This window comes from Solanum stenotomum, chromosome 6, assembly GCF_019186545.1.
Source record: "Solanum stenotomum isolate F172 chromosome 6, ASM1918654v1, whole genome shotgun sequence".
Lineage (NCBI taxonomy): Eukaryota > Viridiplantae > Streptophyta > Magnoliopsida > Solanales > Solanaceae > Solanum > Solanum stenotomum.
The window spans coordinates 49,937,849-50,009,937 of NC_064287.1; the positions used below are offsets into that span (position 1 = coordinate 49,937,849).

Genomic DNA, 72,089 nt, shown 5'->3' on the forward strand with positions numbered 1-72,089 from the left:
AGGGGACACACTTCCGCAGCAATTGTAATTGGTAAGCCTATTTCATAATTATGTTGATTTAATGACTAATATTGATGATTTGATGAATTTTCTAAACAAGACAAATATACAGTAATAATAACAGGTCGGACATTAATAATTAACCGTGTTGATATATATAGTGGCAAAGTTGTTGTAGCTTTATACATTGAATTGAATATGTTGTAGCTTTATGTTATAACTAGAGTTAATATAATTAATTAAGAGACTAATGATAGCTTCGATCAAATTTTGTTGTTTTCTCATACTTAATTATATGTATGACAACTTTTGCATACCGATATTGCGATTTCTCCTAATCTAGTTGAGGCACGTAATACATAAGGAAAAAGGAAGTTCATGCTACAGTCAAACCTCTCTGCAACATCGTTGTTTGTTTGGATATCTTTTAGTTATTATACCAAAATACTATTACAGAAAACATACAATATAACGTAACATGAAATCAATTAAGGAAAACGTAATTGTTATAGTTAAATATTATTATAGAGGAGGATCATTATAAAGACAATACACTAATACAAACCATCCATATTTTAGTCTTGATGTGTTATATAGTTGCAAGTATAATGGAGCCAACTGTTGGGTTTAGGAAGGTTTTTGTAGGCCCAAAGTTCCTCAAATTGGGCCAAGCCCAATCGTACATGTAGTGGACTTGGTGCAATCTTCGAGCCTATATGAAAAAAAATTGAACAAAAGAGAATAAGATAGGAAAACTATATAAATTAGACATACTTCACTATCATATATATTATTCATATCTATACTATTAAAATATTACAGATCTTACTATTAATTAAGAGTTTCTTGCGTATCTTACACTTAGATGCATGTATATTTGCTGCCAGATACACAAAATTAAGGAGAGAGGGGAGCGAGACCCAGATACATGCAAATCACACTAGATACACACTAGATACATATATTTGTATGTATCTAGAGTGATTCACATGTATATGGGATACCAGATACATGGGAGAGAGGTGAGGGAGGCGAGCGAGATTTGCTATGTATCTCATATACATGCGAATCCACTTGAATACATTATATCTAGAACAAATTACACAAAAATGTGATCTCATGTATCCGAGATACATGTACCTGGACATATTTGAAGGGACCAAAATCTGGTAAGCTACGTAATATTGTAGACTAGATTGTATCTAAGTAATTAGCTCTTAAACTAGTAGGATTTATGTAAGTTTCCCCCAATTCAAGTACGAATAGCTCCTATACTCCACGAATAATCAATTAGTACGAGAAGGTTTTGCTTTATTTACTACTTTCATATCCCTGTTTTATGTAGCACATTTTATTCTTAATAGAATGATTTATTTCAGAAACAATAAAATCACTGTAATTTTACATGTAGGTCTGTGGAGGGTGGTGTGTATAATGCAACCTTACTCCTACCTTATGAAGATAGAGATATTGTTTTCAATAAGCCCTATATATATATATATATATATATATAATTGATAGTATTATATTCCGAATTTATTCAAATTAATCTCTCTTATATAAAATTGCATGCAACTTTGATGACTCTGTAATAACTGACAAAAATAAAGGGGCAATACCAAGGGTGCTTCCTTATAACAAGAACGTTTATGTATATTTCAAGCTATTATATGTATAAATAGAGATGAATACCTTGGTGATTACATATATATCATGCAAAATTAAATCACTACAAAGTTACTCCACTCTTTTATTCAAATCACCACAAGAAAGTAGAAACACACATAAATTTGAACTTAAAGAAGTTCCTTTTTGTTATGGCAATATTGATCAAGATTCTACTTTTCCTTTCCTTTTTGCTCTATTCCTTCTTTTCTCAACTTAATTTCCTCTACCATATATATCTTCCAAACACGGTACTAGCAAAGAAAAAAAAAAAAAAGGCCATGTATTTTGAGAATGATTAATTTCATGAGAGGGGGAAGTTGGGAAAAGAAGGAATAGAGCAAAAAGGAAAGAAAAAAAGTTAGAATTCTTGAAGAAATGAAATTAATTAATTAATTTATTAGCAACTGATTTTAAAATTTCAAACACTGTTTGATATTTTATTTTCAGAATATTTTTGAAAAAAAATGATAATATAAAGTTCACGTAGAGGTAGTAATAGTGCGTACTAGACACTTTTTAGTCCTGTAATTAAAAAAAGTAAAAATTAGGCAAATCACATAGTATAAGAAAGAAATTACTTCCTATCCCTACTCTTTCATTAATTACCAAAAATCCCTTTTTTAGTGTCTTTCGGATACATAATATAGCAGCGCGGATACTTTAATTAATAAAGGACGGATACTTAAATTATTAAGTTGTTGGCACGGATACTTTAATTAATAACGGGCGGATACTTAAATTAACGGGCGAATGCATAATATAGCAGCGCGAATACTTTAATTAATAACGGACGGATACTTAAACTAATAAAGTATCCGATTAAGTTGAATTGGGGGAAAATAAGGGATTTTTGTATTTTAGTAAAAGAGTAGGGAAATATTGAGAATAGGTAAAGTAATATTGTGTACTTAAGTAATTTGTCCTTAAAAAATATATAAATTGTGCTAGAACTTCAATTAGATTAATTTTTAAGTGAAACTGCATGATACTGACTATTTTTCAAATACCGACTTTAGGAAATGGCTATTTTATGAATATTTGCCGAGAAATGGGCTTTTCATTTTATCATGCTGATCCAGTATTCCAAATCTTGCAAAGGCCCAATCCAATTCCAATGGAAAGGCTAATAATCACTTTCTATGCCATGTTTTTAATTTAATAAATCTGATAAATCAGTCATAGATGTATGCATATAATAATATAGTAATTAAAGGGTAAAAACAATAATCCTATTTTTTTTAGTAAACTATGAAAAAGTGTCAATGCATTTTACATTTTCCACAATTTTTTGACATGCATAGTTATCATTTAAACCTAAATTACGAAAATTGTTTCTTAAAACCTACGATCTATACATATTCATGCACATTTAGCAAAACGTAGGATATAATAGAAGAAAAAGATTTATGGATACCACCTAATCACCTATTAGTTATAGTTCATAGAGATGGGACCCTGTCAGATCTCTAATGTGTAAAAGTAAAGAATGCTTGTAATTTTGTATTTATTTATAAAGAACTACAAAATCAAATAACCCGACATAGAATACAATTAAGTACCTATAAGTGTGCATCATATAGATATACTTATACTAGTGGGGACTAAGGGTAGTTCTAGTAGATAGTGAGTGAAAGAAATAGCATGAGAATGTGGGTGGTGGGCCAAGTCCAATGGGCCAAAGAAGCCCACCTCTTTTGACTTGCACATTCAAGAGAGTGACTTAAAACCACTTCACTTGGACCATACCTTTGTCACATTTTTTTCCTTTATGTACTAGACCCTTCTCACTTGCATCTCATTGTCTTTCCTCTTTATCTCTTCTTAATTGTGGAACCAAAAAAAGATAGGATCTTCAAAGACATTACATATTGCAAAGATAGATATGTACAAGTAGCTAGCTTGGAAGTTTATTAGTTACTTTGCATTGTGACAAGATAGGAAAAAGGAAGGAGGAGATGGGATTGGGTTGGGTAGGGGTGGGATAGGGGGCTTTATCAAGAAAGATTTATATTAATTTGGCATTTCATATATGGATGAGAATATTCTTGTTTAACTTGTCAATTGATATCTATTCTTACTTACTCCCATTTTAATTAGTGTTAAGTGGTAAAATATTATCATAATATCAGAATCCGACTCATCTCAGTTCTTAATTTATACAATATTGAGCCCTCTCATAATGTGCTATGTTATCCACGCTCTAATAAGCAGGCTTGTTCTTAATGGAGACTCGGTCTCAATATTTTTTTTCCAATAGTCCTCAATTCATGATTAATTAACTTTCGAAGTTGAGTTACGCTCTATGTTCATTTTCTTATTACATCCATATGTAGTTTCTATTATATGTAGTTCCTAAAATGTCTGCCCTTAGAATATCGGAGAGCATAAAAGAAACATGAAGTACATAATTCATAAACTTAAACCTAAATTTTGAGTATGTCTCCAAATAATCTTGATTCATAGTTGTGACAGCCATAAAGCTGAGTCATCTTATTTTTTACCAAGACCATATGTCAAATCCTTATTCATACGTATATAAGTTTTAGCTTTGTAATTTGATACTACACAACCTTACTCCTTTATACATAATAAAAAAAAATCTACCCATTAAAAGAAAACTTATAAGTTTAATCATATACAAAACAAACGCTCCAAACATTTAAAACTAGCTATTTCTATGGTCCCATTTCTTGTGACATCCAATACGAGGGTTAAAGCCATCTAATTTCAATGTGAATTCAGACAGTGAATTTTCAAGATTACTTTTTAAAATAAAATTTATATATTTAGAAATTATATAAAAATTACTAATACTCTATTTAAAATATTTAAAAGATATATATGTGATGAAATCGCTGTCAAAAGCAAATTTCATGATTTGACTCTTTAAATTCTGTGTCACATAAACTCGAGCAAATAAACATATATGTTCATTGCTTTTAACAGATTTTGACCCGTGAGATTTAGATCTTTAAAATATTACTAAATTGATCTAAACTATGTTATATATGATTCTTGATGGTTCTAACTAACCAATCCTTCCTTTAGGTAGAAGAACCTTTTGTTTTTCTCTTTTTAACTTGTAGTTAAATTAGAAGTTTGGTGATTGGGTGTTTGTGGAAAGAGTGGTCCTCTTATGGTCAAATCATTGTCCAAAACAAACTTTATTTTAATTGGGACTTTAAGAAGATCAGTTGCCTATATAGTGGTGAGTACTGAAATTGAATTCAAGAAAAGATTGTTACCTATTTTATTTTATTTTTTTGAATGAATGAAAATGATAATATTACTCAATCATGTAGGCATAAAAGTTGATTGATCTTTTAGGTACATGAGACATGAGTGTGACATATGTTAGTTTTCCCACCCAAAAAAATAAAAAAACAAAACAAAAGAAAAAGAATAACTTTCTTTCAATTGTTTGTTAATATGCAAATGATTTATTTGTAAAAGAAACTAGCATAATATATATACTTGTTGATTTGATCTTTGTTACAATTTTCACCAAAAAAATTGATGCTTGAATTGAATATAATGTATATCCTTTCCCATTTCATATGTCAAATCATTCTTTACTCTTCTTAAGAGACAGACATATAATTATAACTTTAACTAAATTCTAGCAAACAATATTGTACCATAATATTATATATGTATATTATTAATTACAATGCAAATATACAATGATGGTTATTATGTGTTAAAATGTATGGATATGAAATAGTAAAACTTACTCTATTATTTTATGATTTTGAAATTAGCTATATATTTATCCCAATATATTTTTCACTGAGGTGTGTGACTCACTCTATTTATCTTTATGCTTACCGATCTTGTTCCTGAGTATTAGGCGTAATTGGTTTAATAGGGTCTGACTCATTTGTCACGTCTAATATTCTCGTCTATTCAACATATACAATAGATTTTTTTGTACCTAAACATTGAATGTATAGTACATTATATGCTTTTGGGGCATAATAATACTAATGTGTACATACAATTATGTCAATTTTATGAGAAAACAACATAAACCCGAGGATATTGGAATATTATATCAAGAAACTGTTTATAAACAGTTGCATATTAGGCAAGTTATGTTCTTATTTGATTACTAAAGAGATAGGAATATATATATATATGGACAATATTATTGATTTTAGCTCTTTATCTTTGAGAAAATATTGGGCTTTAAATGAAAATTCTTTTTTAAATTTTGGTCAAACAAAATTACAAAATCTGTCTTAGTTGAACTACAGTATATAAGATTTTATAATTTTAGGGAAACTATAAGATATTATTGGACCTAAGAAAGGTCACGGACACAGACCAAGATTCACCTAAAACTATAGCACGTGAAATGTTATAATTAATCCCAAAAGTATATTAAGAAGAAATTAATTTAAATACACCTTTTCAATTCTAGATTTTGACTAAACATTTGAGTATTATTGGCTATTGTTTTCTTTTTCTAAATAAAGGTTTTGTTAAATTAAAGAGTTCAACACACAATGGGATTAATAGTTTTAATTAAGGAGGGTAAATATGATTAAGTTACGTACATTTTATGAAGGTGAAGAAATTAAATTAATTAATACTTTTTCTTCTTACAAACAAAGTGTTTTGCTTCTATATTACAGGTTTTTCACTTCGTTCAGCTATATTAGGATTTTATACAACTCTATTTTGGTGATTAAGTTTCACTTTAGTTGATGTAAAATGAACGAATTCTGGAATAAGAGGTCTTGTCGGTATGAAACTTACCCATCTGGAGTGAAGGATTGTCATCCTATAGTTGAGTGTTTTTATAATTTAGTTTAGAGTCGAATAATGAAGCTCATGATTCTGTCGTTAAAATATGTTTTAGTATCAATATAGATATAGATTCTAATTAGTGAATAAGTAGTAACATGTTATGTACATAGTGTGTTGGAGTGGAATGGTTCTCGAAATCTCTTCACTTTTAGTTAGAGGTTTCAGATTAATCAAGTTTCTGAAAATGAAAAAAGTTATATCGAGAGTATCATCCTCTAAAAATGGATGTAAATAGGGATATAGATTTAGTTGTTGTTGTTCAACCTATATTCTTAAGATACTTAAAACAATAACTTTGAAGAACTTGGTAAGAAACAACAAAGTTTAAAGAATATTTTCAAAACTAGAAACTTAAAACTAATAAAGAAAATAGAATCTGAAACAAATTAGAAATAATATACAAAATATTTTTCTCAAAGAAGAAAATCGAGCCCACTAAATGCACATTGTGTCCTTAAGAAAATTATTCCCCTCAAGTATCCGATGTTAATGGAATATATCCTCCTAGGATAGAACAATCTTACTCACCGATGTATCGGTACCTAAAAATCCAGTGTCAACTAAACACTCGAAAATAAAGTATATTTAGAATACTAGATTTAGTAGTAGAAGAAGAAGTCCAAAAATTAATTGTTGAAAAATGAAAGGAAATCCATCTATTTATGAACAACAAAGAGTAGTGTGAGCAAATATTTATAGTGCATTATTGGAAAGATCACAATCCTTTGGAAAAGTCACAATTCTTCGGAAATGTCACAATCTCTCAAAAAGGTCACAACTCTTCATAAAAGTCGCAACTTTTCATTAGTCACAGCTTTTCATAAAAATCGCAATTTTTTATTAAAATCACAACTCTTCTTAAAAGTCAGAATTTTTCATAAAAATCACAACCTTTTATTAAAATCACAACTCTTCATAAAAGTCACAACTCTTTATTTTTCATACATACCTTTTAAAATTCAACCATTATCAATGTGAATATCAAACTATGGATACAAATTCAAAAGAGAAAAAGTAGTATAACATGTTCATGAACAAGAAGCAATGTCATTTTCATCTAACTTTATTTAATAAAAAATTGCAGCTTGAGAACCTGCATCTTTTTTTCACTTTGGCAGAAATTTTTAATCTTTAAAACATAGGAAACTTTTTGACAAAAATAAATAAAATAAAATAAATAGCTAGTTTATTACATCCTTATACAGAGGAATATAATAATTATGTTCTGACCGAAAGTTTAAAATTCATTTGTCTATGGTATAAGGTTCGATTATCTACTTTTTTTACAAGGAGTTAATTTAAATGAAAAGTCTAAATTACTATTTATAATCTTAATAATGATACTTCAAATAAAATTTTCTTATGCAACACAAAAAGAAAATGTAAAAAGAAAACAAAATATAGAGAAGAAAAGTTGTCCACGTCCTCACAAAACCAGGCCCATCAAATACTAGCCACGTTACTATATTACATGCAAATGGTCCGCCTTCACATGAATACGATCCTTTCATCCTTAATAAAATATTTTGAATTCAAATTTTAGTTACGAAAAGAAAACTATGTGAAGTGATTCTTCTTTGATGAATTTAACATAATATGTGTTAATTTAGATTAGTCGAAACTTCGATATCTCATATTGTCCCTTTAATCTAACCACACTATGTGGTCACCTTGTAACCAACTCACACCCCCCTCCCCCCCTCACCCCAACCCCACCCCACCCGACAGCAAAAGAAAATTGAACCCCTTTTTTCTTACCTTCTTTCTTTATCAATATCCCATCTTAAAAAATTCAACTGGTCCCCAAAAAACTCAATTTTTCCTCTTAAAATATAAGTTGCCAAAGTTCCAAGTTCAATCACTCGATTTAGCAGCGGATTCAAAATATTCACTAAGTGGATTTGAGAAATAAAAATAAACTATTTAAGATTTAAATTTGGAATTGCAAGCTAAATTTTGAATTTCTCAATCATTAAATCAATTTCTAATCTTATATTCACGAGTTCAAATTTTATATAAATACATAAAAACAATTTTTAAAAATACCATACATATGTTATATAATTTTTTAGGATAAGCTACCTTATTAGACATACATCATGACCTATACTAAGTTTATCTCTATCTTCAAACAATTACATATATTACTAGTTTTAATATTTTATACTATATATTATTAAAGATACATCAGATATTTTTAGCCCCTTAAATTTGGAAATCCAAAAATGCAACAAATTTGACGACCAAAAGAGAAAGATAGTATGTAATTTGTTGCAAATAAGAGAGTTTATGCGTGATAAACCTTAACAAGGAAGAAAAAAAGAGACTTTTTAGATCGGATTGGAATTATTGATGTATCTAACACATTATTGATGTATCTGACATATTATTGAGTTAAGATTATATGTATACATTTACACTCATTATGTGTATATGTATATGAATAAACATACACACGTATTGGAGATTTACGCATGTATCTAACACATTATTAACGTATCCGACACACTATTGAATTAAGATTATATCTATCTAGTTTTTTTTATCAGTATATTTGATTAAATGTATACGTATTTGACAAAATATATGCATGTATTTGAATAATAGTTCGTGCAAATGTAAATTTTTTCTTAATTAATGACAGTTTCAGTCATATCTCTTAATTAAACAAGCTTCTTAAATAATGACTTTCAATTATGTCCATTAATTGGACACACTAATTATTAGTACAAGATACATATATTTTAGACCCAAAATATGGTAAAGAATTATCATATTACAAATTAACGTAAATCTAAGTAATTAGATTTTAAAATAATGAAATTTACGTAAGTTAGCTATTTTTTTTATCGAAGAGGGTTCGGATGACCCATTGGTACCCTCATCTCTCTTCTCTATATATAATTCTTCCACATTTTACACCTTCATGTAATTTCACTCCTTTTTCTTCTTTCCTCTTCCACCAAAGAAAAGAAAAAAACACACACACTTTAATTTCTCATCAGTCCTTTTTAATCTCTCTCTGCAATTTGCTGCAGAATTCTTCTGCACCAGTACTGCAGAATCAACTGCAATATACACAGTGCTGCAGTTAAATAACGGTTTTTTCTTCTTCGATTTGACAATTTTTTTTGCGAAAATGATCACTTGGCACGATCTGTATGTTGTGTTAACAGCAGTTGTTCCTCTCTATGTTGCTATGATATTAGCTTATGGTTCTGTTCGATGGTGGAAAATCTTCTCTCCCGATCAATGTTCTGGGATCAACAGATTCGTAGCCATTTTTGCAGTTCCTTTGTTGTCTTTTCATTTCATAGCTTTGAATAATCCATATGAAATGAATTTCCGTTTCATTGCGGCGGATTCACTGCAGAAAGTAATTATGCTTGTTGTTCTTTCGCTATGGGCTAATTTAACTAAAAATGGTAGCCTTGAATGGAGTATTACAATATTTTCTCTTTCAACACTGCCGAATACATTGGTGATGGGTATTCCTTTGTTAATTGCTATGTATGGTGAGTACTCTGGTAGTCTCATGGTACAAGTAGTGGTGTTGCAGTGCATTATTTGGTACACACTTTTGCTCTTTTTGTTCGAATATCGCGGTGCGAAAATGCTTATAATGGAGCAATTTCCAGAAACTGCTGCTTCAATTGTTTCGTTTAAAGTGGAATCGGATGTTGTATCTCTAGATGGACATGATTTTCTCGAAACAGACGCTGAAATTGGTCAAGATGGTAAACTTCATGTTACTGTGAGAAAATCAAATGCGTCCCGGAGGTCGTTTGCTATGGACCATCGGCCGTCGAATCTCACCGGAGCTGAGATTTACAGTCTTAGTTCTTCGAGGAATCCAACTCCTCGAGGGTCTAATTTTAATCATAACGATTTTTACTCTATGATGGGTTTTCCTGGAGGAAGATTATCCAATTTTGGTCCTGCAGATATGTACTCTGTACAATCGTCTCGGGGTCCGACTCCGAGACCCTCTAATTTCGAAGAAAACTGTGCTCCGGGAGGTCTAGTTCAGAGCTCTCCGAGGTTCGGATATTTCCCTGCGCAGCAGCCTGCGCCGGGATCTTATCCTGCCCCGAACCCCGAAATTTCTTCCGCAGTGCCTAAAAGCACAAAACCTCAGCAACCAAATGTACAAACACAGAAGCAGGAAGTACAACAACAACAGCAGCAGCAACAGCAACAGCAGCCAAATGCTAAAGCTAATAATCATGATGCTAAGGAACTTCATATGTTTGTATGGAGCTCTAGTAATTCTCCGGTATCGGAGGCCGGTGGCCTCCACGTGTTCGGTGGCAATGATTTCAATGCCAACGAACAATCGGGTCGATCCGATGGAGCCAAAGAAATTCGGATGTTGGTTTCTGACCATACTCAAAATGGAGACAGTAAAGGTACAATTTTCTTTATTTTGTTTACTAATTAACTCGGAATATAAACTATTTAAATATATATATATTTTTAAAAGTAAATCCGCTAGACGAGGTGTGTCTTAATATTATTTTAATATATACTTAAATAATTTTATATTTGAAGCCATTCCGCAAACAGGGGAATTTGGTGGTGAGGATTTCACATTTGGAGGTGCCAATGGTGGTGGAAAAGATGGCGATGAAGAAAAAGGCGAAAAAGAGGGACCCACTGGACTGACTAAACTGGGGTCTAGCTCCACATCGGAGCTACACCCCAAACTCGCTGGAGGACAAGATGCTGGTATGGGAAAACAGATGCCTCCAGCAAGTGTTATGACTCGTTTGATCTTAATCATGGTTTGGCGTAAGCTTATTCGTAACCCAAACACGTATTCGAGCCTCATTGGTCTGATTTGGTCTCTAATCTCATTCAGGTAAGCTATTTATGGATTTAAAAAACTAATTACTTTCTTAACTTTCTCAAACATTTTGAGTATTTTAGTAGGAAAAAGTTTAAACTTTGTCCATCAATTAATTAGTTGTTTTGTTTGTTTGTTTTTTTAGATGGCATGTGCATATGCCCAAAATTATAGAGAAGTCAATCTCCATTCTCTCTGATGCTGGCCTTGGAATGGCTATGTTTAGCTTGGGTAAGTAAATCGTATCGCGTTCTGAATAAATTATTCTCATCCATCAAAATTACTGTATTTTGCTGAACTCGTAAAGAGAACTATAGTTATATGTAATACGAGTTCTTGACGCTAGCATTATCAAACATTTAAAGCTGTTATATTTTTCAACTATATACTGTACCTTGCTTTCTCTTTCATATGTTAAACCATTTCTATTACGTTAAGTTTTACAATTTTGACCATCCAAATCCAATGGTAGAATTAATAGGGTAGTTATATTATCAAAATCATAGTCTTCGTGGGGTCCTTACTTGACTTAATCATTGGTTTGGTTACTAGTAGTTGAAATTTAATGTAAGAAGTTTCAATAGCTATCTAAATACAGTAGAGGCGGATTCAGAATTTTAATTAGTCTATGAATTGAAAAAACACACGACTTGAACTTAGGTTATTTCATTTGTATATATAATTAAAGGCAAAAGCAACGAGTTCAGTTAAACTCACGAGTCACGATGAATTTATGTGTAGGTTTGTTTATGGCTCTTCAACCAAAAATCATTGCATGTGGTAACACAGTGGCTACATTTGCAATGGCTGTAAGGTTTCTAACTGGCCCAGCAGTTATGGCTGCTGCTTCAATTGCTGTTGGCCTTCGTGGTACTCTTCTTCATGTAGCCATTGTACAGGTAAATAAATTATTCATATAGCCATTTTTTTTTAATATATAGTTTTTGGTGGCAAAGAAATGACAAATTTATAATCTACTTTATTAAATGTTGCATTAAAATTGCTGGTTCAATTTTTATTTATTTTTAATAATTTGATATATTGAATTTTTTTAAAATTGTTATTTTATATTTTTAGGCTGCATTGCCACAAGGGATTGTCCCATTTGTGTTTGCTAAGGAGTACAATGTTCATCCAGCTATTCTTAGTACTGCGTAAGTAAAATTATTTCTCGATTTGTTATAACCAGTTAAATTACACTACAACGTATATAATCGTGCAATAATTTATGATTTTTTTTCTTTGTATTCAGGGTTATTTTCGGGATGTTGATAGCGTTGCCAATCACATTAGTGTACTACATTATTCTTGGATTATAAGAATATATGTCAATTGAAGAAAGGAGGAAAACAATAGTGGGAATCATTAATGGTTTAATTAATTCATGGGATGAGAATTAATTAAAATTACTCATGAAAATTCCCAGATATTTGGAGCATTAGGACAAGAAATTTGACTTAAATTAGTTTTTGAAGGCCTCCATTTGAAGAAAAAAAACATCAAAAATGTTGCAAAATTTAGAAAAGAGAAGACAAGAAGGAGCAAAACATGGAAGCAAAAGGGGTGATTAATTATAATCTATAGTCTATATTTTCATTTCCATAATCATTACGCGTGTGAATTATCAATTTGAAAAAAAAAATTGTCAATTAGTAGAAATTCAAATTGATTTTGACTTTTCAATGTTAGATTTTTAGTACCTTTTTTGTTTAATTAACCAATCGTACCGTGTGTATTTATTTATTTACTAAGGTTATTAATTGTAATAGTTTGGTTTGCTAGTTGTTTACTTCCATTGTAAATTACTTTAGATTCTTAAAGACTATGATCCAAAAGATCTCATGTTACATGTTCCGGTCGTGAAATCAATAGACTGTTTATATTATCCTTTAGGGGTATGATCTTTTGGACTCAATATGAACGTCTGACTATTTTTTTGTCGTGTTGTGTTAAAAAAAAGATTTCATATTTCGAAAATGATGTATTCATAAAAAAAAGAGACATCTCACATTCAAAGTTAGAATTTTCACCTCAAAAGAAAAAAGTAGCATTAGATGCTAAAAGAGTTGTTGTTTATAAAAAAGGAAAAAAGAGGGAAACATTGGGTGGATCTTTGAAAGTAAATTTTATTTTATTTTCCCTACTAAGGCTACAATGGATCTTTGCAATTTGCAACTTTTTTTTTTTTAATTTGGGCACAAAGCACTTTAGGTGTGGGGGCTTTAATTGAGAGCAACGTGATATAACTCATATACAAAGAGAAAATGAAAAGAGAGCACAAAGCTGCATGAGTCAAAAGTGCTTTTGATCTCTATATTGTCGAGATAATGATTGTGAACACGAAGGTTATGATGGGATGAATATGATTCTTTATATGTTATTAAAGATACGTGTGTAAGGAGAAGTTTAGATTCGGGCTTGCTCAACAACATATACGAAATTTCACAAGTAGAGTCTAAGAAGGATAGTGTACGCATCATATCCTACCTCGTAGAGGTAACAGACTGATTTCGAAGAACCCTTGATTTGAGTACAACATATCAAAATAAGTATGAAAAATGGAAAATGACATTGGAGAAACGAAACTACAATGGATACAAGCTTGCTCGAACTTAGTTATTAACACTTAAAATCGTATTTCTTCGTTAAAATTTTGACTCAATTTCAATACTGAAATTTTAAAAATGAAAAAAAAAAAAAAACTAGTAGAGACTAGAGAGTGTTTTCTCTATTAGTAGACCTTATATTTGTATAAAATAGAATAGAATCACAGAATCTGAATACTAAACATCGAATGAGAAATTAAAAAGAAAAGTTGATAAATAATGAACAGGATGATGATATTGATCGATGTGCCCATAATCCTACCCTACTAACCCAAGCATGGGTTGTAATACAATGAACATATCACCTCAAAAGCTGTCTTACTTTTTTCATTTTCATAATGTTGAAATGTTGAAAAAGTCATATTCAACTCAAAATAGTTCATTAGCTCTTAAGCTATGGTGTCTTTAATTATGTCATTAGCTAGCTAGGTGTAATAAACTAGCATGCTAATTACATTTGATGCTCTATCTTTACACAAAGTTGATAGAGAAAGAAAGAAAAAAATATAGGCCGCTTAAGGCATAATATTAACATCATCCAACTTACACACATCTAAATATTTGCTCTATTCGATAAACATAAACACTTTTTTACTTGATTAACTGAATTTAAATACACCATGATCTATCACATAGCATAACGAGTGGTCTCAAACTCTTGTAGGAGTGTGGGGATCTTAATAAAAAAATCGAGAGAATTGTTGAAAACACCTCTAAGTTTGATGAGAATTTAAAAATGTATTTCACTCATGTGACAAGATCAGGGTGTACTAAAGTTCAGTAAATCAACTAGACGGATATTTTTAAGGTTGTTGATAGTTCGAGGACGAAACTAATAATTTACGTCAAGTTTAAAGGTGTTTTCAATACTTTTATCTTATTTTTAAAATCCACAATTGTTATTCCTCAGATGTGTACTGAGTAAACTCATTCCTATACAACAACTCACATACGATATAAGTGATGTAAACCGTCTAATGCAATGAATATGACTAAAAAGACATTGACAAAGAAAATCAATTCTTGACCTTTCTTATGGAATATCACGTATTACATCAACTCTGCCACGGCCGCTTGATTACCTTATCCCTCATGAAAGTTGTGAATAGTAGTAGATTGAGATTGTTTAAATTTCAAGAAAGAAATGTCACGTAGCACAACATTCTTCTCAATCTAAAAGACGTTGATATTACGTTGTCCTATTATTAGGGGGCACATGCACTACTTTTTTTGCATTATTTTTTCCCAAGCACTTCGATTTACTCTACAATTTTTATTTTTATTTTTACCGTAGCCCTATGAGATTATGAATTAATCTTTTACCATAAATTACGGCGGTAAAAAAAAAATCAAAAAATTAGTGGCTTGAAAAGGATAGAGAACGTGGGTTGTAGGGAGTACGTAACAAAAACGTCTCTTTATCACGCGCCAATTGTCCTCCTATGAATCGAACTCGATAAAATTCTTTCATCCTTAATTAGATTATATCGTATATATCGTGTGTTATTGTTCTCCTATATCATGTTTAATTTTAGTGACATCGTAAAATGTATATTAGCCTCTCAAGTGTTGTTATGAGCACACAATTAACTTAGATTAATGTGAATTTACTATGATAGGCGTCATAAAAAATAATGGTTGAAGTTTAATTCTGATGATGTCGTGTCTTTACCCGTCTACTTTAGGAATGACTCTTTTTTTATTGAAATTGCTTCCCTTTTAAATTTAAGGTGTTGAAAATCTCGATTAGTCTATTTATAAGAAGAGTGGATAATTAATTCGACATAACTAGTTATATTGGATGCTATTAGATATAAATTTAAGGTATCGAAAATCTCGATTAGTCTATTTATAAAAAAAAATAACTTTTTACTTTGTTGGTGTTATCAAGATTAGATCAAAACAGGATTTTCTTTGACATAAAAAATAAAGATATTGTGGTCTCGATAAGTGATATCCCAAATTTTACTTAATACTAAGCTCTTATTTTTTTCCTAGTTAATAGTATAATATTTTGGTGAAACCAAAAGGCAAAAGCTCTTTCCCCAAATGGAGAAGCACTGTCTTCAATTTTCTAAATATTGAACTTTTGTCCTTTTTCTCTATAAATTATTTCTTTTCTTTTTTTGAAAAAATAAATAAACTCTTTAAAAATTAGCCACCAAGATGACCTTTTTTTATCTTTTTACTAAAAGAATAATTAAAAAAAGAAGTAAGAGACATACCATTCAATCTAACTTCAACAAGTGGAAAGGGCACATTCATTCCTTTTAAATTTTAGTATTAACCTTTTTTCCTTTGGTATTTCATTAGTATGATATTTGTATTGGTGTTATTAAATTGAGATCGATAAAAAGTTTTATATCGAAGCAAAAGCTTTCTAACAAAGACAATATTCATATTGAAGACTTGAATCAGAAGATTTTAGTTAAGAATAAAGAACTTTTCGTCATCTAATTTGTTAGTATCAATGGACAACCTATATTTAGTCATATAATTTCTTTTTAATAAATAGAAAATCAAGAAATTCATATCGTAGTTTTCTTTTTCTTTCTTGATGTGTTTTTCTTCGTACTTATGTCTTGAAAGATAGAGAACGATACAAAGTATCTAAGTCTATTTGGTCATATCGATATGAAAATGCTTGCGTATAAGAATATTTTCTACAATCTAATCATAAAATGAGAACACGTTATTCAAAGAAGAAAAAAAAAAGTTAATGTAATCAATTTTTTTTTGTTACTGTCAATCTAAACTCTATTTCTAAATCTAGAAGTGTTTAATCATACATCATTTGATCAATTTTAGAAATGGGACCCTATATCACCAACAATTTTCAAAAGCTCGTTAAAATTATTAAAATCTAAGAATTTAGGCACCTCAATTTGTCTTTATATAGAATTCTCTAGTCAAAGAACAATTTCAAAGATGTTTTTAACAGTAAATATTAATAAAACATTCTAATGATATATTTTACTCTAGCAATTTAATTTGAGTCAATATTATTACACCTAGATAGTTGCTTTGAAAATGAAAGAAAAGTTTGAAAATACAAGATTTTATTATCATCATTGACCAAAATAGTTCCAATTAAATTGACATTACTGTATATAGTTTAATTTGTTAGGCTTTCTTTTTCCTTGCCCAAGACCTACAACAATTTGAAGATAAAATCTTTGCTATGTATTTTAGTTTTAAGCTTATGTGTTATCACAAAAAACAAAAACAAATCTATGACTTACTGACAATTTTCAATTATTTTCATGAGGTCAAACTATATATTATACCATCCATATTCGATGTGCAATATTTTTCAAAGAAATAGACGTTATTAACTTAAATTATAAAGTATAAGAATATTCCATAAAGACCATCTACGTAAATTCACTATGAAAGCATATTTTATGTTAGAGTGGGTAAAGTCCCACATTGGTTGGGAAATAGATTAGTGGTCTCCTTATATGGACTTGGGCAATCCTCATCTCATGAGCTAACTTTTGGGATTGAGTTAGACTGAGGTGTTATGTTTTTACAGAATATCATTGGTTGATGAATCGACTAGTGGTCTCCTTGGCTCCCGGTCTACACTCTAGTTGGGCCCAGGGGATGTTAGAGTGGGTAAAAATATTATTTTGATTAGTCGACTTGAACCATCCATTAATTTATTTTGACAGAAGTATTGAAAACACATCTGAACTTGGCCGTGAATTGTTAGTTTCATCCTCGAACTATTGACAGCCTTAAAAACACTCATCTACTTGACTAACTAAACTTAAATACATCCCCCGATCTGTCACATGATATGACAAGTGGTCTTAAACTCTCGTAGGAGGAGCATGAGACTCTTAATAAAAAGCCGAGAGAGGTGTTGAAAACACCCCTAAACTTAACAAGAATTTCAGAGTATATTTCACCCATGTGGCAAGATCAGGGGTGTATTTAAGTTCGGTTAGTCAAGTAGAGGCGTGTTTTTAAGGATGTCAATAATTCAAGGATGAAACTAATAATTCGCGTCATGTTTAGGAGCATTTCCAATACTTCTCTAAAAAAAAAAAAATTATATGAAAAAAAATTGGAGGTAAGGAGGCGAATTACAAGGTGGGGGAATCGAACACTCACATTGAAATAAGTTCAAGTAACCACCCAACTAATTAGCTACTAAGATTCTGTATAACCATTTGTCAATCTTATGGAGCTCGGTGATAAATATATATTTGATTGATCAGAACATGTCACAGTTATAATACTCAATTGCAAAAGCAACATACATGTGTTTTTCTATCACGTCGTACCTTAGCTACATGCATGAAAAAACCAAACATAATGTTAGTTTGATTTGCTTGTCAACATAGAGGGAACTAATCAATCTAAGTTTACAAGATATGATAGCCAGCAAGAAAGCCAGAAAATTAAAACACCTCCATTTGTTGTATCCCTTTATTCCACTATTGTTTGTCTCAAACTTTGATTTTTCCCTTTAGAAATAATATAATATTTAGTACTATTTGATGATTAAGGAAATTGTTATTTGTAGTGTTTTTCTTAGAGTTGGAGACATTTGTGGCCCTCTCACCATAATACTTTGTTTTGGACAAAATTATTATGTTCTTAGCCAGCTACTATATCATGTTCTTCTGCCCTTTTTGTTGTCTCGTTTTTGTTCGTTTAATATATGAATCAATTTGATGTAATCGATCGTACATATTTCATTGAACACGATACAGGGAAGATTAGCATGATCCTATGCAAAAATGACATGTGTAAATCGAAATTGGTATGTTACGTTATTTAGATTAGCTTGAGTTGATCACCGTTAAGAGTATTGAGCAGATTTGATATATATCTAACTTGATTCTGCCCATAGAATAGTGTTATCACTTGAATTTGAACATGTTAAAATGGATAATAATTAAACTGCACAAATTTAAATGAATTGAACGAGTCATATTTTTGTAATCTAATTTTGTCACTTTTCTTCATTTGAAATATAATTGACATGAGGTAGATGAAAAAATGTTAACGTCTTCATTTTAATGCTATATATAATAATGACTTGTTACTATTGGTGGGGGAGGGTGGAAGGGAATAATTTCCAAAAACATATACACTTTTCATATATATATATATATATATATATATATAGCCACTTTAGGTGATAATATATATGGAAAATTACCCACATACATAACTTATTTTATTATAATTTTTAGGGCAAATTACAAAAATCACATATTTTTAAGGCAAAATTACAATTTATCCCTTAAACGTTTATAATTATAGAAATCCCTCAAATGGATACAATAATATAAGCGCTGATACATTAATCTGATGCGCGAGATACATTAATCGTTAAGTAAGATACATTACATTTTATACATGATACACTAATCTGATATACATTTTATACATGATACACTAATCTGATACGCGAGATACACTAATCTGATGCGCTGATACATTAATATGATGCGCGAGATACACTAATCTGGTGCGTGAAAATGAGGGACTTTGGAGATTTGTAAAACTTACAAGGGATAATGGTAATAAGTAAACTAAAAGGTGGGATTTTTGTAATTAATCCTATTTTGGTTTAAAAAGTTTCTACCATTTAAAAAAATTATAAAAATCTTTACTCTCTTCTATTCTCGGATACATCACTTTACACGATGTATCAGGACTTCAAGTGATGTATTTGCAATCGAGACGCGATGTATCGAGACATTGAGTGATGTATCTGAAACCAGGACGCGATGTATCAAGATATATCCGGATTCCACCAAATTTAAGGAATTTTTGTAATTTGAAAAAAAAATAGGGATAAAATGTAATTTACTCCTATGTGATTTGTGTAAAATTATTATTAATTAGTATATATATAGTCAAGTTAATAATCAATGTGATACGACAAGTGAAATGCGCATGGACTAGTTATAATAATCATTCCACGTCGACTTATCCCTTAATAAATTTCTTATAAGCAAAATTATATGTGTAATTTTCTTTCTTTCTTAATGATTATTGCATAATACAAATTTTGCAGCATCAAAATTTCTCATATAAAAATGCTCAACATGTCCAAATGATTGATATAGTAGTGTATCATTACAATTTACAAACACACATATAGGACATGAAATGTAACAATTACATAAACTTATATTAACAATTTTTACATTAAAATGAAGTCACTTACCATGCATATTATATGGAGTACTATATATGTCGATTTCTATACACACAATCATTTATCATGGTATACACTATTATACAATGTGTAGACACAAATTAATCTCACACTCACACGTGAGCAAAGACAAGAAGGGGTCCATTTTCATGTGCCTGCCCATGCTGTAGACATGTGCATGGGATATATTAGGGTTTTGGGAGAGAAAAAGTGACTAGCCAAATATATATGCATATATTGACATGTATGGTATTATTCCAATATGTGGGGTGGAGTAGTAGAATGTATAAAAGTCGATTCAGAATTTAGACTTGACGAATTCAGATCTTTAAAAACTAATAAACAAATACTATATAATATTTTCTTTCGAAATATTTGTGGGAATTTATCGGAAATCAGTTAAATTTTGATAGACATATGCATGTTGGATTTTTGATTAAAAATTCATTAAAAACATCTTTGACGAGCAATTTTATGATAGAACGTCTATTGAAATTTTGATTGATTTCTAATATGGCATATGTTAAAGTGTGTGATCGTCTTATATAGATGGTGGCGAGACTCAATCTCAAGACCTCTGTCTGCTCTGATATCATGTTAAAGTGTGATAGGAAATGGAGCTGGGGGAGGGGGCAATGGTGATAGGAAGGAGGCTTGGGAGAAGATAATTAAAGGCCAACTAAAGGTAGGGAGGGACCTATATTTATACATATATATGGGGTGAGAATGAAGTTTGGCAGAGACTTTTGTGGACTTTTGTGGTTACTCATTTTATGGCTTTTTCCTTGTTTTATGTGAAATGGAGGATGGAATAATACACCTTTGATTAATTGCTTCTCTTTTCATTTTCCTCTTTTTTCTGTCCCACTTTTTTTTTTTGGCAGAGCTAATTAATTTCCCTACCTAGCAAAGAATATATGTGGTGGAGATTTTGATGCATACCAAACATGTCCCTACCCTCTTTTGGAATTACATGAAAGATGTTTATATTTTTTTTTCCGCTCGGTGTTTGGTATTCATATTGAGATCTAATCAAATTCGAAAGTTTCACATTAGGGATAAAACTCTCCCTAATAAAGGTGAGACTCGAATCCGAGCCTCTAATTAAGGATGAAAGAGTATTTATATTCATTTCTATATATCTTTCAACATATATTAGTAAGTACAATTATATTTTCCTTATTCTCAAATATTATACCTTAAAAAAGAAAGAAAAAAAAGGTCTTTCAAATTCTTGATTCTTTAATTTGGGGAGAATGTTTATGCTTTTAGGTACTAGCTAATCTTCTTTTTCTTTAATCAAGCAAAAATAGGCATAGCCTCCACTTTTTAAAAAAAAACAAATAACTTTAAAGATGTGATATATGTTGATATTGAAGTATTTATTTATAAATCTTGATCAATCATAATCTTAGGCTATTAAAAAAGCTTCCACGTTGTTTCTTTTATGTGTCCAAATTAATGAATACATTTTTTACTTATCCATATTGTTACGAGAGGGCCAAATCAGAAGGATCGAAGTTGATCTTTAAAACTAATAAAAATAATATTATAGTCTAAGCTCTTACTTTCAACGAGACTTTTTTTAATAACACAACTTGCATAATAGACTTATGTAACTTATATATGTAGTTATTTATGGTAAGGAATCCCATCACATGAAAGAGGTAGGAAGAAAATGGACAATGTTAATTAATTTCGATACTATTATTAAATAAAAAACAATGGCTAAAAATATTCGAAGTTAATGAATGGTTAATGTTATTCCAAGAGAAAACAAACATATGATTGTGTCCTCGTGTGCATGGATTTATTCTCTTCAAGGAGCCCATCTTCCTAATTGTAACGATTTGACATATATATCTTATACAGTAAAAAAAAAATAGATTCTATACCAAGTAAAGATGAATTTAAAACTTAAATTTAGTAGGCACTAAGTTTACTATTCGTTAAAATTATAGATTCAGATCTAATATTATAATTTATATGTAGGTATGAAAGATCATGGATTCCCAACTATTAGGTTCGTGAGTTTATGGTCCGTGTCTAAAATAATTTTTTTGTATTTGCAAACGTTTAAAAAGTTATCTTGTGATTCGTTGATCTATTGAATTAAGATATAGCTCTATATTTAGTGTTTTAGACTCATACTTTATTGTTGTTTTGTCATCTGCTCGTGAATATTGTCCAGTTAAACCTTTGTTCTTTTATTCTTATACGTGAGATCAATAAAATTTTCTAGAGAGTGAGTTTGTGATGAACCTATGACTAAAAGGCTAAAAAGATTTTTTTCAAAATTTATCCCAATAATATATATATATGTGGAACCTAGAACAATTTAACGAAAAGAAAGTACTCACACCAGACTCTCATCTAATGTACACCAATACAAAAGGAGAAACATCTATAAGATTTACAAATTATATATATATATATATATATATATATATTAAAAAAAGAAACTAAAGATTTTCACCACCCTTTTACATATATTTCCATTTTTAACTATGTCAACCAATTTTATCCAATCCACTCTTAACCCATACATATATGCTCATATGCTTATTTAATTTTATCCAATCCACTCTTAACCCATACATATATACTCATATGCTTATTTAATTTTTAGAATTCAAATTTTGTGAGTTTGGAATATCACTTAATCGACCAATCAATTGAGTTGTTGGAACTATAACTTTAATTGCCTGATAATCATAAGTTTGTGTTTTGGGATACCAAAATATTTTTTTTAAAATAAAATTTACGCTAGTCATTGCGAAGCCCAGGTTATTTGGGATGGATCCTCCGAATTTCAGGACAAATCAATGATTTTATTAAAAAAAAAAAAAAAAAAGGTGCTGATGGCCAGAAAATTAGAAAACTGTATAATATCTTTTTTGTTTTAAAATAAATTGATATTTTTTCCATTTTTTAGTTAAAAGGGTAAAAATGTTCAAAAAAGTAGAATAACATTCTGGCCAAAAAGATTTTTCCAAACTCGAATAACCACAATTTTGCATTTTAGAACCTCCAATAAAAGCAAAGCTAGCTATTTCGGATAGACCCTCCGAATTTCAAGGCAAACAAAGTTGGTCGATAATTTTTCAAAAAACCCATGGTTAACACACATAAAAAACTCTAATAATCATACGATTCTTCGTATCACAAACTTGGTATATGAGATAAAACTCCAACAATCATGAATCCACGTTTCAGGACAACCCCAAGCCATTTTGAATGGACATACCGAATTTCAAGACAAATGAAGTTCAGAGTTGATTTTTTGAATAATTCATATATTAATACACATTAAAAGTTTCGATAATCATAATTTTATATTTCGAGATCCAAAACTCAAAAAAGTAAAAACAGCGTCAGTTATATCGAAGTATATCCCTTCATGTATATGCTTTGCTTTTAGTATGATTTTTATGTGGACTTGTCACAATAAAATACATTTTAATAATAATTAAAAAAAAACTAGTTCAAGGTATCTTATCATTAAATATAAGATTAAAAATGGGAACAACAATGATGTTAGATACAAGTGGGAGTTGATATATAGAAAAATCTAAGGTATAGTTTAAATAAGAATAAATGTAAGCAAACAAATAAGAGATAAAATAAATGATTTGATATAGAGATATATAGTGATGGAGTAAGTAATTTTTTGTGAGAAAGAGATAGGAAACAAGTGTCACAATCTATGTAGCTTAAACTACAGACATGGGTTGATCTCCTTTAGGGACCATTTGAGAATTTGAGAGAGACATCAATTGGCTACATTTTATATTATTTTAGTGTGGTTTGACAACACATCCTAAACCTTTCGACGAAGGTTTGGATGCGATATTTTTTATAATTGTGATGTTCGAATCAATTTGTGTGCACTTTTGTCAATCTCTTGCGTACTGACACAAATATTTAACTTTATCATTAAAGCTTAAATAGTAGGAAGAAATCGTCAGTTTGTGTTTGGTGAATTTAAACACCGATCTTTCACAATATCTATACTTAGTTTATTGACTATTAGATCATATCCTTGAATGTTGAAAGATCGCCTCTTCATGCACCTAGTGCCAGTGGCGGATCCACATATACTTGAAAGGTGTCGATCGACATCCCTTCGTTGGAAAATTACACTGTGTAGCTAGGTAAACATATTTTTTTTATATATGTATTACATACTGACACTCATTGATTTCTACATGATTGTATTTATTTATACTTTGACACCCCGGCCCTTAGTTAAAATTCTTACTCCGTCCCTACCTTGGGCAAGCTACATGTTATTCCCTTATGGGTGTTTGGTTATAGGAATTAGGAGGTTATCTAGTATAAATTGTGGGTATTAGTTAAAACTAGGTCAAATTTATAAGATCATGAGATTATCTATCGTGATTATAATCTCAAGACTAATATAATTCTGAATTAACTTTGTTTGTAAACCAAACGATTCCTTAATTGATAACACCTTTTTTTTTTGCTTATTTTATAAAAGTAGTTATAATTTCACAAAAGGTTGTAAAAAAAATGTCTTAAAGTATTCACTATCACTGGTTGGTCTATTTTGGTCCCAAAATAGTTGGCAGTGCATGCACATGATGTAACAACAACAATCTTTATGTGATGAACTTTTTTGGCTATAGTATGATATAATATATGTAGAAAATTGACTTAAATTTTATTTTTTCCAATCTTTCATTTTCTGTTTTGGGGTATTTTGTTAGAACTATCAAAGAGTTGGACCAAAAGCAAAAATGAGTATCTGGCAATTTATGTGTAGCCATGTGGGACTGTTTTTGTAAGATTGTATTTATTTGCAGGACCAAGAATGGTATGATAGGTCCTAGTGTATATGTATGTAGTCATTTATTCATTGTTACTTTTTTAAAAAAAACTCTGACCAATTTGAGTTTGGTTCATGACTTTGTCACGAGTACAAGAAAGTTCCAAATCTTGTGAGGTATAATTGTTGAGGGTATTACGTGAACAAAGTTCGGTATTGATAGTTGAAAAGATCGGAAGTTATATATATTGTATGAGATTGTTTGGAAACTTGATTTAAAGCGGAAAGTAATATAATATGTTAAGAGTATTTTTGGATTGACATAGTTATTATCAGAACAAATGATTATTCGACGAGATAAGTATGAAAAATGACTGATAAATGAATCTTAAAAATGACTTGTGACTCGTGATAATGACTCATGTGGACCTTGTTTGAAGAGATTATATTGTTGAATGTATGAACAAACTCTCAAGTCGAACTATCCTGTATAGGTGAGGATTCAATTATTTACATGTTGATCATCTTATCTTATAGGTGCTCTAAGTGAATGATGTGTGAGTTTTAAACTATAAAGCTAGAGTGAAAGAATCCATTCTCTTACTCTATGTCTGATATTTACTTTGAGGTATGATTAATTTTGTTAGTGTGTATTATAAAATCTCGATATCATATATTAATGATCAATATTAAAGAAAATATGCAACTTTAAGACAAAAGAAAAGACATTTTTCACAGTGCATTTATGTCAAACTTGGTGTATGTGATAAATCTGAATGTGAAATTGATGTGGTTTGTGGTCCAATTTTGATTTGTGGCCACAAATAAAAGTGATATATATATGATATATATAATATATACAGTAATAATTGAATTGGTCATTTGGCTCTTATCCACAAGTCTTGGATGATAATTTTGCTAAAAATTAAATGTATATACCTGGACCTGTTCATGTGCTTTCCCTTCATTATTCATTCTGTCATATACATATTTAAATACAATAATACACCTAAAAGTGGTCACAGAAAAAGAATGAAATTAAACATAAGAGTTCTATTTTGGTCCCCCTATTACTGACTACAATGACTATGCAATAGTTAATGCTTCATGACTTATTGGTTAAAAAATTAACATTCATTATGTATATAATACAAAAAATACAACCCATAGTTTATTTTGTATGTAGTTGTTGTTTAATATAATAAAGAAAAATATATTATTATGGGAATCGTGATAGGTATATGTTTCCGCGTGATTTTTTTTTAAATAAAGAAAACTTATGAAACAACAGTAACAACATATCCAGTGTAGTCCTACTAGAACATACGAGATACATGTTGAGAACATAATAATACAAATACATGCACACTCTCGTATATTAGAAAGAAAAGATTCTCGAATCGAGGGGGGTTTGGATCCAAAAACTTTGGGGCAAAAATTTTGTGAAAATGAATGAGATGTAAATTTGGGCCGGCCATACAAACAAGACAAGAGTATTATCACAATTGTAAGCCCAAGCCCAAGCCCATATCAAACTAAAGGCTTTCCCTCTTCTATTTAATGGGCCTCAAAACTTGGATTTGTTATAGGACTCAAATTTCAAGTTTCAAAATAGAGTAGCTAAGGACCTTCAACATATTGGGATGCATTTGATGAAGTGGGGGAAACTTTGATTAATGATCTTTGGGAGAAGCAAATAGAGTACAAATGCATTCAAGTATGAGGGCCCAAAGAGGCCTAATTACAAGTGAAGAGCCCAAACACATATATGGTTTTCTTTTTAAGAAAAGTTACAAAAATCACACTAGTGCTAATTGCTTAGACACACTCTAGTTGCAATATTACGAATCTTATCAGATTTTGGTACATCAAGATTCATATATCTCGAGATATATTTGGGTCAAAATTAGGTGTAATTTGTTCTAGATACATTGTATTCAAGTGGATTCGTATGTATATGGGATACATGACCATCTCCATCCTCATCTCGCTCACCTTTCTCCCTATTTTAGTGTATCTGATAGCAAAAATACATGTATCTAGGTATATCTTCTTCTATATATGGTAAGAAACTCGTAATTAGTGGTAAAATACGTAATTATTTGAAAGTATAAGTAGAATTAGTATATATGTTGTCTGATTTTGACTTGATACAGAGTTCATGAAAGTAAAGAAGACTTTTGAATCTTGTAGTCTTAAAATAAAACTATGTTGAATATACTAAAATGTCCTTTAATCTTCTGGTTTTAAACATGCCACGTGGAAGTTAGAATTAGAGAGTTGTCTTAAAAAGGAAAGAAATATTCTTTGAAGCTAACTAAAAAGGAAAGTAAACAAATAAATTAAAATGGAGGGAGTAATTGTTTAGGCCTCAGTATAAATAATGAATATTATGTCATCTTTTCATTTAGATTTTGCTGAGTATTGTTTTGATTGAAGATTCAACTACTTTAGGTGTTTTATTGAATAAATAGGAGGTGATTAGGTTCTTAATGAATTGATTTCTTAATTTTATTATCAGTTTTTTTATCATAAATTCAAATGTCAACTACAACTTGATAAAGTTCATTTAATAAAAAATAATATGTGCACTACATCACACAAATGGTACCATTAATTTGAATCAGTCAAAGTTTGTGTGGTTAGAGTATTCAGAACATTGTGAGTGTGAACCTAAAGTTTTAGCGAAGAGAAATTAATGCCTTTGTCAACAAACCAGTTGTCAATCCACCAACTTTATTTATTAAAGAAAGCAACATTATTTGGGTGTGTACGATACGGAGGAAAATATTTTCCAAGTATTCTAAAAAAAAAATTCATATTCAACTCGTCGAAATGTTTTAGTGAACATTTTCTTTCTTTGATACAAGAGGAAAATAATTATCTTAATGAAAATAGTAAAAACAAGTTTTATACGCGATTTTTTAAACTCATTGTCTTCTCCTCACCATCCGAATCTCACTCCCCACCCCACCCCATCCAACCTCTGTAGTTTCTTAATTTCTAAATTACATACAAATATTATGGAGACAATATTTTCTTGTTTACTTATCAAAACTAGAAATTAGGTAAGAAACTACTTATTTTTTCAATAAAGTTTTTCTAGAAAAATATTTTCCTTCGTACCACAAAATCCTAGATGAGTTTTTATTTTTTACTTCCCACCCAGTGTCTGGTACTCGCAATGAAGTCCAACTATTCCAAATTCACGCCGCATAGGGTCCCATTCAAGGGGAAACGCTCCCTATCAAAGATTTTTCCACACTTAGGGTTCAAACCCGAAACCTCTGATTAAGGTAAGAGCAACTCCCTCCACTACACCACAACTTGTTTTACTTGGTCATGAAAAAATGATTTTATAAGAAAAGTAGTAAGTAGTAATTGATTTTATTCATGTGCTTTCATATACTTTGACTAACAAAACCAAGTGGTTACAAGCAAAGTAACACAAAACTCTAGAGAGAAAAAATGGCTTATGCTTGTATTTCCTCACTTATGCAAACTCTGCAGCAACTCTTGCAATCTGAATCATCTTTGATTTGTGAAAGTCCCATACAACAAAAACATGTTGAATCTTCTTATCAAAGTCTATGTTCTCTTCAAGATTTTCTTGAGGATACCACAAATGAAGCCAATGATATTGAAAATCTCAAGATTTTAGAAAGAAAGATCAAAGATGTAGTCTACAAAGCACAAGATAGAGTTGATTCATGCTTAACAAACATGATTCTAGCTGATAATGAAGACGACCGAGAAAAAGCTTGTAAATTCTTCAATGAAGAATTACAACAAGTTGAAACAGAATTTGATTCTCTCAGGAAAGAGGTGATGGTGATCGAGTTCAACAAGCGTGGAAGCAAATCAACGGAGTTAGCAGCAACAACTTCTGTCTCATCAATCGAGGAAACTACTTATGTTGGGATGAAAAAAGACTACAAAGCCATACTGAATTGCCTCAATGCCCAAACAAAAGAGCTAATAGTCATATCACTTGTTGGTATGGGCGGTATAGGTAAGACAACTCTTGCTAGAAAAGTTTTTGATAACTCAACCATTCGTGATCGATTTGAGAAACATGCATGGGTCACTATATCTGAACAATATAATAAGAGACAAATGCTTCTTGAAGTTGCTTCTTCAATTAGTGGAGTCAACAATCAAGAAATGAGCAATGATGAATTGATGGTTATTGTGTATAGAAGTCTCAAGGGTAGGAGATTTCTACTTGTCATAGATGACCTTTGGAGTACTGATGCTTGGTACCAAATGCGAAGAATATTTCAAAATGATAACAATAAAAGCCGAATTATATTAACCACTCGTCTCAAACATGTTGCTGATTATGCAAGCTCCCCTGATTTTCCTCCTCATGATGTGTCTTTTCTAAGTTTTAAAGATAGTTGGAAACTATTTACCAAAAGGCTATTCAGAAAAGATCGTTGTCCTCCACAACTACGAAAAATAGGGAAGCATATCATAGAACAATGTCAAGGATTACCTCTCTCAATTATTGTCATTGCTGGACTTCTTGGCAAGATAGGCGTGACACATGATAATTGGAAGAAAATTGAGGAAAATTTGAAGTCATTTCATGGTTCGGTTTTAGAACAGTGTCAAGCAATTCTTTCTTTGAGCTACAATTACTTGCCCCCATACTTGAAGGCGTGCTTTCTCTATATAGGAGGTTTTCCTGAAGATATGGAGATTCGTGTATCGAAGATGATGGGCTCATGGATAGCTGAGCAATTCATAAAGGCAACAAGTGATAAAAGGTTAGAAGTTGTGGCAGAGGAGTATGTGCAAGAGTTAATGGATAGGAGTCTAATTTTGGGTAAAACTCGAAAGCCTAATGGAAGATTCAAAACTTGCAAAATTCATGATCTTCTTAGGCAGTTATGCATAAGAGAAGCTCAAATTGAAAATGTTGTGCATTTCCCTTACAGTGATCATGTTCTCATTTACTCAGATGACATAAATGATCGTAGGCGTGTGATGATTCCTTTTTTTATTGAGGATTATTTTTGCGATCATCCAAATCAAAGGAGTGGTAGGATTACAACCCGCAGTTTGATCTTTATGGGAGCTGGTAGATCTTATCTAGTACCTGAAATAAATCACTGGCCTGATAGTATTTCAGAATTCAAGCTACTTAAGGTGTTGGATGCACGTGAAATTGGCTACGATTTCTCTCATGTAATACCTCAACTTGTACATTTGAGGTATGTTAATGCAAGAATTCAGGATCCTTCTTCACTAGCCAAGTTGTGCAATCTACAGACCATAATTATATATTCAAGGATAAATATTGTGCAGCTCCCGGCGGAGATTTGGACAATGTCAGAGATAAAACATGTGGGTATTGAACAAATGTATATGCCTAATCCTGTTAGTATTGAAGAGCAACAACCTTTACTTCTGAATAACTTGCAAACGCTTGCTCTCGATTCCTCGCCTTTTTTGGCAGAAATCCTGAAGAGAACACCCAATGTAGATAAGCTGAAGATTAGAGATGCTAATATACACAATGAGTGGTCTGATTTTGTTGATCGTCTCATTAATCTACAGAGGCTTGAAAAGCTAAGTATAACAGCAACAAAAGACAACAGTCCGCGCATTCTGTCTAGTGCATTTTGTGCGCCTAATCTAAAGCATTTGAGATTAGCTGAAACTTCATTGCCTTGGGAAGATATGGCTGTGCTGGCTAATTTACCCAATCTTGAGGTGCTCAAAGCAGATGGTTTATTCACGGGAACAGATTGGTATCTAAATGAAGATTTTGTATTTCAAAAACTAAAATATCTACGAATTATGAGGGCAGATGATCTGGAAATGTGGGAAGCAGCTAGTGATAGTTTCCCGATGCTTGAGCAACTAGTCCTTCAGCATCTCGAAGAACTAGAGGATATTCCACAAAGTTTTGGAGAAATAATGACACTAAAATTAGTCCAAGTGAAATATTGCAGTCCTACAGTCGATGATAGTGCAAGGAATATTCTAGAAAATCAACAAAGCTGGGGAAATTGTGAGCTTCAAATTATAATTGTACCATCTTTACAATACCTGTAATTTATTTCTGTTTTCTTTTATTTCTTGTTTTCACCTATTTGTGAACTCTCATCTATCTATCTATACTATTCTAAAGGTAAGAAGTCCCATTGAAGTGGTTGCAGAGGTGTATCTACAAGACTTAACTGATACAAGTCTAATGTTGGCTGGTACAGTACAAAGGGCTAATTCACATTTTATGCTGCTTAAGGTGTTGGATGTGTCTTCCTGCTATTGCGATTGCGATTGCTCTTGTGTAATACCTCATTTAGTAGTTTTGAGACATGTTTCTGCAAGAATTGGCGAAGCTCCATCACTAGCCAAATTGTGGAATCTACAGACCATAATTCTTGATACATACATAATTAGGACATACTTGCATCTTCCACCAGACATGTGGACAATGGCAAAGATTAGACATCTTGATATTGGATTGTCAATACATATGTCTAATCCTCTTGAAGCAGAAAGTCGAGAACAACAATCTTTGTTTCTCAATAACTTGAAAACACTTGCCCTCCCTTCCTGCCTAATCTCGAGCTGCTCAAAGCAAAAGATGCATTCGGGGGAACAGATTACAAACTCTTGTAATCTAGGAATTAAAACTCTTTAATCCCTTCCCCCTTACTGTAGCAACTCTACTACCAGTAACTACTAAGCAATAATCTATTGTCCACTAAACCAACTAACTCTAGTCGATCTAGACTTCAAGAACCCACCCAACATAGCTAACTCTAGCTAATCTTTGTTGTGTTCTAATATGAAAACTGATCTACTTTCTTTATTACTTAGGAATAAATCTTACAAGAATATTAACTATTGAAATATAAACCCTAGCAACAACTAAGAACAACGATAACTCTATCAGGTCCTTCGGCCGTTCTGGAGCAACATTTCGTTGAGAGATGCTTTTGCTTTATGTGAGAAATCTATGTTGCAAAAACTTGTTTGTGATAGTGGTGGAGAGTGGACATATTATTGGATGATGAGTGCAAACATACAAAGCGATTTCATTGGTTGAGGGCCTGATGTACCGTGGGAGCCAGGCATCAACCATAGCAGGTTTTGCAGGCTTTTGGACAGCTTTAGTTTTCCAGTAGGGAATTCACACTTTCGTCAAGGATCACGTTCAAAGTTTGTTTAATCATCAAAACTTCAGACATAGGTTAAAATAACAATTCCCTCCTTTTTTATGATGACAAACTAATATTCAGCCTCTTCAACTTTCGACCCTTGGTTTCGTTCATCTCCCCTATCATCAGTCCCAATTCCACAAGACCGACCAGGTCAGGTCCCTTGACTCGACCAAAACTAAACTGTACTGCCTTTACACAAATGACATCTCTAATCTTTGAAAAATCGGGATCTTTACCATGAGTACAGTATGCAGCTTTGTTTATTAGCCTCAAAATGACAATTACTTTCTGTATTAATTCAAATGTCAACTACTACTTAATAAAGTTTATCTAAGAAAAAAAATGCTAATAATACGTTACTACACCACATAAATGGTACTATTAATTTGAATCAGTCAAAGTTTGTGTGCTTTGGACTGTTCAGAACATTATGAGTGTGAACCTAAAGTTTTATTGAAGAGAAATTAGTGCATTTGTCAACAAACCAGTTGTCAATCCACCAACTTTATTTATTAAGAAAGCAACATTACATTTGAGTGTGTTTGGTAAGCAGAAAAATATTTTCCAAGTGTTATTAATTTTTTTCCTTTTCAACTGGTCGAAATGTTTAGAGAAAATTTTCTTTCTCTAATACGAGAGGAAAATAATTGTTCTAATGAAAGTAGTAATAACAAATTGTCTTCTCCTTACCATCCAATGCCCTCACCACCCGAATCTCACTCCCCTCCCATCCCGTCCCCACCCCATCCAACCTCTATAGTGTTTTTTCTAAATTACATACCAATATTATAGAAACACTATTTTCTTTCTTACTTACCGAAACTAGAAAATAGGTAAGAAACTCACTTATTTTTCAATAAAGTTTTTCTAGAAAAATATTTTCCTTCATACAAAAAACACCCTAGATGAGTTTTCATTTTTTACTTCCCACCCAATGTGTGTGTCTCTGGTACTCGCAATGAAGTCCAACTATTCCTAATTCGCGCTGCATAGGGTCCCATTCATGGGGAAATGCTCCCTAGCAAGGATTTTTTTACACTTAAGGTTCAAACCCAAAACCTCTAATCAAGGTAAGAGCAACTCCCTCCACTACACCACAACCTGTTTTGTTTGGTGATGAAAAAAATGATTTTATAAGAAAAGTAGCAAGTAGTAATTGATTTTATTTATGTGCTTCATTATTCATGCTTTCATATACTTTTGACTAACAAAACCTAGAGAGAGAAAATGGCCTATGCTTGTGTTTCCTCACTTATGCAAACTCTGCAGCAACTCCTGCAAGCTAAATCACCTTTGATTTGTGAAAGTTCCATACAACAACATGTTGAATCTTCTTATCAAAGTCTATGTTCTCTTCAGGTTTTTCTAGAGGATACCACAAATGAAGCCAATGATATTGAAAATCTCAAGATTTTAGAAAAAAAGATCAAAGATGTAGTCTACAAAGCAGAAGATAGAGTTGATTCATGCTTAACAAACATGATTCTAGCTGATAATGAAGACGACCGAGAAAAAGCTTGTAAATTCTTCAATGAAGAATTACAACAAGTTGAAACAGAATTTGATTCTCTCAGGAAAGAGGTGATGGTGATCGAGTTCAACAAGCGTGGAAGCAAATCAACGGAGTTAGCAGCAACAACTTCTGTCTCATCAATCGAGGAAACTACTTATGTTGGGATGAAAAAAGACTACAAAGCCATACTGAATTGCCTCAATGCCCAAACAAAAGAGCTAATAGTCATATCACTTGTTGGTATGGGCGGTATAGGTAAGACAACTCTTGCTAGAAAAGTTTTTGATAACTCAACTATTCGTGATCGATTTGAGAAACATGCATGGGTCACTATATCTGAACAATATAATAAGAGACAAATGCTTCTTGAAGTTGCTTCTTCAATTACTGGAGTCAACAATCAAGAAATGAGCAATGATGAATTGATGGTTATTGTGTATAGAAGTCTCAAGGGTAGGAGATATCTAATTGTCATAGATGATCTTTGGAGTACTGATGCTTGGGACCAAATGCGAAGAATATTTCAAAATGATAACAATAAAAGTCGAATTATACTAACCACTCGTCTCAAACGTGTTGCCGATTATGCAAGCTCCCCTGATTTTCCTCCTCGTGAGGTGTCATTTCTAAGTTTAAAAGATAGTTGGAAACTATTTACCAAAAGGCTATTCAGAAAAGATCGTTGTCCTCCACAACTACGAAAAATAGGGAAGCATATCATAGAACAATGTCAAGGATTACCTCTCTCGATTATTGTCATTGCTGGACTTCTTGGCAAGATAGGCGTGACACATGATAATTGGAAGAAAATTGAGGAAAATTTGAAGTCATTTCATGGTTCGGTTTTAGAACAGTGTCAAGCAATTCTTTCTTTGAGCTACAATTACTTGCCTCCATACTTGAAGGCGTGCTTTCTCTATATAGGAGGTTTTCCTGAAGATATGGAGATTCGTGTATCGAAGATGATGAGCTCATGGATAGCTGAGCAATTCATAAAGGCAACAAGTGATAAAAGGTTAGAAGTTGTGGCAGAGGAGTATGTGCAAGAGTTGATGGATAGGAGTCTAATTTTGGGTAAAACTCGAAAGCCTAATGGAAGATTCAAAACTTGCAAAATTCATGATCTTCTTAGGCAGTTATGCATAAGAGAAGCTCAAATTGAAAATGTTGTGCATTTCCCTTACAGTGATCATGTTCTCACTTACTCAGATGACATAAATGATCGTAGGCGTGTGATGATTCCTTTTTTGATTGAGGATTATTTTTGTGATCATCCAAGTCAAATGAGTGGTAAGATTACAACCCGCAGCTTGATCTTTATGGGAGCTGGTAAATCTTATCTAGTACCTGAAATAAATCACTGGCCTGATAGTATTTCAGATTTCAAGCTACTTAAGGTGTTGGATGCACGTGAAATTGGCTACGATTTCTCTCATATAATACCTCAACTTGTACATTTGAGGTATATTGATGCAAGAATTGAGGATCCTTCTTCACTAGCCAAATTGTTCAATCTACAAACCATAACTGTCTATTCAAGGAGAAATGTGCAGCTCCCCGCGGAGATTTGGACAATGTCACAGATAAAACATGTGGATATTGAACAAATGGATATGCCTAATCCCCTTAGTATTGGAGATCAACAGCCTGAATTTTTGTACCTGAATAACTTGCAAACACTTGCTCTCGATTCCTCGCCTTTTTTGGCAGAAATCCTAAAGAGAACACCCAATGTAGATAAGCTAAAGATTAGAGCTGCTAATACACATAATGAGTGGTCTGATTTTGTTGATTGTCTCATTAATCTACAGAGGCTGGAAAAGTTAAGTATAACAGCAGCAGAAGACAACAGACCGCGCATTCTGTCTAGTGCTTTTTGCGCGCCTAATCTAAAGCATTTGAGATTAGCTTATACTTCATTGCCTTGGGAAGAAATGGATGTGCTTGCTAATTTACCCAATCTTGAGGTGCTCAAAGCAGATAGTGCATTCAATGGAACAGATTGGACACTAAATGAAGATGTTGTATTTCAAAAACTAAAATATCTACGAATTTGGAGCGCAGATGATCTGGAAAGATGGGAAGCAACTAGTGATAATTTTCCGATGCTTGAGCAACTAGTCCTTCAGCTTCTCGAAGAACTAGAGGAGATTCCACAAAGTGTTGGAGAAATAATGACATTAAAATTAGTCCAAGTGGAATATTGTAATCCTGCAGTCGACACTAGTGCAAGGAATATTCTACAAGATCAACAAGGCTGGGGAAATTGTGAGCTTCAAATTCAAATTTTACCTTCGTTAAAATACTTAATTTAATAAATTCATGTGATGTTTTCAGTTTTGTTTCATTTCTTGTTTTCACCTGCTAATAAAGGTTTGTGAAGTCCTATCAATATGTCTATCTGTCTGTTTATCTGTCTATCTATATGTCTGTCTATCTATCTGTCTGTCTATCTATATGTCTGTCTATCTATCTGTCTATCCTATTCTAAAGGTGATAAGTCCCATAGTTGAAAGTTAAATACCAAAATGTCCTTCAATTTGGTGAGAAGTAATACCAAAACGTCCTCCAAAAATTGATAATAGAATTGAAATGCATCACTCAATCGCAGTGCAATCTGTCAAATAGCTCAATCCTCAAATTCTAAAGATACAATATTTGAAGCAGATTATCAGACTGTTGTTGAGCTAGGTTAGTTCTTTTGGAGGACCTGGTTTAAAAATAAATAATATAACTTTGTCCATTTAGTTAGACCTGTCATTATGTAAAATAATGAAATCATGCCATTAGGCTGGAAATGACAATTTCTCTCTTTTCAATTCAAATGTCAACTACAACTCCATCAAATTTGTCAATTGCAAATGGTACCACTAACTTGAATCACTCAAATTTTTTCTCGCGAAAACAGAATCAGGACAGAAATCTAAGCTGGGAGAAAATGTCTTATGTATACAATAGAAGAACTCTTGCAACTTAACCAACGTTTGGTTTGTTGAATCTGCTCATCAAAGTCTTTGTGATCCGCAAGTTTTTCTTTACTAAGGAAATCTCAAATACTGAAATTTGAAGGTTTTGGAAAAGAGCTTCAGAGATGTGATTTACAAAGCAGAAGATGAGAGTTCATTCAAGCCTAAGAAGCATAATTCATGTGGTGTTTTCTGTTTTCTTTCATTCCTTAGTATTATCCAAGGAATGTTATTGTTCTTTCTTCTCATGATGATTCATCCATTCGTTATCAATATGATTTATAATGAGAAACAAATGCTTCTTGAAATTGTCTCTTCAATTAACAAAAGCAATCAAGAAATAAGCAATGATCAACTAATGGAAGTTCGAATTATACGTATGTGAATACTATGTAAGTCTTTTCTTTATTGTTGGATGATTCATATTTGTGTTCAAGCTTGTTATAGCTCGATCGATCCTTAGAATGTTATGATTATTTTTATATTGTCTCCATTATCTGTCTCATTTTGACTTAACACTGAGTTTAAGAAAGAAAAATATACTTTTGAATCTCTCCGATTAATTGAGTGCATAACTTATAAGAATCACTTACTCTGCAAAGAAGACAGAGATCAGGCAATTAGGACAAGAAGGAAGCTAATCAACAATAACTTTTTGTGATATCTATATATATGTCCATTTATTTAGATTAATTTGGTTTAACAAAAATGTTTAAGATAAAATTACAATTATTTGTCCTAAATATAACATTCAATTTATGTTGAGAGGCCAGATTTCACCAATAAGACAAACTATCCATAGACCACTCTGAAAAATAGCTAAACCATCAAATCCTTAACCATATACTATATATTTAGGCCTATTTCTATCCTTTTAGAGTAAAATTTTAGTGTAATTTTTTTCTTAACAAATTTTCAAAATAAACAATAAATTAGAATGTCAACAAAAGACATAAGAGAAATAGAAGAAGGAAATTGTTCAAATTTTACCAATAATGCCAGTGGAGAAGATTCAAGCCTCTGTACTTCAACTGAAGTTGTCATTGTCATTCAAAAGGTTTGCAAATTCCCAAAAAAAGAAAAAAAAAATCTTAAGAATATACGACGATTTTTTTAATTTTTTTTTGGATTTTGTTATAGGTGATAGCAGAGGCAATAGGAACGTACTTTTTGATATTTGTAGGATGTGGTGCAGTAGCTGTGGATAAAACATATGGTTCAGTAACATTTCCAGGAATATGTGTGGCATGGGGTTTAATTGTTATGGTCATGGTTTATTCTGTTGGACATATTTCTGGTGCACATTTTAATCCTGCAGTTACTATTGCTTTTGCAATCTTTAGACATTTTCCCTTCAAACAGGTTTTGATTTAATTTATTCTTTCATATTTTAAATCCCTTTTAAAATTCATCGCTGCGTGTCAAATAGATATTAATGATTCATATGGTCGATCCTAATTGATTTTGAGATTATGTCATAGAGTTTATAGTTGATATAGTTGAAATGTCTATGTTTTGTTTCCTTGATAAACATAAAAAGACTTGTCAGTCAAAAGTCATAAGTTGGTCATTTCTACCTTACGATTTTACTGTTTACACCTTATAAGCATTTTTTATTTGACATTTCTTTTACAATTTTATCCATAATATATTTTCTAATCTTTGAAATACTCTTCCTAAAACACAACTTTTAATATAAATTTTCTATTATTTTCCCCTTTCCTTAGCAGGCTCGAGACTAAAAAAATGGTTGAGACAACAAACATCCGTCTTGTTCGTCACTTTTAAATTATATTATTTTCTTATAAATAGTTTCAAGGACATTTCAGTTTTATTTTTCTTAAAAAAAAGTGTAACATTAACCTCTTATTAGTTTCAACACTTCTATGTAAGCACACATATATTTATACTAATAAAACAATTTCAACACCACGTTTAAGTGGTTTGCAACACTTGATGCTTGTCAGCTACTTTTATTCAGCTAAGACAAACACTATATCAAAAATAATTTTTAGCAGCAATTATTAACGGCACACAAAAATTTAATTGCCGTTAAATGTGTTTTTTAGAGGCATTTATCACTCTTTGTAAATGTACCTAAAGCCTATAGAGACATTGAATCTAATGTCAATTAACTAATATCAATAAAAGTTTTATCACTCTTTGTTAATGTGCATATTTATTTGCCGATAAAAACTATTTTTGCTGAAATGGACTCTAAATTTGGTTAGTTGTGTCTATTTTAGGTGCCATTATACATAATGGCACAATTGGTTGGGGCAATTCTTGGAAGTGGAACATTGTACTTGTTGCTGGATTTGAAAACACAAGCATTTTTTGGAACAACACCAGTTGGATCAAATGTTCAATCTTTGATTCTTGAATTCATCATTTCTTTCCTATTAATGTTTGTCATTTCTGGTGTTGCTACTGACAATAGATCAGTGAGTAATTTTTTTAAAAATTTTTCTACTTTTTGATATATTTATAATGATTTTTTTTTAATAAATTTGAGGTTGACAAATATATTTTAATTTTTGAACAGATTGGAGAGCTAGCAGGAATTGCTATTGGAATGACTATACTCCTAAATGTTTTGATTGCAGGGTAATTTTTATTATTTCTCCTAAAATTTCTTTTTCTTTCCATATGTGTTTATAAACATTTTCAACTTATAGCTTGAGGGATAAAGAGTATCTCAACTCTCAAGTACAACTATAGTTGTGTACAATTATAGGTAACTTCGGAGAAACAGTAAAATTGTCTTTGCATTATCTATAATTTACGGGTTTGAGTTGTGGAATCAACTAATATTTGTGTTAAGTTGCATCACACTTCCTTAGGATGCGATTCTTCCCCCTATTCGGAATAAATGCGGAATACTCACTCAATTGCCTTTAAAAAAAAAAAACTATTTTTAACCAGAATGAAACATTTATATATCATGTATAAGTTGTGCCAAGGCATAACATATGAGTAAGCCATCTACGGGGAGAGTGGTGGAACAGATGATATCCTATACTCTTACACCTTAATAATAAGGAGTGTCATGTATAATGTGAATCTGAATTAATCAAGTCAGTAAATTTCACATATCGAATGGCTAAAGAAAAAAAAAAGTAAGAGTAAGTCAATACAAATATTTCTTTTCTCCACCCCACCCCAACCTCGGATCAATAGTGTTTTCATTTCTCCTCGAGCATGACTCGATCCTTCAACCTAACCTATACAAATACAATTGGGCATTGCTACAAATTCTAAAGGCCCATCTTTAATTATTTTTTTTGCAGGCCAGTATCAGGAGCATCAATGAACCCAGCAAGAAGTATTGGGCCAGCAATTGTGATGCATCATTATAAAGGGCTTTGGGTTTACATAATTGGGCCTATATTAGGTACAATATGCGGTGCTTTCACATATAACCTAATTAGGTTTACACAAAAACCACTTAAAGAACTAACTCTCACTAAAACTACAACATTTCTTAAGAGCATGTCTAGAAAATAATTAATTTCCATTTTTCTTAATTAATTAAAAAAAATCTCTGAGCCCTGTGGCTTAAAATAAAATTAAGCCACTAGTGGCTTGTTAAGAGAAAAAAATTAATTATTAGTAAAAAAAATAAATAGAATTATTGGAAATTTAAGTATAGAAGTAACAATTTTCTTTTAATTTTATTTATTGGGTGTACGAAACCTGTAGTTTTTTTTGTTCAAATGTAAGATACTGAAATTGAATTGATCTTCTTGTGTAGTTTCTTTTTTACTTAATTCATTTATTTTACTTTCTTCTTTTATATAGTATTTTAATTTTTCGAATTTCAAGAATTGAGGGGAAGATATGTTTAATATAGTTATAACTTATAATACATTAACTCTAATAGGTAAAAGGAACAGAGAAAACTCGTGATTATTATAGATCGAAAGATTTATGACGTACGTCAAGCTAAGATCGTGTATAACTCTCGTTATTTATTTCATTTTTAAAAAAATTCATTCACTTCAATTTTGATTCTGAGTCGGCTAACCTCTCTCAAATTTATTTTATTTTAAATATAATTTCAAGAAGACACTTTTTATTGTAACATGGAACTTCAATATAAATGTTTTCGACATTATTATTTTTTTTAAATAAAAGGTCTATGTAGTTAATGAGTCTCACAGGATGTTTGAGTTAATTGAAAAAAATTTCAGGCCGCTGTCAGTAATTTTTATATTTACTTTCTTTTTCAGTCATGAACTATATTAGAAAAAGGATATAATCAGAGGCGGAGCCAAGTTGAAATTCGAGTTCATAATTTTAGTGTTAAAAGCATTTTAACGGTCACTTCTTTACCATTGAATTGTTAATCAATTTTTTAAGGGTTTACAAATTAATATACATATATATTTATTTAATTTTTTAGTACAAATATAAAATCTATGAAAAAGTTATTGAATTAATTCATTCAAACTCATAAACCCACCTATCTCCGCCTCTTAATTTAATATACATTTAATTCCATGCCATAAAAAGAGAAAAAGATTATAATTACGTAAAACAGTTTTGTAGCTTTTGTCCTGAATATGATCATGTGCCACGAAGTTTGGGTAATAATAATTATTGTTAATAAAATAAATAAAAGTGAAACACATGGAGTCACATGATTTTTTGTAACTTTCACATGCATGACCTCCAATATATATCTTCTCACCGTTAATTTAAACATTATAATAATTTTCTATGTTATCTTACATATAGGACTTCACAAAGAAAGTTTTCATAGGGACGATAATAAATTGTTTTATTAGATATTTTTGTTCAATTTTTAGAATTCTAGGAATTATAAGGTAGGGGAACTGAATCTTTGCTAAAGTGAAAGTCCATATAATTAATTAGTTGAGTTATTAAAATTTACTTCTCAAATATCTCTTAGATAGTTAAATTAATCATATAAAATATGTTTAGAGCCGTGTAGTCGTCGGTTTTACCACCAGAATGCCTATGAGATAGTGGTAGTGGTCTCCGGGCCCTTCCGGGCAAGCAAGCGGGGCTGAGTTTGAAGAGGATCATTTTGGGATTGATGTCCTCTTGGAATCATGGGAAAATTCTACGGAAACGGGCACGTCGGTGGATCAGCCAGAACCAGAACCAGGACATGTGCCGCCTGCTATTCAAGTAGCTCCCCGGGGGAACGAAGCTGGTCCATCGAATTAGCCCATCTTCGGTGGATGCGCCCCTTCACTTAAAGGTAAGTTCAGTGACCTGGCACAATCTAATTATTAATTAATAGCCCAAGCGCTTTTTAGGCCAGCTCAGTTCTCTTATCCATCGGTCCAATGCACTGGGCTCATCTCGGAATAGGAGAGCACTCATCTTGGGGTGGGCTTACTACTTAGATGCTTTCAGCAGTTATCCGCTCCTTTTTTAATTATAAAAATTAATATCAAGTGAAACAAGCTTGAGATTTTACCGTGCTTATTAAAGCCAATGTATATTATTAGATGACATATTTTAAGTAGTTAACTTATTACATATTTTAAGTAGTTAACTTATTTATGCAATGAAAACTTAACATGAAAAAAAATCACAATTAAAATCAAAAGTATCTAATTTTTAAGAACACTAATTTATAAAATATTGTATTAGATATTTAGGTGCTCAATCAGAATAAATCATATATCATATATATATATATATATATATAAGAGAATCATAGGCCCGCCTACGTGGTGCCACCACAAATTAGGATTCTTTTTTAAATTTATTTATTTCCAAAACAAGCCTTCCCATTTCATAAAACGTTGTGACTTTTATGGAAAGTTGTCTTTTATAAAGGGTTGCGACTTCAATGAAAAGTTGTGACTTTTATATATGAAGAGTTGCGACTTTTATGAAAAGTTGTGACTTTTATGAAGAGTTGTGACCTTTCCGATAAAGCACAATAAACATTTGTTGACACTACCCTTTGTTGTTTATAAATAGAGGGATTTCCTCTCATTTTAAAACAACGAAAATTCTGAATTTCTTCTTCTTCTTCTGCACAAATAAATATTCGTGTACTTTGCTCCTGTTGAGTGGCTTACTACACCATTGTATTTGTATCAGTACACTTGTGAATAGAATCGTTCTATCTCGAGAGGATCTATTCCCTTAAACCTCGGGTAGTAGAGGGGAATAATTTCCTTAAGGGGACACTGTGCATTCAGTGGGATCATTTTTTCCCTTTCTGTTACATTCTATTGTTACAGATCCAGATATATTTTTTTACAGTCATTAGTTTATGTCTATGTTATTAATATAGCACTTTAAGATTTTGGAGGAATGTTTTACCTTGAGATAAAATGTTATTACCAATGTAGAGTGTATATCGGAAATATGAATATTTCTAAATAATCTTATGTAAGCTTAGTACTTAATAAAAGAGTTCAATCCCATGCGAAGCACGAGTAATTTACCTAGTTATTAATAAAACAAAAAAAAAAACTATTAACCAAGTCAAGCATTCATGTCTCCATCCATGCAATTTGCATGAACCGACATGAAAAGTCCACTTATATTTAATTTTTATAATCTTTGCATTTTATATTTGGGTTCTTTTTATTATTATTTTTTCCATAAAAAAAATAATGTAGTCCTTTTACCAAAAATATGGAGGAGTTTTCTTGGACTCTAGTTATGCCACAAGGCCACATGGATGTGGGGCTAATTTCCTAAACCATATCATTTATTTATATCTTATATGGTATTCCCAGTGTCTCAATTTATGTGACACTTTTCAATTTTTTAGAGTTAAACAATTTAAGTTTGATAAGGAAATTACATATAGAATTGTCAATTTTTTTGAAATGAAATGTATATACTTGTAAACTACGTAGAAAGTATTATAAGTCACAATAATTGATTATTCAAAATGTTTAAAAGATCTATGAAAAACTTATGGTAAAAAATAGACTTGTTTAAATCTCGAAATTCGAAAAGTGCCACGTAAAATGAATGGAGGGAGTATAATTTATTATTTATTTTTGTAGAGGTTTCCCTTCTCCTTCTTGAAACATCTTTTTATTTTTTATTTTTTAAATACTATCTCTTTATTTTTTCATGTCATTTGAAAAACTTATCTTTGGTTCAGAAGAACAAATTAAATGTATGTGGACAGTAGGTCAATACAAATTCTTAATGTTAGAGTTTCAATGCAGAGAATATATACTATATAAGATGATTATTATATGCCTTTTGCATGCATGGTATATGTCCAATATGTTGCAACAAAACAATACTTGGGAATCATGGTCATTTCAAGAGTTTATTTTACCATTACTTAATTAGATATTTTGAGTTTGAATTAATGATTTGAGTTTTTAAATAAAAGTGCTCTTTTTAAAATGGACTTATACCATGCAAATTTAAATCAAGGAAAAAATATCTAATTATATAAATAATTCTATCATATTTACTAATTCTTTCTATAGTTAGAAATAATTATATATTGTCTCGTTGATTAATAATTTCCTATCAGATTTCAAGTCAGATACACTTAAATACATGTATTTTTACTCATAGGTACAATTAAATAGGGAGAGAGGTGTGCTAGAGAAGGATGAAGACAAACAAGATAGTCTATGTACCCAATACTTACGAATCACACTAAATATATGTATATGAAATATTTATACAAAGAGAGTGGCGAGCGAGAGAGGACAGAGGCGAGCAAGAGTCAGATACATGTGAATCCACTTGAATTTATACATTGTATCTAAAATTACACCTAATTTTGAGTATATGTATTCAAGATATATATATTTGGACACAAATAGAAGTCCAAATTCTAATAAGTTAAAGTAATAATGAAAAGTAAAGGAAAGAGAGATAATTAAGTACTAAAATAATGAAAACTCTGTTAGTTACCCTTAAATTAATTGAAACATCAATGTATTAAACTTAATGGCGGGGCTAAAATATTATTTTATTAAAAGAAGTCTAAATATATGGAAAAAAAATTAAGAGGTTAAGAGATTCGATATATATTATGTATGTAAATAGAAAAATTGACCTATTATACAAGATAATTGACTTTCATCGTAGCTCCGCCCCAATAAAATTTCACTCATGATAAATTATATTCCAAAATATATGTAATTAGTTAGGGATAAGTATAAACATATTCAAGAAGATAACTTATTTTTAATATTAATAATGCTTTTGCCATATCCTTTGCATTTCCAGAAGGAAGAAACAAAAAAAAGACAAAAAAAAAAAAAGAAGAGGAGAAAACATAAATTAGAGACCCTCTAATTACGTCACTCGTGGGTTTCATTTTTTATTCATAAAAAATGAATAAGCCATTTATATTGACCCTTTTTGTTTATCAATATTCACTTTTTCTGCTTTTTAGCTTAGGGACATTAACAAACAAATGGAGAAATGAGCTTTAATAATTGAGCTTTTTAAAAAAAATTCTAGACATAATTCTATGGGCCAAACTATTCACGAGGAACACTTTTAGTTTATTTTGTTTCCAAAATTAATTTCTCTTATAATATATGAATAGAGTGGATCACAAGTTCATTTCCTAACCAACGTAAAATTCTAACCCACTCTAATACCTCCAACAATTAATCAAAATATAATTGAAGCGTGGATCAGGAGTCCAAATAGAAATAAACATGAATCTGATATCACGTAAATATATGATATATGAACCTAAGCAGATTACCAATTAACACTACAACAAAGAGAGACATGTAATGGCATAGATAAGATTGCCGCAACACACGTTTAACAATAATTGAATTAATGTCAATACATTCAAAGTTATTAAAGCCTTTAGTAGCATTTTTACAAAGTATTGATTATAAATATTCATATTTGTTATTGCCGCTAAATATTATAAAATGACAATTATATTATTGTCACTAAACAATTATCACAAGCTCATTAATAATTTGACGGTGGCCGGAGTCGGAGAAGCAAGACCCGATCACGGCGGAGAACGGCCAGTAATTGGTGGTGCACATTTTTCCACTATTAATTAAAAAAAAATCACTTAAAATTCAACATGTCGGCAATAATGAAACAAGCACATGCACTATTTTGAAGAAAAACTATGAATGTAAAATTAATGTAATAATACTCCAATTTGTTTGTCTTCTTTTGTTATTGTTTTTTTGTGTGATCACAAAAATAATATGTGACGTTTGTGCAAAACTATATAATAAAATGATGATACTTAAAACAACCAAAATTATATGATGTTGTGTTTTGTTTTAGAGTTTGCAAAAATTAAGCTTACAAAATATATAAGAGAAATTCATATGTGAATCAAATTAAATAAAAGTGAACCTTAGCGTGATTAATATAAGCGTCAAGAATATTATTTAGTCCATCCCAATTTATATGAGGTCGTTTGACTTGATACAAAATTTAAGAAAAAAAAAAAAGCTTTTAAATTTGTGTCTAAAATAAGTCATAGATACTTCATATTTGTGTGAGAAAGCTATTACTAATTTCATTAAAAAATAAAATGGACATTTTAAAATTAAATTATTATATTAAATATATAAATGTGTCATTCTTTTTATAACTAACTAAAAAAAAGCAAGTCATATAAATCGCGTCTCTTCATATGTTTTTTCCCTTAAGTACTCAAGGATTTATCTAAGACATTATTTCTACTTCTTAAATTAAGAATAAGACGTTCGTATATTCTACATGCTTGCTCGATCTGTTCAATTGAGGCCTTATAATGCAATCACATTCTCTAGTTCAATTGTTGTTTTTGTTTATGTATTTTTTCCCTTATATATGTTTTTTCCCTTAAGTACTCAAGGATTTATCTAAGACATTATTTCTACTTCTTAAATTAAGAATAAGACGTTCGTATATTCTACATGCTTGCTCGATTTGTTCAATTGAGGCCTTATAATGCAATCACATTCTCTAGTTCAATTGTTGTTTTTGTTTATGTATTTCTAATTTATCTACTAGGTCAGTCTGGTTAGTTCTTTGCACCTAGTTTTGATGTAGCAACTACATTTCGATTCATGCTATTTTTTCAAGGACTTCATAGTTGGACCTCTCTTCAAAAACTCACTTATAAAGTTACATTAATTATTTTATTGTTATTATTACCGTCTAAATACGTACATATAATATAGTTATTATAATTAGTGGCTTTCACTCACTAAATACGTACATATAATATAGTAATTATTTTAGGGTTTAGAAGCATTAATCCGTGTGTGAGTTTAATTTAATTAATTACAATATGCATGGGCCAACACTTCAAATCATTTGGATAAGATAACCTCACAGGATTTTAATTACTATGAGTGCACCGATAAATTAAAGCTCAATTTATTATGAGCTGTCTCTACGAATTATTAATTAAATCCCATATCAATATGCAATAAATAATTAATAATGTTTATTGCCTATCAACATGTCATGAAAGTCGATATCAGTAGGGGTCCTCTTGTTTAACGTAATTAACCTAACATAGATATAATGTTAGGTAATCACACATCACAATTTAAACTATTTAAATTCTGAATTAGTTTCTAAACCGCTAAAAGCAACAACTAGCATTACGTACACGACTATATACCTTTCTTTATTCACCATACATGAGAAATTCAAAATTGATAATCTCATTCCATTCTTTGCTTTTTACCAAAATCACACTTTATCCTTTTTTAGATTAAAAAAAAAAAGTATCACTAAGATAACAATAAAAGGAATTATGGAAATTAATGGATATAATGGCCCGCACCTTTTTTCCCATAAATTAATAAACTTTTAAAATGCATTACTAAAAATGACATTCTATCTTTATGTCTCAAAAGATTATCCTAATAATGCTTTTCAATAATGCAAATCAACATCTTTCTTATCCCAAATAAGATCATAATAATACAACCCCACTTTTTATTTCCTTTTTAGCATTTAATTATTTTTCTATATATAAAAAAAATCAACAAATCCTTTGCCAATTTTTTTTCAAAAAGGCAAATTTATATTATCCACATAATGGCTCCACCATTACAAAAGCTATTAATCATACGATTCATCATTTCCACCACATATTTGAAGATCTAATTAGTCAATTATTATCCTCTTTTTTTTTTTAAGTAAAAATTTCTTTTTAGACATCCTTCTATGGGTCTCACTTAACTTTTTAATCCTGTTGTGATCTTTATGGAAATAGCTGATCAAATTCATTATTTATTTTTGAGTTAAAGAGTTAAAAGTATATTTAAAGTATTTTAATTTTTTGAGTCTCGTATATGAGTTATTACCAAATGTCTATTGAAATACACTAATACTATATATGATTGTTCACTTTTCATATATGAAATTTTAGGTATAAAATTCAAATAACTGATAATTTAATTATATTTTAATAAACATTTGGTGATAGTACGGATAGAATCTCACAAATCTAATAGCACTCAAACTCTCATATAATTTAGGTGTGTTTTTAATTCTCTCTTATTTTTTTTCTATCCGATTTATATATTTTTATATTATATATATATGAACTGACTATTTTTAAAATGAAGTAGTTGAACGAGCATTATTTAGTTATTTTTGTTTTTCATTTAATGTTTGATATTCGTATTGAAGTTCGATTATATCGAAATTTGTACCACATAGGATTAGAAGAAAAGGACTCCCTACCTCATGTCCAAAACTCGAAAGCAAGATCTCTCATTAATATTCGTTATTTAGGTTAAGTTTTCATTTTTATAAAGGGTAAGGGTGAAAAGACACGTGGAAGAGGCTGAACTAATTCCTGACCGTCTGATCTAACCAGACCATAAAGATTAGGTGGGGAAGGTTTAAAGTGGGACCCATGTTACACGTGGGCCAATAAGCAGAAGTAGACAAAAAGGGGAACACAAGCACATGATTACTGATGTACCCCCACAAGCACTGGATCATAAAGTTTTTTCATAAATTGCACATTTCTTCCTTCTAATTTTCTAATATTATACATTTCTTCCTTTTGTTTAAATAAATTGTATGAACACATCCCCCATTTGAATATACAATCAAATTTCTCTAAAATAACGTCGTTCATTTTATTATTCTTCTAAATGTTAAACAAAATGCTATTAGGAGAACTTAATTGTTATGATAAAATGTTACAAAATGATTGTTATAACAAAGTTTGACACGAAATTTAAGAATATAACATAAAACAAAAGGAGATTTTTGTTTTAAAGAAATAACTATATTTAAGTTACATTAAGGTTGGACAAAAAATTAATAGGAGAAGAAAAATGAATTAAGAAAGAGTATAATTGTCTTTAAATATTCCAACTATTTAATTGGTAATTCAAAATTAAGATATTGTTTGACCATACATACAAAAATTTATCTTTAAATATTTATTTGACCACAAAATTTGATATTTAAATATTTTCAAATTCAAATATAACTTTAGATTTCGAAAATCACAACTTAAAAAAAAATTCAAAGTTTCAAATTTTAAATTTTAAATTTCAACTTCAAAATCTATAATCAAACATGAGCTTACATTTTAAAAGTAGATTACAAAAATTTATCTTTAAATATTTATTTGACCATAAAATTTGGCTTTTAAATATTTTTAAGAAATACAAATTTCAAAAATCACAACTTAAAAAATTCAAATTTAACTTTAAAATCTATAGTCAAACACGAGCTAAACCAAGAGAGGTACGTCTGATTTACAAGCCAGTTGGGACTATATTATGCAATATTGTCAAACTAGAAGGATGTATCTGCAATATGATTTGATTTAAGATCTAAATAATCCCAAAACTAATTAATTATTTCCCATAAATTAAAAATATTTAATTAGACAATTTTTCAACAATTCATGTTCACTCCATTTAACTGCCTTCTTCAAAGCAAAGTAGCGATTCTTCTGTACTCAGACACGTTTTCTTTCACATTTATTTCTCACTTTTTCTCAAAGAAATCATCTCAATTTTGCTTCTTCTTCAACCCCTTTTCAAGATTCTGTCAATTTCTTCCTTTAAAAACTGTAATTTTATTCATCTTTTCTCTGTAAAACTTCATTTTTGGTCCATTTTTGATGATGTTTATGTATGGAATAGTGTAAAGATTTCATTTTTAATGATGTTTATGTATGAATAGTGAAAAGATTTCACTTTTAAGTGATGGGGTGTTGATTTTTTTGATTTTGGACAGAATTTCAAGATTTGGGAAATGCAGATGATATCTATAGAGGTGGTTTAAAAAGGATCAGTTTTTTTGAAATGGCTGGTGATATTGAAGAACCCTTTAGTCATAGTTTTCAGGTAAAGTTTTTTTTTTTTAGAAAATAAATTCCCTTTGGATCTTACTCTTTGTTTACTGTGATATATTCATTTGCATTTATTTGGTTAAATTTTTGTTTTTCAAATTTTGTACTGATGGATTTGGTAGGAGGATATGTGTTCTTGTGGTTTTAGTTGATTGGGAATGAAAAAGGTGGAATCTTTATTTGATTGGTAATTCAGGAGATTGTATTTCAGTATTAATTTGTCTGTTTTAGGTGTTGAATATGATTAATTATGAATAAAGAAGATGCATATAATCAGTTTTTGTGAATTAAATTTGGACCCTTTTCTAAGCGGTTTGAAGCGGTTACTGAATTTCTAGTAGTTTCTTTTTTTGTTTTATTATTGACTTAAAAACTCATGGTTGTTATGTTGCTTGTACTCTTCAAAAGTGTCAATAGTGTTGTGTCGGATTTTCCAAAAATAGTGTATTTTTGGAAAGTCAGACATGGATGCCGGATCGAAAGTGAAGAGTCTTGTGCAACTTAGCAGGCTTGTCACATCTCTCTTTATTACTTGCTTCCTACTTCAATGAGGCATGGAATGAACTTTGTTGCCTGCTTTTTCGAGTGTGCTTGTAAGATCTTGCTTTCAGTTCGAAATTGTGTATGTTGCTTACTTGTATAATAGTGCTGAGAGAGTAATTGGGAAGCATTCTCCCTGCTCTCCTCGGGTTAGTTATGGATCCATAACACTTCTATGAGATCAGATTAAATGCTGGAATGCATGTTTATTCATTGATTGAAGTTTGTTACAATGAACTTTTAGTGCAAATGATTTTTGAGAGTTTCGACGTCTCATATAATTGGTCGTATAAGCATGTTAGGATATACTACTTGAGACATTACTAATTAGACCAATTCATTAGGGGAAAGTGAAGATTTTCCATCAGAACTAAATTTATGAGGCTTTTTCTTGATATTTGATTACTCCTTACTCGGTTTTGCATCCTGATCTTAATTTACTTACCAAAATTGACAGGCAGATTCGTGGCAATCGGGATCTATCTCATTCGGTAGATTTGAGAATGAAAGTTTATGTTGGGAGAGGAGGTCTTCTTTTACACATAACAGGTATCTTGAAGAGGTTGAGAAATACTCCAAGCCAGGTTCTGTAACTGAGAAGAAAGCATATTTTGAGGCACGTCTTAGAAAGAAGGCACTTCTACGCCAGAGCTCATCAGAGTGGCAGAATGGGACCGAATCACAAGTTAGTGAAAATGATGGCCATGAGAATACAAGTTATGAGGGGGACTTCGAGCATGTTAATGAGATTGGCCATTCGGCACGCTTTGTTGAAAATCATGATAGATCAGCCAATTTACTAGAGAATGAAAAGTATAGTGAAAATGATGTCACTGAAAATGAAGGCTATGCGGGGGACTTTGAGCATGTTAATGAAGATGGCCATTCTGCACACTTTGATGAAAATATTGATAGATCGATCCATTTATTGAAGAATGGAAAGTATCAAGCTGAGAACACAGGTTATGATGGTGACTTTGAGCGAGTGAATGAGGTTGTTCATTCTTCACGCTTTGAGGAGAGTCTTGATGGATCTCACAACGGAGACATCGAAGTCACAGAATGTGGTGGAGAAGATAGTATAATTCTCCATTCTGGACCCCAGATTGAGCAAGCTACGAACAGTTCCGATGTTCTTCAAAGTGTTCCTGAACATATGGAAGCTGAAGCAAATTTTCATCTCAATGCTGGAAATTCAGCTTTTGATGATGATCCTAAAACTGAGATTGAAGTAAAAGTGAAACTAGAGGTCCAAGATAGCAGTATGGAGTTCTCATCAAACTCCATTGATCTATCATCTAATGCTCACACCGCTGAGAAAGATGGTAGTGTTAGTTCAGAACCTCAACGAAGTTCATCTTCAAAGGTAGACCTCTTTTAGCATTTGTGACTATTAATCTTCTGTTATTACATCAGTTTCCCATCTTGCTTGCTGACTGTAGTAAGCTATTATAAATAATAGCATTTGTAGTCTTATTCGAGAGCAGAAAATTTTCTCCCCTTCATGTCTGTCTTGTGCTCAAAATGCAGGTGAGGACTGCATCTCAATCTAGAGACACAAAAGCTAGGATGTTGTCTCAAGTTAGTGTTGCTAGTGGCAAGGGGACAATCTCAAAACAAGCATATAAAGACATGCCAAGTAAACCAAATAGAAGGCATAGTGATGTTTCCTTGACACGAAAAGGAGAAAATCCCAGATTGAACGCTCCTGCCGCTCTTTTGCGTCCAACAGCCAAAATGCCAAAACCAGAGGTTTGTATCAGGTTTAGGCTTAGTGTTATCTTCAAATTTTAATATAGATAAAGTAAACTTGCTATTTCATCTCTTGTGGAAGTATTGCTCGACTTCCTTTTATGGTCGTATTGTTCTTCAGTTATTCTTAAATTGAATATTGAATTTATGGTAATAGATACCTTGCTCTATACAGGCTTGTTCGGGTTCAAAAGCTAATGTGCTTAATCAACAGAAAAGGTATGCTTCTTAATCATGTCTTTCATATGGAAACTTTAGGATAATTTTGTCGCACCGACTCATCCTAATTTTTTCAATCGTTTTTATTATTGAATGATGTAGCACTGAACAACAGCCTAAAGCAAGAAAGACTGCCACTTCTCGTGCTTCCTGTACAGAGAAAGTTAGCCATATAGTACATCAAAGTATAAACAGGTATATATGGTGGGAAAATTGTGAGCTTTAACTCCATATTGTGTTCATAAACATTTTTCTTATACATATTATTGTTGTACAGGGATAAGCAGAGTGTAAGTTCATGTCAACCAGGCATGAAACAGAATGGATCTGGTTTCCTTTTCAAAAGTGAAGAGCGCGCCAAGAAAAGGAAAGAGGTAAGGACCGGTTTCTTGTCTCAATTCGATGAAATTTAAAATTCATATATAACCTAAATGAAGTCTTTGATATTGATTTCAGTTCCTTGTGAAGTTAGAGGAGAAAATGCATGCAGTAGAGGCAGAAAAACATCAGCTCCAAGCAAGAACTCAGGTAATAAAGTTGGAAATGATTCTTGTGACTGTTGGAAACAGATTTAGATTGATATAGAGAATCATTAGGCGGCTTTCTGTCGATGCTAGCTTTAAAATGTCATTGGGATAAATTCTGTTAGATTTTCTTCCATCTGTTTAGACTTGTAATATATATCATTTGCAGCTATGAGTTAGATGAAGTTTTTTGATGATCAGTAACCATGATTAATGACATTTTGATTTGCTTTGTGATATCTATAGGTAAAGAAAGAAGCAGAGTTAAAACAGCTACGGAGAAATCTCAATTTCAAAGCAACTCCCATGCCTGCCTTCTACCATGAACCTGGTCGTCGGTCCGACAGAAACAAGGTATTAACAAGTGACAGATAATGAGAATGTTCAGAGTCCCAATACTCAGCTTCTGTTTCTCAACTGTATTCTTCTCTTGTTTTCTATTTCCCTATGTTGAAACTAGGACACTTCAAAACCACACTCTTCAGCATACCATTCTCATTTGAAAGTAATATTTGAGAAAATATGTTTACAAGCTGTTATACTGGTTATAGTATAAGCCCTTGATCAAGATTCAAGGGAAACATTGACACTAAAGGACGGAATAGAGAATCTTGTACCTTGGTCTTCTGATTATGATTACCTTTAGGGCCCGTGATAAGCAGCATACTTTCTTGCTTCTCTTAGAAATGCTTTTTGGTGCGCCAGCCGTTAATTTCACTTAATAACATTCTCTCAAGACCGAAAGCCAAATGTGTTATGAATATTACCCTTTCATATGGATGCAAGTAATATGAGAAAAATGTCTTATTAATTATCTGTCAGTCTCTTTGCTTACGAGTGTCTGCACTTGTTCATCAGTTAGTCTTCATCCTTATCCTCCTAGTAAGTGATTATTTTTCCCTCCCGCATCAATAGAACAAATCATATAACTTGCTTTGTTGATTAATTTTTCAGGAGTTAGTAAGTAAAACTAAATCAAGTAAATCACAAAGCAGACCTTCGACTTCAGGGGCTAGAGCTATTAGTGCAACAGAGAACACTGTTCCTTGTTCCACTAGTGAACATCTAAACATGGCTGATTCACCACAGGTTTCAGAAGTAACCAATCATCCTTCAGCAGAGTTATCTGACAGCAGCGTCCCATCTTCAGCTCCAACAAACAAAACGTCCTGGCAGACTCGATCAAATAGAACAGTAGCTCCAAAGAGAGAGCAAGAGAAAAGGCAGGTCCTGAATTCTCCAAGACCGAGAACAGCAGATACAAACAAGGGAAACAAGGGCTTCAAAGCTGAAGAGAAAGCAAAGGTGGTTGCGCGAAGATCAATAGGAAACAATGCAATGAGAAAAGATATTAGAAGTATTGATTTGAGCCGTAGTACAAGAGTGGGTCGTTTAGCTGTTGGTGTTGCTTCCTAGACGCATCAACTTCTACGTCATTTAAGACTCGTCATGTCCGCAAGATGGATCAAGTATGAAGGTAACATGATGAGCTTGCTAAGTCAGATTGTACTGTGTGAATTCTCTCATATTTCTCAACATAGCAAAGGCGATGGATCTCGTATCCGAGACGATATACTTAGTGTGTAGGTTAGCATTTCTGCTAGATATGCTGTATGTAATTATTCCTAGTTGGGATAGTTAATAATTATGAACCTCTTTAAGTCAAGTTCTTGAAATACCATAAATGCTGTGCTATTAAAGCTATACTCACTTTGAGTAAAATGTTAAGTTGCACTACTTTGCAGTGTTTCTGCCATTGTTTTAATACTGAAATCTCTCTTTGATCAAATGTTTCAAAGATTGGTATAGCATTATCATCTAGATAGCAAGGTTTAAAACAAAAGCCAGAAGAATATTAGAAGTTGTGCAACTACGTAAGATTTGTATATCTGTGAAGAATAGTTTTGATGCACTAAGCTTTTGCTATTGGTACATCGAAGGGCCAGACCACAAGGTCTCTGGTGCACCATATGTGGGGTCCGAAAAGGGCTGGATCACAATCGGGAATATTTTTGTTGACCTATGTTGAAGGGATATCTTTCTAATCTGATTGAAGTACCATGACAAACTTCTATCTCATCGGATTAAAGTTCAAACTATTAGAGAGTAGAATATTCAATTTTTTAGATATATAACACGTATCTTCTAATATACGAGTTCTTGGGACAGAGATGTTGATATAGTTGATTGATGAGCGACAACCTCACTGAGGAGTACTTCTGTTACCTAGTATCATGTTGAATTGAGTGAATGTCTCATTTAAAGGTTCAACATGCTATCAATACAACATATTTATGTATTCGTCGATCGTGTATATCATTATCTTTCCTCCCCTCCCCCTCCCCTCTCCCTACCCACCACCATTGTTGGTAGTTGATAGGTATCTCTCATAGAGACTAGTCACTAAAGCACTGCCGGTCATTTATTCTAATTAAATACATATACTTAGCAATATACTATTAACTTATATTATTGCTTAATGACTAAAGAGTCACCATCACAAACAAATCATCAAATCAATTCATGCCATAATTTGAGATTAATTAACATCATATATTTGCTAATCTATCAAGTCTTTAATTAATTGCAAACCATAGAGGAAAAAACGAATATTATATGAGATTGTGACATTTTAACATCTTCAGCTACTAGACAAAATATCACTCTCTTTTAGGGGTGTGCACTATTTGGATTAAACCGAAAAACCAAACTAAATCAAACCGAATTCTAATTTGGATTTTTGATTTGGTTTTGGATTTATAATTTACTTTGTTTGGTTTTTTGGTTTGGTTTTGGATTTAGAAAAATGAAAACCGAAAAACCAAAAAAACCAAATTATATATATATATATATATATATATATTTAGAATTAAGTTGGAGTTAACCACTTTTGTCCCTTTTTAGTTTTTTTTTTTTTTTTTTTATGTTTGGACATCTATAATTGATATACTTTTAAGTATTGTGTTTTACTTGTGATTTTTATTAAAAAGTATAGTTAAGAAATTCAATATTATATATATATATATATATAATTTTTTTAAAACTGCAAATATAACTTTGTTATGTTTCTAATTGTTGACATAACTGATTAACCAAAAAGAGAAAAACCAAACCAAACCAAATTTGTTTTGGTTCGGATTGGATTACACTTCTTCAAAACCAAAAACCGAAAAATCCAAACCGAAAAACTGAATGCACACCCCTACTCTCTTTTAATGTCCAAATAAATCTCTCACAGCATGTTATTAATTTGTGTTTTATTTCTTCAAATAGTTAATTTCCCACCTCTCAGTACTGCCCCAAACATGCTTTAAAATAGACAGAAAATTGTGGTATTTTTTTTCTTTTATTGTGTTTCAAGGTCATCATATATATATATATATATACCTTAAAATTTTCTACTTGATTCGAGGTTCTATCGAAAATGAGTTTTCTGTCTTGTCAATGTAAGGATAACATTTGTATACACACCATCTTCTATAGACCTCACTTATGAAATTACACTAAATATGCTCGATTGTTGGTGTATATGTTAAATAAGTTACTGTCATGTGACCATGAGGTCACAAGTTCAAGCCTTGAAAATAACCTGTAGCAGAAATACAAGATAAGACTACATACAATAAGTCCTTCTCCGGACCTTGCGCATAGTGAAACTTTAATACACCATACTGCTCTTTTTTTCTTTTATTTTTATGTCACAGAAGGTTACTTGTTTTATTTTTAGTAACTAAACAAAACACAAAATAAACCAAAGAAAAAAGAGGGGAAGAAAACAACAAAAAAGGTGGTGTCATTGAAGAAATTAAAAGGCAAAAGGAAGTGACGCAAGTAGCATGAATTTTTGGGGAAAGTTGGTTGTCAATTGTCATGATAGGGAAGGAGAAGGCACTTGTTCAAAAGAGAGATCAAAATTAGGTGGTGGTTATGGTCTTGTAGAAGCCTAAGCTCGTTTTGTGATAGAATGGATGAAATTCCTTCATTATTAATTAAAATTTTCAAATTTAAACTTGAAAATGAGTTTTTTTTATAAAAGATTTATCTAAAATTAATCGAATCAATATATTACAAATATTAAATAATACTAGCTAGTTGTAACCAAGAGATTGAAGAAGCCTTATATTGACCTCAAAACTAGAAGGGTCCAAATGTCCATTTTTGTATGTATATGTAAATACAATAAATGAAGAACGATATAGAAGAATCTAATTGCCAAAACGTAAATGCCAAGACTCTTGAAAACTTGATTTTTTGCCTTCCTATTACTCATTTTAATATTTGATTAATTTGAATTTAAAAAAAAAAAAAAACACTTCTTACTAAAAGTAATTATAATTTCAAACCCAAAAAAACCTTTAACGAAGGATGAAAAAAGTGACTTATCAAGACGTAAATTTTGCTTCATTTAAAAAAGACATACTCCTATATAAACATACACTTAAGTTTGATTTCAATTAATACGTAAACACTCCTTACTTTAAGAGTGTATATCTAAACACATCAACTTAGTAATCTCTTAATTTACCCTTAATTTAATTTTAGTTGATACGTAAACACATCTCACTTTAAGAGCGTACATCTATACACATCTAAACTGACAGCTAAACACTTCAATTCGTTTCTACAGTACCTCGTAAACATCTAACTCTAACACAACACATAAATTTTGAAGGTGTCTTTCATAATCATTTTCTCTAACACAACATGTAAATTTTGAAGGTGTCTTTCATAATCATTTTGTAAGTTTGAGTGTTTGTTATTGAAGAAGAAGAAAGGTTTCCATTTTGTGCACATAAAAATCAAGAAACAGAGGAACTCCTCTGTTTCACATAAACTCAAACACACATAAAAATTGAAACTGATGATCATTAATTAGACATTAAATCAACATGTTGTCCACTACTAATTACATCAAAATTCACTTGCACATAGATAATAACTAATGAAAAAACCAAAATTAAACAAAAAATATTACTACTACTAATAAACTAATCATTTTCTTCCATGTGGTTCTTGATGATGAAGATTGATCAAGATCAGAATGAGGAGGTTTTCTATAATAAAATGGAAACCAAGGGACAATTGGTTCTGGTGGTGGTGGTGCTTCACCATTACCATAATCATTAGGTGGAGAATTCAAATATGGGATATTGTTGTAACCAGATGGTGGTGGTTGATAGGTGGTTGATGATGGATTTGGGACATATCCACCTTGTGGGGTTGGTGGAGTTGTGGTGGTGGCCGGAGGAGGGTTGTTTCCGGTGGTGCCGGTTGGAGGAGGATAACAAGGGTAAGCACATTCTTGGGATGTGATTCTTGCCGGAAAGTTGAGGAGGAGTATTACAAGTGGAAGAAGATATAGTAGTGTGAATTTAGAAACCATGTTTTGTGTTTTTTGTAGGAAGAAATGGAAGGGCAATTGTGAAAAAAAAAAGGGCATTAAGATNGGGGGGGGGGGGGGGGGGGGTATTAAGGAAATGTAGAGGTTTAAGTTTAGTGCGGGTGGGGTGGGGTGGGGGAGGGGTTTCAAAACTGTAGAACGAAATGGAAGGAAAAGGAAAGGGGGAAATGAAAAAAAGGGTATTAAGAAAATGAAGTAGAAGTTTGAGTAAATGGGGTGCGGAAGTGTTAGCTCTTCGACAGAATCAAGTCTTTTTTGCAGCTTAGAAGGGTGGAGAGATCGATTCGAGATTGAAAGAGTCTTGAATTAGCAAAGATTAAAGAATAAAAAGATTACTTGATCGAATAGATTAGCTTCCGATTGAATAGTAAGGGGAAGGGGGGTGTTCAAGATTGTAGGAAAAATGGAAGGAAAACGCGGGGGGGGATGAAAAGGAAAAAAGGGCTATTAAGGAATGAAGTAGAAATTGAGTTGATGGATTTTTTGAGGGGTTTGCTTATGATGAAAGAAAGAGGCAAAAAAAGATGCAAAAGTATGGAACAAAAGCAAAGAGGTTTTAGGCCACTTTGTATAGTTTGTCTTTTGATAATTTAGGTGGGAGAATCAAGAATATTGTCTACCATGCATATTTTTTTTTTTGTTATTTATTTAATATTAGGTGGCTCAAGTAATTTTAAAATAAGAATTTGTTAAGATAGTATCGTTTTGGTGAATATATAGTTTATAATAAGATAAAAAATTTGATGATAAGATTAGGTGATAGAAATGTTTTCATCACTCTCTAAGGGAAACTTCATAGCCTAGTGGTCAAATTATGACTACTCTCTAGAGCCCTCGAAACATATTAAAATTCATAAATAAGTCCTTTTTCGATTCCTAAAATTAAAAATAAGCTATTGTCGTGAAGGTTGAAATTTTATAATGAAACTTTAATTTTTATAATAATAACTATTTTTTAATTATATGAGTGAAACATGGCTATCGTGTGTTGAAAAATCATACTTGTTCAGTTGTTCATAAAATTTTACCTAACACCTAAAATTTATTATTGAATTGATATAAAAATAAGCTATTGTCGTGAAGGTTGAAATTTTATAATGAAACTTTAATTTTTATAATAATAACTACTTTTTAATTATATGAGTGAAACATGGCTATCGTGCGTTGAAAAATTATACTTGTTCAGTTGTTCATAAAATTTTACCTAACACCTAAAATTTAATATTATTGAATCGATAAAAAGTCTTACTTGATAATAAATCTTATTTGTGTTATTCAATTATTAACATTTTTTGTTGAAAAGACAAAACTTTTGATATTATTTTTATTCTAAATATCCACTAATTTTGCCAAATAACCAAATTTTACTCTATGTTACTCAATTATTCACATTTTTTTACCAAGCATTACACTATATTCAATCTACCTATATTGCTATTGCTCCATTATATTATTATATCAAATTGAATAATTGATGGTACTTTTTGACTCACCTTTTTATCATAAATAAACCATTACAAAATTGCCAACCCATTTTGTAAATAGCAGAAAACAACAAGCTAGGAAAGTAAGGAGGGGACACAACTCAAGTTGGAAATTCTCAAAAATGGGAATTCTTTTTCAACCATAGTATATTTTACTTCACATTACAAATAATAATAATAATTCAAATTGAGAATTCAAGGTTACTACTCGAGATTTGAAATAATTTTCTTGGATCTTGTTTAATTTTTGCCTTTCAATATCACCAAATAATTGTCAAATCAATCCCTAAGGGATCGTTTGGTGTGAGGGATAAAAATAAATAATGATGGGATAAATTTTTTGTATCTTGTTTGGTTGTCATATTTGAAATAACTTATCCCACCAGTTATATCATAGTGATGGGATAAGTTATCACATATACATGGTGAGATAAGTGTTGGGTTTTAGTAAGGTGTGAATGGGAAATAAGAATGAGAAATTGGGAAATGTAGGGGAACCAATTTGGAGGAAAAATGAAAAGTCATTTCTCTCATACTGGTAGAAGAAAGGGAAAATGTTGTCCTTATATTAGGAAACACTTCATTTAACTCTTAAAGGGTTAAGAAGAAGGTGCCCATCGCGCTGTCGTCGTCGCTCGCTCGACCTCGGTTCGGATTTGGGATTTTGGATTTTGGATTTGGCAAATGATGTGATTGATTGATAATATTTTTTGACAAAAAATTATTTAATCAATCTCATTAATTAATTTTATTTTCTCTTATAAATTAATTCAGAATGTTAATTAATTAACAAAATTAATTTTGCATAACAGAATTATTTGAAAATTCGCGTCGCTCGCTCGACCTCGATTCAGGATTCGGGATTTTGGATTTTGGATTTGGATTCGGGATTTCGGATTTGGAATTCGGCTTCGGCTTCAGCCGTCGTCATTGCTCGCTCGACCTCGTTTGGATTCAGATTCGGAATTTGGGATTTTGGATTTGGATTTGGCAAATGATATAATTGATTGATAATATTTTTGGACAAAAATTAGTGAAGTTTGATGTACTGCTACTTCTCTAATAGTTAATCCGTTTTATCTTGGGAGGAATTAATCTGCAACCTCGGGTACTTGAGGGGATTAAATTTCTAAAGGAAACACAGTGGGTTCTGTAGACTCAGATTATTTATTTTCTGTTTGTTTCATCTTTTTCTTTTTTCTATTTCTGTTTTTCCTAACCTGAATACAGGAGATAACAATAAGTTATCCTAGGATAGTTAACCCCAGGATAACTAATCCTGGGATAACTTGTTCCTAACCAAACGACCCCTAAAAGTCTTGTCCCTTTCCCAATTCTCCTTTTCTTCTATACAGGACTCAAATGTAATTTTGCCGTGTTCGATATCCTTTTGGAGTTCGATTAGTTAAAATTCATGTCAGAAGTCTTATTTTAGTGTAGAACATTCTCAATCAGAGACAACGATTCCAATTTATCTTAGGTTTTGATACTCAAAGCAAATTATAAAGGAAAAAAAAAAAGGTGATGTCCTTATATTTGGGAGTTATACTTCTAAACTTTGGTAGTGTATAATAATAATTTTTATATTAATTATCAGGCCATTCAAAAGATAATTATAAATAATATAACATACATAATATACGAAGGTGTATGAGGAAAATAGTACATGGAAATTTTCAACCAAAGTGTAATAAAAGTTACTAGAAAATAAAATTTATAGCTAGTTCTTAAAGCATCCATTTGTTGACTTGTTATATAGAGTAGTTGAATACTCAAAAAATGAATTATTTTACACGCAAGTGAAATTATTGAAAAGGTAGGGCAAGTGTTATTTTTTTTCTAATCATCTAGTATTTGACATTTATAATTTCTGTACTTTCTGATATCTCCAGTTTCGAATTCTTTTCATATATTTTCCGTCACTTACTAAACTATCTAACAATTTGATGAAAATCATCATACATCAAGAAAATATTTTCCAACAATCTCATGAACATGTCGCATTAACTTTCTATCGTGAATTTTTTAATTTCATTCATTCTACCACACTTGTTTTATAATAGGTTAGTGCTAGTGGTTGATATATAATATTGAGAGAGATGAGAGATGCCCTAATGATGGAGATGTGTGGGCCAAAACGAAAAAGGAAGAAGTTCTTCAAAGGAATATAAACTCAAAATATATGTCCAAAAACTTTCAAGTTTAATTTTATTAATTTATTATATTGTAACTACCAATTAGCATAAAGCACATTACAAGTTCAATATTGGTAGATGAGTTGTCTTTTCATCTTTTGTATTATTCTCTTATCACTAGGATGATGATTCATCTGTCTTATCCAATTAACCTATTACAAATTAATATAATAGTTATCATGAGAGTTGTTATTAATAGGGAGAATTAACGAAAATATCTCTAAATTCGACATGAATTATTAATTTTATTTTTGGATTATTTATCTTTAAAATATCATTTATTTAACTAATTGGACTTAAAATATACATCCTCAATCTTACAACATGATTGAAGTAAACCCCTAAATGCTCGTCAAGTTTAAGGTGTTGTCAACACTTCTCTCGGCTTTTTATTAAGAGCTCCATTTTGAGATCACTTGCTATATCATGTGACAGATCGAGGGTGTATCTAAATTTAGTTGGTCAAGTAGATGACTGTTTTTAATGCTATCAATATAGTCTTTCAGGTAGCCAATGATCTAAGGGAGCTAGCAGTGCAAAGATACTCAAAAGTGGTACGCGCACATAAAAAAGCGGTTGGACGGTGTCTTTCTCTGTTTTGTTCCTTCCTCGGCAAGCTTGGGAGTTTTCTGATGTAAGCTCCCTGGGTACGGTTTCGAAGTTTATGTAAATGCCCTATCTTCAAAGGGAGCTGCTGCCTTAAGGTATCCCCTGATCCGAGGGTGAGCTAGAATTGCATATGGTGAAGAGGAAAGGAAGAAGTCATTGTAAAGGAAGACGACATTTACCATCGTGGACCAAACTAATAATTTCCTTCAAGTTCAGCCGTGTTTTCAATATCCCTCTCTTGTTAGTATGTTGGACAAAGATAATAACTTCAGAATAAAATTTGAGATTTAGCTAAATTTGAAATTAATTTATGCGACAATTTAAACTGATTTGGTGGAAGGAATTACCGTTTCATATAAAAGGTGAAACAACACAAATCTGATGATATATTTTTACTTATTTCATCCTGCTTACCAAATGACTTCAATAGAGTACTAAACCCATAAAAAGTCAATCAGAGTCATATATTTTATATACACATTTTTTTAATCTAATCATATAATATAATTTTTTATGAAAAAGTATCAATACATATAACTCTACTAGTAACTTTTATTATTTCACAAAATAGCTGCCACCTTCGATACCAAATGATTAGAAATAAGAAAAAAACTATTAAATAGACATATGAAAACACTACCTTTACAATTCCAAATTAAAGTTACAACACTTTTTTCATAATGGTTAATTTTTTTTTTTGTGCTGCAGACAAAACAACTACCTCAACATTCAAAATAATAAAGTGTTAGCCTTTATGCAACAAGCTGGAAAATTTCTTCTAAAAAGTATAGTATTATTAAGTATAAGTTATAACTTTTATTCTTCTTGAAAAAACAACTAAAAGGGAATAAAAAGTAGATCTTTCCAACAAAAAAATTAGATGGAAAAAAGAGAGGAAAAAATTGGTATATATAATAATAATATAGAAACTTTTAGTTTCCTTGGAAATTTCAAGAATTTATTCCCTTTCCCTACCTTTTATCCTTTATCTTTAGGTATTTCCCCCCTTTATTTATGGTATATATATATATGGAAAAATCTTTTTGGCCAGAAAATTTGTCCAGAATTTGGTCAGAATGATATTTTATTTATGTTATTTTACCTTTTAAAACATTTTTATCCTTTTAACTTTAATTCCTTCTAACTAAAAAATGGGAAAAAAGATCAGTTTATTTTTTGGGACCAGATTGCTATATTCATTAGCCCGTCTCATTTTGTGTGACACTCTTCGATTTAACACGGTGTTTCAAAAAAGGAAAGATTTTTTAAACTTATGATCTAAAATAATCCTTAGATATTTGTGTCTCAGCACCATTTCATTAAGGATAAAAGAGGAATTTTAAGGTTAAATTGTTTCTAATTATATTAAGAAGACATTTTTTTTGGAACAGACTAAAAAAGAAAGGGTGTCGCAAAAAATAGACAAAGGGAGCACTATTTTTTCCCACAGTTTAGCTAGAATTAATATATATATCCACCTTTGACAATATTTAAGATATCATAAATGTTTAAAAAAAATCTATTGAAGAAATTATTTTAAATCTACAAATATAAATTAAAAGGACCATTTTTTTTCCTTTTCTTTTTTCCTTGAGAAATCAGAGAATTGCAACAACTTCTAGAGTGGAACAAATTGACACATGATAGGAGAGTTAACATGTTACATATGTCCATTTGTTTCATGTCAAATCAAAACTTGTAGTTATCCATGTTGTTGTGCTGTCCATTCAGCTGTTAATAATCAAATATATTAAATTAAATAATATGATTTCTTATTTTTAATCAGACGTTACGCAATAACACTTTGAGCCATAATGAAATTAGTTACACTTTTGTAAGTTTTGAATTTTTTTACTTACTTTTGAAGAGTATTTAAACAACTCGTTATAATAGGAAATCCTTTGTATCTTAAAATTATTAATTTATTGAATTGATCTTTATTTTTTTCTTTCATATTTGAGTGTTTTTATCGTATTGGTTGACATAATTCACTAAAGTGGAGGTTATTCTAGAGAGTAAGCAAGTTACGTTGTGGGACTAGATAAAGTATTGGGAAAACTACCTTATTAAACACATATTCATATCATATATATTAATTCTATCAATATTTTCAAATAATTATGTTTCTTACGATTAAATAAAAGTTTTTTATCATATATTAAGGAAGATATACCTAGCTAGATACATATATATTTTGCTATCAAATGTAGTAAATAGTAAGAGAGACGAGCGAGATGAGGAAGGGGTGAGCGAGATAGTCGTGTATTCTAGATATATGTGAAGCACTAGATACACACTTGATACATGTATTTATATGTATCATGTGTGAATCACATACATGTACCTAAGATATCACGAGAGAATGGCAAGCGAGATGGGAGGGAGGTGAGGGAGACGGGAGATTTGCCTATTTATCTTAGATACATGCGAATCCATTTTGATATAGTGTATCTAAAATAAATTACACCTAATTTTGACCCCATGTATCCCGAGATTCATGTATGTGGATGTATATGAACGCACCAAAATTTAGTAAATTCGTAATATTATATACTAAAGTGTATCTAAGTAATTAGTTCTTAAACTAATGAGATTCCTGTAAGTTCCTAAGACTTTAGACAATTTTCATTGCGTTTTCCCTTGATTTAATATAGGGTAAAAATCTAATCTCTACTAAAGTAATAATTGCACGATTAGAAACCACAAGAATCTAACTATAACATTATGAATAATTGTTGATAAGATTCAAATCTTAAAAATAAAATTATTTTAGTAATAATCACTTTCTTTTCAATAATTCTCTAAACATCCATTCATATTAATTAGAACTTCAAAATAAATACTAGACATAAATAAAAAACTTTCCAATGATACCATGGCTAGAAAAAAACATTTTCCTTATGAAAATTAAAACTTAAACCAAACAACAGCACATGGGTTAGTTATAAGCTACTAAAGTGGAAAATTATAGTCATACAAGTGGACAAATTCAACTCTATCAAGGCACAAGATTCATTGAATGATAGCCACCTAATTAACACATTGTGCTAAAATTGAAGCTTCAATATAAGCTTATTGTAGCTTTTGGGACCATGGAATTTAATAATAGGAGATATAAAGTGGATTCTAGAGTTGGTGAAACCAAAGTTGATTTCATTTCCCCCACTTAGTACTTTTCATTTCTGACAACAAATTCTGACATATAAAATCTTCATGGTAAAACTATTAGGGCCTTCTTATTCATATTGTTTTCCAAAAAAAAAAAAAACAACAAAATAACCCCCACAAAAGAATTTCTTATAAAATTGGAAGTGTCTAGATCAATTTGGTTGCCCTTCAACTATTTTATTGAACGTTTATTACTTCTAATTGACGAAGTTAGGATGATATTATTTACGTCTATATTGTTTCTCGTGAAATAAATATAACCAACCATCAATTAAGTTTTTGAGCAAAGAATAAGAGAATTTTCACTATCATGATTATTATCAGCTCATGTCGTAAGTCATTGATTTAAGTCCCGTCACGAGCATAATAATGGTTTAGTCATTAGTGGCTATCGTTGAGTTTACCACATCAAAATGTAGTCATATCAAAAGTAAATGATTTCTTGTTAATTAAGTCATTGATGAAATTTATCTTATTATGGGATGAGGAATATTTAAAAAAATTAGTATTAATATTAGGATATATACCAGTATAGTTGCACTTGATTAATAATTTACGCAAAATCCCCTATACAGTTTTCTGTCTAAATCGACAAATTAATTAAACGTGTCATACCCAATATAATTTAGTGGTCTGTCCATATCGCAATAAAATAATTATTATATCTTCTTTATGGTTTAGTCGGTGATGCTAATTATACATTTGTTTTTTCACAATTTTTTTTCATTAAACAGTTTTTTACTAATTATCAAGATAATTAAGTAGTAAACACTCAAGGATGTAATCTAACGATCAAACGAAGTAAGTGATAGTTAACATATAAAATAACGAAAATAACCCGTCACCATACTAATAATGTTACTAATAATTAAAAAAATAATTAAATACATACAAATTGATTCGAACAACGTCATTATATCAAGTTGATGTTGCCACGCAATACGCCATGACAATTGCTTATCACAGCCTAACAATTTAGTGGACCACAAAAGGAGCCAAAAACAAAGACTTTTCTAATTATTGCACTTGACATTTCATAAAATTATTTTAGAAAATAGACACTAAATTCTTCACTGAATTTGAGGACTGCTAAATTCTTCTATTTGGAAGTTGAAATCCATTTTTTTTCTTTATTTTAATTAATCCTACCATAAGGAGATGATATTCACAAAAAAGAAAAGTACATGGAGAAAGTACTCACTCCGTTCACTTTTGACATATCAAGAATGTTTTATCATCAGCATTAAATACTTATTCTCCAAATCGTTTTCCAAGACCTTATACTAAATAATAATAAACAGGAATAGTGCGATAAAATACCTATATCAATATTTATTTTCTTAATAGATGTACTAAGTGAAACAATGACAAGTAAAAATAAACGGATGGAGTAGAATATAAATATGAACAGATGATAACATATCTCTTGATTAAGGATTGACAATTTGATTTTACAAAAAAAGTGGAAGAAAAACTATAAGGTTATGAAACACATGAATAACATATCAAGATTACAGCCAATTAATTAGGACCAATTACCTAATACATATAGAATATTCATAGCCACTAAAATTATTGATCTCTGAAATTTGCTGCTTCTTCTTCTTATTCTTATTTGATTTGATCTTGGATTTCACAAAAAATAAAACAATCCCAAGAAAAATCCACCAATCAAAAGTGGAAATCCACTAGAAAAGCTCCTTTTTGCACCACCAAAATCATGGTCAACGGGGTACAAATTCCCTGGTGGACCAGTCATATATATGTATTGTGAATTTGGAGGATAGGGAACATTTTCACCACCACCACCGCCGCCACCGGAATAAGGAGGAGGAGGGCAGTCATAGCCACTTGGTGGTTTCTTTGGCGGTGGTGGTGATGGTGGTGGTGGTGACGGTGGTGGTGGTGGAGGAGAAGGTGGAATACAAGGTTTGTTACAAGGACAACCTCCACATTTATTTTCACCCTCATCGAGTTTTCGTGGATTTAGTCCATTGGTTATAGGTGTAGCCACCACAAAAAATAAGAGAAAAAATACAAGTCGCGACATGTGTCAGAGATTTGCTGGTGAAAACCTTTGAGTTCTTGATAGAAGTGTGAATTTCTTCTTCTTCTTCTTCCTTAGAAGAAAAAGTATTTTTTTATGAGTGTATGTGACAACAATAGTATGTTAACTAGTGAGAAATGAAAGGGAAAGAAAGGAAAGTGTTTTGGAGAAATGAGAGAGTTTGTTTTTGATACACTTCTTGAGAATATTGCATGGAAGTTGCAAGCTAAGAGAAAGGAATTTAAGTTGTTGGTTTTGAGCTTTTTTCTTTTGGGTTGGGTTGGGTGGGGTGGGGGAGTCTAGGGAGGTCCTTTTTTTTTTTTAATCCTTTGTTGATAACTCAAACTCACAACCTTCAAATTGAAAATGAAGAATGATTACTGTCCGAGCAACTCCTCTAGGGAGCGGAGGGTCTTAGATTAAGAGAAATAAAAAGAGTTTGATGATGAGGTGTCTCTTGTATGTATGGTATTTATTGGTTTAATCAAGATGACAATTTACATATGCAAGTGGATGGTCCAATTTGTGTCCCCACCATTGTACTCTTTTTCTATTCTTTTAATCTTATTGGAGTTGATTTAATTCTAATACCAATTATTTTGTTTTAATTAATTATAATTCAACATACTTTGTACATCTATGAAGTATGTATGCTTTCAATAATTGTACCTTTTTCGGTATTTAGTACTTTGGTCTAGTATCTTGTGTGTGGAAAAGTGGTAATCCTAATTATTAAACATAAACATTGAAAAATTAGAGTATTTTGGTTAGTTGAATTTGATTATAAATGATGATTTTGGATTTTGAAAAGTCAAAGTGAAGGTTATAATATGCTTTGGTGCATGTGAAGACTTTAATTTCCTTTTCCAATCCTACTCAAAAGTAGGAAATTCTTGCAATTTAAAGGGAATAATATTTTATTCTTTTTTATTTTTACTTATTTATTAAAAAAGTATTATTGGAATCAAGAAATTGACCATAAATCTTGTATAGATGAGAAAAGGAGGAAAATAAGTAAAGACTATTGTCGGCTGATAGAGGTAAAGACTTGTTTATGGAAACCTGGCAACTTTTGAGATCGTTATAGAAATTCATACATCCGAAAAGACATACATATCTTATGAAACTTGAGTTGAAAATTGGTTTAGGTTGGGCCATGTATTAGGCCTAGTAAATTCAATTATGAAGGAAACGTGTTGCTTTTGTTGACAACTTTGAAACCATTATAGTCAACTAAAATACACTAGTCTAACTAAGACAAAATGGAAGGCATGTTCATTGTACACAATAAATTTCTATACAATTTCAAGCAATTTTCACCTTATGAGTTAATATGAAGCAATATTAGAGTAAGCGAAAATGATTCCGAGTTCAAATATCATCAATACTCAAAAAATGTAAAAGAGAACCACACTAACCACATCAAGGGATATGTTAGGACATAATATAATTAAACATTTATAAATTATAACAATTGACGAAATGATCATACACTTCAATATTAACCCTTCAAAATCAAGAAAGGACAATACAATGTTCTATAATGTACTAGTTGAATTTGTGTGTGGAAATTATTTGGGCCAAAATGTCCTGGCAACACATATAGATTGGGCTATAACAATTGGGCCCATCACATGAAGGAAAGTCTTTATGGGCTTTATGTTATGGCCCATCTTCACTGAATTTTCCTGGTGTTGCCCAGAAAAATAGTTCTGGGCCTGCTCTACTAGCCCACTAGATAGGTGCTTTTCACGTTGCCTTTAGGGGTAATGGAACTTAATGTACTCAAATGAACAGGCGGAAAGAGGTTCATCAAAGCGACTTATAGACGCTCATAGAAAATCCACTTGACTATAAGAAGACGCTCATAGAAAAACCACTATAAGAAAATGAACCATCAAGCCACAACAAATGAGAAACTATCCGACCCAACTTGGCTATATTGACTCTGANTAATTATAATAAAACTAAAATCAAAATCAAATTAATACTAATGCAAAAAGAAAATCAATTCAACACTATGAATGACAATAATATTGAATATTTCTTCTTTAGTTTTACATTGGTTTAGACAATTAAAATACATAATCTGATTTTAATTTTCCATAAATATTTAGTAAGTACTTTTAAATTATGATCATTTTCATTATGACTTTGCAATATTTATTTTATATGATTTCATTATTATTTTTTATTCTTTATTGAATATTTTTGTTTCATCAATACTCATCTCATATTCTGTGTTATTTTTTTAAGAAACACCTTAGATAATTACATTTTGATTGGACTAAAGAAATATTTGGTGCACAAGTTAATTCTATGTTTGTATGCACTTTATCGAAAAAATCTGAAAAAATTCGAGGTTTATTAGTTTGGTTTGATTTATAAATTTAAAATTTTGACACAATGGTTTGATTTGGTATTTGAAAAACCCAAACCAACCCAAGGTTGAAAAATCCGAATTTTATTAGTTTGATTTGATTTATAAATTTAAAAGTTTTACACAAATAATTTGATTAGATATTTGAAAAATCCGAATAAACCCGGTCATGTACACCCATAGTGTTGATCAGAAAACTAGTTCTGGGCCTGCTCTACTAGCCCACTAGATAGGTGATTTTCATGTTGCGGAAAGAGGTTCATCAGAGCGACTTATAGACGCACATAGAAAAACCACTTGACTATAAGAAAATGAACCGTCAAGCCACAACAAATGAGAAACTATCCGACCCAACTTGGCTATATTGACTCTGATATAGAGACCCAACTCGGCTAAAAGCCTAAAACGACTCTGATAGAGCTATTAGATCCAACTCGACCCAACTTGGTTATATGGACTCAACCCAACTCGATTATAATGACTCTAATAGAGCTATTAGACCCAACTCGAACATAATGACTCTGATATAACTCGCCCTTTTTAATACTTGAAATATTTCCTATGACTTCGATATAGGAATCCCTTTTCGATACTTAAAATATTGCCTAATTGTTGGGATAGACACATAGATAGGAGTACACTAAACAAAATAAGATATTTCAAGCATAATATTTTTCCACAATCTCATCCAAAGTGAGAACACTAAAAAAAAGTTCCATTCCACTTATATTTACAAAAGAAAACTGAGGATTCACATATTCTTGTTGAAGTTCAAAACCAAAAAATGCCTTGTTCAGTGCTAGTGCTGGTATGATCGCATCCATCCTTCATTCAAAGCCAAAATTCGTAGCACTTCTATATGAACATTTGCTACACTCTGACATTCTAAAGATGCAAAAAAACACTGAAAAGTGAAAACTTTGCATATAAACTGCTTTCTTGAAGAACCTTCATTATTTTTATCTGCAGAAACGATTAGCCCCTTGCATCTGCATTGTTGAGAAACCGAAGAAGGGATTTGTGTCTGCGAAATTCGCGTTTAACTGAGATGTTCTGGAGCCATCATAAGCCATAGAACTACCACAAAACCATTGTGGAGACTCAAAGTTCTGAGTTTGTTGAGAAAAGCTAGACCAATTACAAGTCTCAAACCCTTGAGCCATCTCCCAAAACATGCTTTGCAACTCATCCATACTGTAACTTTTCTCCTGTTTTCAACAATTCGCAATGAAAAAAAATCAAATCAGAAATAAGCTCGATAGAATCTAGTAACTTTAGTTCAAACTTTGTATTATACGCTATAAAAAAACCACAAAAGAACAAAAAATTGGGCCTAGGTTGACTCAAGACTATGATAAGTAAGTAAGTTAAGATAATTTATTTTAATTAAGTACAAGAAACACTAAACCACTTATTCATTTTAATTAATTGATTAAAATATGGTTCTCATCCAAGATAAAATGCAATTCATAACATATTATGAGTGAGGCCTAGTACACAAAGCATCCCACGTTCAAGCAGGATTCAAGAAAATTCAAGAAAGGACTGCACCCAAAATGGCATCANATAATTCTTATTGGAACACATGTTGACTTGTGGTGCTTGGTTATTCCCTCTTCTTATATAGTAATATATATATATATTCTAATGCAAGCATCAATGACTAATTCCACGGCACAAAACTGTAATCTTTACATTATCGATGCATACAAGTTAAAACAACATATATTTTTCTATCACAAGAAGGTCATAACACGAGTTTACATGAAGACAATACCTCTTTCCTTGAATCTTCCATTAAAGATACCATTTCTTGTAGAAAATCAGCAAATCCCTGCAATAAAACAAGTGAATTAAGCAATGAATACTTAAAAATAAACAAATCAAATGAACTTCACCATCATTTATACT

General features: G+C 31.2%; 7 protein-coding genes across 9 annotated transcripts in view; 5 read left to right on the plus strand and 2 right to left on the minus strand.

The window, feature by feature from the left end:
• Positions 1-9,400: 9,400 nt before the first annotated feature.
• Positions 9,401-12,801, plus strand: LOC125866987 (auxin efflux carrier component 7-like). 2 transcript variants are annotated; one of them, XM_049547386.1, is made up of 6 exons: positions 9,401-10,889; positions 11,032-11,341; positions 11,472-11,557; positions 12,068-12,225; positions 12,404-12,480; positions 12,579-12,801. In XM_049547386.1, the coding sequence occupies exons 1-6, from the start codon at positions 9,620-9,622 to the stop codon at positions 12,643-12,645; spliced, it is 1,968 nt and encodes a 655-aa protein (XP_049403343.1). In that variant the 5' UTR covers positions 9,401-9,619; the 3' UTR covers positions 12,646-12,801. The 2 variants fall into 2 exon arrangements, with proteins under 2 accessions (XP_049403343.1, XP_049403344.1); XM_049547387.1 differs by having other exon boundaries at positions 11,047-11,341.
• Positions 12,802-28,373: 15,572 nt separating this feature from the next.
• On the plus strand, positions 28,374-31,007 carry LOC125869329 (putative late blight resistance protein homolog R1A-10). The gene has a single exon (XM_049549903.1). It carries the CDS (start codon positions 28,374-28,376, stop codon positions 30,969-30,971), a length of 2,598 nt encoding a protein of 865 aa, XP_049405860.1. The 3' UTR covers positions 30,972-31,007.
• Positions 31,008-33,313: 2,306 nt separating this feature from the next.
• On the plus strand, positions 33,314-35,914 carry LOC125869328 (putative late blight resistance protein homolog R1A-10). Its single transcript, XM_049549902.1, has one exon. The coding sequence runs from the start codon at positions 33,314-33,316 to the stop codon at positions 35,912-35,914; it is 2,601 nt and encodes an 866-aa protein (XP_049405859.1).
• Positions 35,915-37,478: 1,564 nt separating this feature from the next.
• On the plus strand, positions 37,479-40,072 carry LOC125867672 (probable aquaporin NIP-type). Its single transcript, XM_049548232.1, has 5 exons — positions 37,479-37,622; positions 37,706-37,927; positions 38,812-39,009; positions 39,111-39,172; positions 39,856-40,072. The coding sequence occupies exons 1-5, from the start codon at positions 37,503-37,505 to the stop codon at positions 40,070-40,072; spliced, it is 819 nt and encodes a 272-aa protein (XP_049404189.1). The 5' UTR covers positions 37,479-37,502.
• Positions 40,073-49,382: 9,310 nt separating this feature from the next.
• On the plus strand, positions 49,383-54,628 carry LOC125867332 (protein WVD2-like 7). Of its 2 annotated transcripts, none has more exons than XM_049547788.1 (10): positions 49,383-49,577; positions 49,745-49,854; positions 50,857-51,765; positions 51,930-52,151; positions 52,327-52,370; positions 52,473-52,565; positions 52,648-52,744; positions 52,827-52,898; positions 53,141-53,248; positions 53,849-54,628. In XM_049547788.1, exons 2-10 carry the CDS (start codon positions 49,813-49,815, stop codon positions 54,308-54,310), a joined length of 2,049 nt encoding a protein of 682 aa, XP_049403745.1. In that variant the 5' UTR covers positions 49,383-49,577; positions 49,745-49,812; the 3' UTR covers positions 54,311-54,628. The 2 variants fall into 2 exon arrangements, with proteins under 2 accessions (XP_049403745.1, XP_049403746.1); XM_049547789.1 differs by having other exon boundaries at positions 49,427-49,445.
• A 12,521-nt stretch (positions 54,629-67,149) lies between these two features.
• On the minus strand, positions 67,150-68,070 carry LOC125869201 (uncharacterized). The gene has a single exon (XM_049549764.1). It carries the CDS (start codon positions 67,799-67,801, stop codon positions 67,385-67,387), a length of 417 nt encoding a protein of 138 aa, XP_049405721.1. The 5' UTR covers positions 67,802-68,070; the 3' UTR covers positions 67,150-67,384.
• A 2,792-nt stretch (positions 68,071-70,862) lies between these two features.
• Positions 70,863-72,089, minus strand: part of LOC125867732 (uncharacterized) — a 2,257-nt gene continuing 1,030 nt past the window's right edge. Inside the window, exons 4-5 of the mRNA XM_049548301.1 lie at positions 71,956-72,012; positions 70,863-71,386 (exon numbers count right to left, since the gene is read on the minus strand). Of these exons, the coding sequence (XP_049404258.1) occupies positions 71,138-71,386; positions 71,956-72,012 (306 nt within the window). The 3' untranslated portion in view covers positions 70,863-71,137. The remainder of the gene's footprint in view (positions 71,387-71,955; positions 72,013-72,089) is intronic.

Excerpts from the sequence above, each read along its gene's own strand:
- LOC125866987 (XM_049547386.1), top strand. The coding sequence starts at position 9,620 with ATGATCACTTGGCACGATCTGTATGTTGTGTTAACAGCAGTTGTTCCT. Across the intron at positions 10,890-11,031 it reads TCAAAATGGAGACAGTAAAG|CCATTCCGCAAACAGGGGAA; the intron begins GTACAATTTTCT and ends TTATATTTGAAG. Across the intron at positions 12,481-12,578 it reads CCAGCTATTCTTAGTACTGC|GGTTATTTTCGGGATGTTGA; the intron begins GTAAGTAAAATT and ends CTTTGTATTCAG.
- LOC125869329 (XM_049549903.1), top strand. The coding sequence starts at position 28,374 with ATGGCTTATGCTTGTATTTCCTCACTTATGCAAACTCTGCAGCAACTC.
- LOC125869328 (XM_049549902.1), top strand. The coding sequence starts at position 33,314 with ATGGCCTATGCTTGTGTTTCCTCACTTATGCAAACTCTGCAGCAACTC.
- LOC125867672 (XM_049548232.1), top strand. The coding sequence starts at position 37,503 with ATGTCAACAAAAGACATAAGAGAAATAGAAGAAGGAAATTGTTCAAAT. Across the intron at positions 37,928-38,811 it reads GACATTTTCCCTTCAAACAG|GTGCCATTATACATAATGGC; the intron begins GTTTTGATTTAA and ends TGTCTATTTTAG. Across the intron at positions 39,010-39,110 it reads TTGCTACTGACAATAGATCA|ATTGGAGAGCTAGCAGGAAT; the intron begins GTGAGTAATTTT and ends ATTTTTGAACAG.
- LOC125867332 (XM_049547788.1), top strand. The coding sequence starts at position 49,813 with ATGGCTGGTGATATTGAAGAACCCTTTAGTCATAGTTTTCAG. Across the intron at positions 52,566-52,647 it reads GTACATCAAAGTATAAACAG|GGATAAGCAGAGTGTAAGTT; the intron begins GTATATATGGTG and ends ATTGTTGTACAG. Across the intron at positions 52,745-52,826 it reads GCGCCAAGAAAAGGAAAGAG|TTCCTTGTGAAGTTAGAGGA; the intron begins GTAAGGACCGGT and ends TATTGATTTCAG.
- LOC125869201 (XM_049549764.1), bottom strand. The coding sequence starts at position 67,801 with ATGTCGCGACTTGTATTTTTTCTCTTATTTTTTGTGGTGGCTACACCT.